The following is a 71714-nucleotide window of genomic DNA, read 5'->3' as shown; positions in this document are numbered from 1 at the left end:
GCAGACCTGCATCTCTGTCCAGGGTATGTATGGCCGTGGCAAGGACTATCTGATTCTCATCCCATTTAGGCTGCCACAGATCAGCTGTTTCACTCTAAGCCTTAAATGTTCCTCCTCTGACTCAGACAATTGCCCCAGTGTGGGGATCGGACCCCTGCTTCGGTTCCCCCACTGGTGGAGGGCAGGTCCAGTCCTACTAACACTACTGTTTTTCCCCCTAGTTCCTTCATGCTACCAAGTTTTGCCTGGTTCTGTATATTCTTTTCCCCTGGTCAGGTACTCCTGTCTGCTCTCAGTTGGTGTTCTGCATGCACTTCTGTGTCTGAAGGTGTATTCCTGATGTATCCATGGAGAGAGATGTACTCCATGTCCACCTACTCCTCTGCCATCTTGTTCTCTCCAAATGTGTTATTTGTCATACTTGAGTAATATTCTATTGTGTATGTGTACCACATCTTCTTTATACATTCATCTGTCGATGGACATCTAAGTTGTTTCCATGTCCTAGCTATTGTAAACAGTGCTGCAAAGAACACTGGGGGTGCATGCATCCTTTTCAATTATGGTTTCCTCATAATTGGTATATGCTCATAACTGGTATATGCCCAGTAGTGGGATTGCTGGGTTGTATGATGGTTTTATTCCCAGTTTTTTAAGTAATCTCCATACTTTCTTCATAGTAGCTATATCAACTTGCATTCCCATGAAGAGTGAAGAGGGTTTCCTTTTCTCTACACCCTCTCCAGCATTTACTGTTTGTAGACTTTTTAATGAGAGTCATTCTGACTAGTGTGAGATGATACTTCATTATAGTTTTGATTTGCATTTCTCTAATAATGAGTGATGTCTAACATCTTTTCATGTGTTTGTTAGCCATCTGTATGTCTTCTTTGGTGAAATGTCTGTTTAGGTTTTTTCCCCACTTTTTGATTGGTTTGTTTGCTTTTCTGGTATTGAGCCACATGAGCTGCTAGTATATTTTGGAAATTAATCCTTTGTCAATAGTTTCATTTGCTATTATTTTCTCCCATTCTGAGGGTTGTCTTTTTCACCTTGTTTATAGTTTCCTTCGTTGTGCAAAAGTTTTTAAGTTTAATTAGGTCCCATTTGTTCATTTCTGTTTTTATTCCCATTTCTCTAGGTCAGTCATAGAGGATCCTGCTGTGATTTATATCGAAGAGTGTTCTACCTATGTTTTCCTCTGAGAGTTTTACGGTTTCTGGTCTTTAATCCATTTTGAGTTTATTTTTGTGTATGGTGTTAGGAAGTGTTCTAATTTCATTATCTTACATGTAGCTGAACAACTTTCCCACCACCACTTACTGAAGAGACTGTCTTTTCTCCACTGTATATTTTTGCCTCATTTGTCAAAGAGAAGGTGCCCATAGATGCATAGATTTATCTCTAGGCTTTCTATCTTGTTCCATTGATCTATATTTCTGTTTTTGTTCTCACTACATTTTTAAAAATGAAAAACATGAGCAATAACCAGTACTAAAGCCTAACAGAGGAAGAGATACAACAAAATTAAAATAAGCATAGAAACATTTCCTCCATGAAGTAGGAGACAAGAGCTTAAGCAGATTGCTAGAAAAACAAGGGTTTAGAATGGAGCAAATGGCTTCATAAGAGTAATACACTTTCAAATTGTATAAACCTGGGTATATGTGTTTGTGTGCATGCACATACTCATGCTCAAAATCCAAGAGAGCTGTCAGAGACAAGATGAATCCTTTATAGAACTTCTGGATCCTCTGCTTCTTAATTAGTAGAGCAATTTATGGCCAGGAGCTTTCTAAACTCCTGTGCCTCAACCAGATTCTCTTGGAAACAGCCATGTCAGTAACCACTCAGTCCCAGGACCAGTGGCCCTTGTGGCTCTAGCTAATGCTACCTCTCCCATGGGCAGTGGACAGCTTCTGACTCTGGAGCGTCTTCTCACCATTCTTCCCCAGGGCCCACCTGGCGTAAGATCCCAGGACTCTGATGAAAGAGGAAATACAAGTCACACATCCCAGGACTCTGATGAAAGGAAATACAAGTCACACAAACTATCCAGGAGCTCTCCCTGGGACTGAGGGAGTACAAGGAGAAAACAGGAGAAAAACCTAAGTCTTAAGAGAGCCCTCTCCAAAGAGACCCACACCTGAACACTTTGGCTCTTAACCACTGCCTGTCTCTACATGTTTCTGGCCATATTATTGGCTGGGAAACAAAGTCCACCTTTCCTGGGACCTGACTGAAGCCTCTCATCTCAAACTGCTGGAGTCAAGTCTCCTTCCAGCAACAGTGTCCTGTGGCAAGCAGCCTGGCTGGAAATTTGAAAGACGCAGCAAACCCTGAGCAGTCGTGCTTAGTAAGGCAGGTGAGAGACTTAAAGGTGCGTAGTTATATGTAACTAGTGAGAGCTGTACAGGTATCTGGTCCAAATCCCTCCTGTTTCTACAGAAGGAAATTAGATCCAGATTAGGGAAGTATCTTTCTCAAAGTCAGACACTGCTACCTCCATTCAGGTAATCGCTGAGCTGGAAGATTGAGCCTTCTGCCCTTTGTCCATTTGGAGTCTTCCTGTTTGTTCCTTTATGTATCAAGTTCTGGGACCCCTCCCTCCCCTGGAATTTAGGCCTTTATTTTAAATGGGAATGTTTTTACTGGCTGAAAACCAGATGAAGAGTAAGGAGGAGATTTCCTGGAGGACTGAAAATGAGAAGGGCGGAGAATATAGTGAGAAAGACAACTAATAAAGTTGTCTTTCTCACTATATTCTCCACCCTTCTCTTATTCTGGCCAAGGAATCCCTAGGTTGCAGGGTTTTCGAAAGTTTGTACTAATGGGATGCTTTGCGTTGATGAAATCCTACCACCAAAATCCTACCATCAAGTATGATTAAATAGATGAATGGAGAGATGGGGTAATTGAGATGGATGTGAGAACCCCAAACACCCTGTTAACTCCTCAGCCTCTTGATACTTAGGGTGTCTCCCTAAAGCACTATGGCAAACTGTTTTCACAGTTTGAAAACAGTTCCCTGAAGTATTCTGAGATCCTGGGCCTGGAATATTTTAAAATGGCACTGGGTTCAGTCCCATATACCCAAGTAGGACTTGGGACATGTACTGAGTAGTATCAAACTACTGAGATGCCCAATGGTAATGGGGAAGAAACGAAAAAACAATTCACACTTTAGAGGTTCAGCTTCCTTTGCCCAGGAGCTTTCTCTCACTGCAATTCAGTATTTCTCTCTGAAGAAAACAGAGCTAAGCTGAGAGTTTCCTGAAAGTCTCCAAATCTTTATATATATATATATATATATATATATATATATATATATATATAAATGTTTATATATATATAAAGAAATGTTCAGTGGAAAAATAATTTTACAACATTAGAGAAACTGTTAAAAAGAAATGAATGCCCATAAGCCTACTAACCAATAGAGAAATCACTTCTATTTTTCAATATTCTGTGTCAATCTTTGTTCATACACACATTTGATGTTTTTGTGTAGTGTGTCATGGGCTAGACAGTTTGCAAAAGCATGTTTCATTTGCCCAATTTCATAAATGAAAAAGGGAAGGTTTCAAGAAACTAAGTAACTTTTCTCAGATGATACCATTAGAATGTTTGAGCCAAGACTCAAACTAAGGTTAGTACTCTAAAACTAGCACTCTTTCCACTTAGCTGCTGTCACAGAACTGTAGGGAGCACTATATCAGAGCCAAGGAATACCTAGACATAATTTAGGTGAACTCCCTACTAATGAAGTTGTTCATGACCCCAAAACCACACAAAACTCATCTTAACTATCAGTTTAAAACCAGTAAGTGTGGTACATGAGGATGCATGCAAGACTAATTGAAACATCTGGGCTAATCCCAACCTTGACTTCACTTTGCTATGAGGCCTTAGGCATTGCATTCACCTCATTTATAAAATGAAGGGGTTAAAAGCCATTATGACAACATCCTAGCATACTGTGAGTCTATGATTTCACTATTCTAAGAGGAAATCACTTTCCCATAGTCCTCTCAGCCCTTAACCATGGAGGGTTTTCTGGGCTATGCCCCTTGTTTTGAATCCAGAACCTGATTTTCCTATGCATGATACACTGTTATTAAATGCACATGAGTTATCATTATTATTATTACTAAGAGTGACAAAGTAGGGTGAAGGATTAAAGATCATGACAAGATAATGCTAGCAATTAGAAAACAAGGTCAAGTAAGAATATAGCATCTGAGAAGACACTCCCTTATCTGAGTTTCCTATTTTAGTCTATAGGTAAGAAGGTATACAACTAAAGCGGCTTAGCACACAGCACAGAAAGAGATATACTCTCTTTGAGCAGAAGTCTCTTGTTCATGGAAAATGACTCAGATTAATGTCTCACAAATGTAGAACCATTCATTTCTTCTGAGGGACAGAATCTCTGAGCAACCATGAAAAATGTCAGTATTATTACGGAGTTTGTCCTTCTGGGATTGTCCAGTGACCCCCAGATCCAGACCGTGCTCTTTGTGCTGTTCCTGGGGATTTACCTGCTGACATTAGTGGGGAACACAGTGATGATCCTGATCATCAAGGTTGATGCTCGGCTCCACACACCCATGTATTTCTTCCTCGGACACCTGTCTTTTCTGGATCTCAGTTTCTCCTCAGTCACTGTGCCCAAAATGCTACAGAACTTCTTGTCTCAGAAGAAAAGTATCTCAGTGTGGGGCTGCATCACTCAGAGTTTCTTTTTCACTCTCTCAGGGGGGACAGAAGCCTGTCTTCTCTCTGCCATGGCCTACGACCGCTATGCTGCTATCTGCCACCCTCTGCTCTACACTGTGGTCATAAACAGACCTCTCTGCACTGGGATTGTGAGCACAGCTTGGGCAGTGGGATTTTCTATTTCCTTGATGAATAGCCTCTTTGTTCACAAGTTACATTTTTGTGGTTCCAACATCATCCCCCATTTCAGTTGTGAGCTACCTCCACTCTTCCCTCTGTCTTGTACTGACCCCACTGTCAATGAGATTCTTCTAGCTGTGTCATGCACATCTTTAGGGCTGCTGACACTTCCCCCAATCCTCTTTTCTTACTCAAGAATCATTTCTGCCATACTGAGTATCCGCTCCGCTGAGGGCCAAGGCAAGGCCTTTTCTACCTGTTCCTCCCACCTCACTGTGGTGCTCCTGTTCTACGGGACGGCTCTGTTCAGGTACATCAGCCCTGACTCAGGCTCAGTGTTGGAGCGAGTGGTCTCCATTCAGTATAGTGTGATCACTTCCTTGCTGAACCCCCTTATCTACAGCTTCAAGAACCAGGAGGTAAAAACAGCTCTACAGCGACTGCTGAGGCAACAGAAGTGTGCCAGCAGGTAAGAGAAAGCTGTGTGCTTCTGCTCAGGAAAGAGAAAATGTATCTCTAAAGGAGAAAGATGTTTATAGGCACAGAGCACTTGGGGAAATTGAATTTCAATTATATTTAACTATTTATTTAACTATTTGTTTGGATTTTGAAGTAAATAAGCTGCCCCCAAAAAACAAGAGGAGGAGGTTGGGGGAAAAAGAGCTTGATGTACAGGTTCCTATCCAGGAACCCTTTGCAAAATAACCATAGAGAGACCTTCACAGCTCTCTCATAGCTTCCCTCATACAAGGGGCTTCCCTCATAGCTCAATTGGTAAAGAATCCATCTGCAATGCAGGAGACCCTGGTTCAATTCCTGGGTCGGGAAGATCTGCTGGAGAAGGGATAGGCTACCAACTCTAGTATTCTTGGACTTCCCCTGTGGCTCAGCTGGTAAAAGAATCTGCCTGCAATGAAGGAGACCTGTGTTTGATCCCTGGGCTGGGAAGATCCCCTAGAGAAGGGAAAGGCTACCCACTCGAGTATTCTGGCCTGGAGAATTCCATGAACTGTATAGTCCATGGGGTCACAGAGTCGGACACAACTGAGCAACTTTCACTTCACACACATGTTCACAGAGAGAGATCTTGGCTCTGTGTGAGGAAATAGCAGGGCTTGCTGACATACATAAAGTATATTGAAGCAGAACAGGGTCTCTGGCCAAAATGTCAACTTTTTCTTGGCATTTTAACAAAGGCACACAATAAAGAAAGGCGCCTACAACAAAGAAGAAATCAGGTATAAATAATACTCCAGAATGAAAACAGTCAGAGCCATCCATTCATAAGACCTGGTGGTATTCTCTGGCATCAAAAGGCCAGTGAACCTGCATAGGCTGATGTGTTGGTTAATTTTACATGTCAACTTGACTGGATTAAGGGATGCCCAGATAGCTGGCAAAACATTATTTCTGGGTGTGTCTATGACAGTGTTTCCAGAAGAGATGAGCATTGAATCCATAGACCTAGCAAAGAAGACTGCCTGGGTATCACAATGTGCCTGGGTATCATCCAACTGCTAAGGGCTAAAATGGAACAAAACAGGGTGAGTTTGCTTTCTCTGCCCTTAGATAGTGATGCTTCCGGTTCTTGGACCTTCAGACTAAAGGTGGGACTTCTCTCACTAGCTCCCCTGGTTTCTAAACCTTCAGTTTTGACTAGAATTACAACACTGTCTTTCCTAAGCCTCTGTTTCGCAGGTGGCATTATCTCAGCTTCCATAATTGTGTGAGCCAATGTCTCACAATAAATCTCTTCTACATATCTATGTATTTATATACATAGTCTATCAGTTCTGTTTTTTAGAATCATGACCAATATGGCAGGAAAAGGTGAAAAAATTCAATTATTCTCATATTAGAAATCCGTGTATCATGCCTGTCTTATTTTTCCTAAGCTCTCTTGCCGAGATCTTACATTTATAAAATATAGCATGTGCATTTGATCCAGGTACATATTGTATAACAGTATATGGAGTAGGTGGTAGGCATGAATAATTATAGAACTAAAATTAAAAGGTCAATAAGGTACCCCTTTGCATCTATGTAATTAATAAACAAATACATAATAGCAGCCTATTGAGAAACACTAATGAACACCTAAATAGAAAGTAATATATCATGTTTACAAATGTTAGATGATTTTTAAAATGTCAGTTGTTCCCAAATCATTTATATATTTAGTATGTTGCTGTTGTTTTAGTTGCTACGTCATGTTCAACTCTTTTGTAACCCCATGGACTGTAGCCTGCCATGCTCCTCTGTCCATAGGATTTTTCAGGCAAGAATACTAGAGTGGGGTTGCCATTTCCTTCTCCAGGGGATCTTCCTGACCCAGGAATCAAACCCACATCTCCTGCATTGGCAGGCGGATTTTTACCACTGAGCCACCAGAGAAGCCCATATTTTTAGTATAATTTCAATTTAAATTCCAGAACAATTTTTTATTAATTTGAAAAGTTGATTCCAAAATTTATGCAAAGGTAAACAACTCAATAAAGGCCAAGTTAAGAAGAATAAGACATCAAGATTTATTATAAAACTATGTAATTAAGACTTTATATTACTAACAAATAGACAAATACACTAATGGAAAAGAGAACTCAGAAATGGACCCCAAACTCAGAAGTAAACACTTAGATGGCAAGGTAAATCAATTCACTGAAGGTGTACTTTTCAATCAATACTGCTGGGATGATTAGCTCTTCATGTAGAAAATTAATAAAATTTTATCCTCACCCAATATAAGCAAAAAACAGTTCCAGTCAAAGTATTAAATGTGAAAGGCAAAGCTAAAAATCTTTTATAACATAATATAGGACAATATATTCATGGCAGAGGAGGATTTTTAAAAACCAGATATGAAAAGTACTATAACCTCAGATATGCAGATGACACCACCCTTATGGCAGAAAGCAAAGGAGAACTAAAGAGCCTCTTGATGAAAGTGAAAGAGGAGAGTGAGAAAGTTGGCTTAAAACTCAACATTCAGAAAACTAAGATCATGGCATCTGGTCCCATCACTTCATGGCAAATAGATGGAGAAACAGTGGAAACAGTGACAGACTATATTTCGGGGCTCCAAAATCACTGTAGATGGTGACGACAGCCATGAAATTAAAAGACGCTTGCTCCTTGGAAGAAAAGTTATGACCAATCTAGACAGCATATTAAAAAGCAGAGACATTACTTTGCAAACAAAGGTTCGTCTAGTCAAAGCCATGGTTTTTCCAGTAGTCATGTATGGATATGAGAGTTAGACTATAAAGAAAGCTGAGCACTGAAGAAGTGATGCTTTTGAACTGTGGTATTGGAGAAGATTCTTGAGAGTCCCTTGGACAGCAAGGAGATCCAACCAGTCCATCCTAAAGGAAATCAGTCCTGAATCGTCATTGGAAGGACTGATACTGAAGCTGAAACTCCAATATTTCGGTCATCTGATGCAAAGAATTGACTCATTTGAAAAGACCCTGATGCTGGGAAAGACTGAAGGCAGGAGGAGAAGGAGACAACAGGATGAGATGGGTGGATGGCATCACCAACTCAATGGACATGAGTTTGAGTAAACTCCGGCAGTTGGCGATGGACAAGGAGACCTGGCATGCTGCTGTCCATGGGGTCGCAAAGAGTTGGACACGACTGAGCAACTGAACTGAACTGAACTACCAAAACATGTTGATAAATGGAATTATATTAAGATTAGGAACTTTGACTTATCAAAAAGAACCTCATTAAGAATGAAAAGATCACCATTAAAAAGAATACATTTGAATCAGTTCTAATGAGGTGGATGAAACTGGAGCCTACTATACAGAGTGAAGTAAGCCAGAAAGAAAAACACCAATACAGTATACTAACACATATATATGGAATTTAGAAAGATGGTAACGACAACCCTGTATGCAAGAGAGCAAAAGAGACACAGATGTATAGAACAGTCTTTTGGGACTGTGGGAGAGGGAGAGGGTGGGATGATTTGGGAGAATGGCATTGAAACATGTACAATATCATATATGAAACGAGTCGCCAGTCCAGGTTCAATGCAGGATACTGGATGCTTGGGGCTGGTGCACTGGGATGACCCAGAGGGACGGTATGGGGAGGGAGGAGGGAGGAGGGTTCAGGATGGGGAACACGTGTATACCTGTGGCAGATTCATGTTGATATATGGCAAAACCAATACAATATTGTAAAGTTAAAAAATAAAATAAAAAATTTAAAAAAGAATGAAAAGATTAGTAAAAAATATATGCCACACACATGAGCAGCAAAATCCTAGTATCCATTACAAAAAAAGAAATCATTCAGATAGGAAAATCAACAATGGTCTGGAACAGGACCTTGACAAAAGAGGAAATCCAAATCTCTTAGATCCTCATCCTTAATAGGAATCATGCAAATGAAAACCACAGTGAAAAGTACCATTAGGCAGATGACAAAATGCAAAAATTAAGAAGCCCAATAAAACGAGGTATTGGCAATAATGTAGAACAATGAAAATTCTCATTTGGGAAAAAGTTTTTTGTTAACCATTATGTGGTAAAGTTAATTCAGCCCCAAATTCCACTATTATGGATTTATCTAGAGAAACTCTTATTCATTGCACCAATATAAATGTACAAAAATGTTCATGGTAGCAGTGCTTGTAATAACCAAAAACAGGAAATAACCCATACCATAATACCATAATCAAACTCGCTCAGTTGTGTCCGACTCTATGCGACCCATAGGTCTCCTGCATTGCAGGTGGATTCTTTACTGGCTGAGCCACCAGGGAAGCCTGCATGGCCATCTACAAAAGAAATTAAAAGACAATTTTTGAATTGGTTTCCCAGGTGGTGCAGTGGTAAAGAATCTGCCTGCCAATGCAGGAGATGCCAGAGATGCAGGTTTGATCCCTGCGTTGGGAAGATCCCCTAATCTTCCCAATGGAAATGGGAAATGGCAACGCACTCCAGTATTCTTTCCTGGAAAATTCCATGGGCAGAGAAACCTAGCGGGTTTCAGTCCATAAAGCTGCAAAAGTCAGACACTACTGAGCAGACGTGCATATGTATGTATATGTGAAGTGAATACAACCAAAGAAAATGAATAAACATTTCCACACCAAGTAGCATGGATCAACCTTAGATATAATATTGTACAAAATGTTACATAAAACTATTTCATTCATATAAAGTTCAAATAAAGGCAAACAAGACTATAATATTTAGGGATGCATGTATAGGTAAAACTATAAAGAAAGTAAGGAAATCAGTAAGAATATTAGGGCAACCTGTGTTAGTACTAAGAGGAGAAGGGACAGGGTTCCTGTAGCAGAATGATGTACATTCCCAGTGCTGGTAATGTACTATTTCTTAACCTTTAAATTTTTTCTTATACAGTGATCACATAGATCTTTGCTTTATTAAGTAATTGTTAAGTTATACACAAATATAACATGGAATTTTTAGTAAACATGGTAATTTTAATTTCTTGGATAAACTATAAATAGTGAAATACTGAAGTGATTTCTATTAAAACCAGAAACTGAGCTGACATGCCTGTTTTCTCTATGGTTTCTTTACATTGTTTTGAAACTTATAACTATGATAATAAGACATGAAGAAGAAATACTTAAAATAATTATAAAATACAAAATTACTTATTTTGTATGCAGATGATATGATTAATTCTTAGACTCAGTAGGCTGAGGTGAAGGGAAGAATGAGGATTAATAAGAGAGATTAAGTTGACACACAAAAAATAAATACAAAAAAATTTTATTACTATCCTATCAAAAACCAATTTGAACTGAAAATGGAAAAAAATCCATTCACATTATCAACAAAATAATAAAATAACTAGTAATAAATTTAACCAAAAAATACAGAATTTATATGACTAAAACTATATTTAGTCATAAAACAAGATCTGAATAAAAATTTCTTTTAAAAAAGTTTGTAGAATTACTATCCTTTTGTTTAAGTTTGATCAGATTCACCAGTAAAACCATCTAGACCTTGAGTTTCCTTCTGATTACGGTTACAAATTCAATAGTTGATAGTGCTACTGTGGTTTTCTATATATTCTTGTAATTTGTTAATCTGTGTCTTTCAAAGAATTTCTCCATTTAAATTGTCAAATGCGTTGGCATAAAATCATTCATAACTTCCTCATATTGGCTTTTAAGTCTATGAAGGATCTGTAGTGATACACTCTCTTATTCATGATCCTTATAACTTATTCATTGGAAAAGACCCTGATGCTGAGAAAGACTGAAGGCAGGAGGAGAAGGGGACGACAGAGGATGAGATGGTTGGATGGCATCACCAATTCGATGGACATGAGTTTCAGCAAGCTTCAGGAGTTGGTGATAGACAGGGAAGCCTGGCGTGCTGCAGTCCATGGGGTTGCAAAGAGTTGGACACGTCTGAGTGACTGAACTGAAATGATACATAGAAACACTCAAACTTAAAAATCTTTTATTCCAAAGATGCAAGGATGTGTAATATTCACAAACAGTGTTACACACCCCATTAACAAACAAAGGATAAAAATCACATGATCATCACAACTGACACAGTAAAAGCATTTGACAAAACTCAACATCACTCATGATAAAAAAAAAGTCTATACCCTCAAGAAAGTTGGTATAGAGGAAACATACCTCAACATGATAAGTCCATCTATGACAAAACCAAGGCTAACATCATATTCAACGGTGAAAAGCTGAAAGTTTTTCCTCTAAAATCAGGAAAAAGACAAGGATGCCATTCTCACAATTTCTATTTAATACAGAATTGGAAACCCTAGCCAGAGTAATCAGACAAGAAAAAGAAATAAACGGCACCCAAATTAGAAGGGAAGAAATAAAATTATAACTATATACAGATGACATGATGCTAAATATAGAAAACCTTAAAGTCTCTACCAAATTTAGAATAAGTGAATTTAGTAAATTTGTAGGATATAAAATTGATATACAGGAATCCATTGCTTCTCTATATACTAATAAAGAACTATTAAAAAGAGAAAGCAACAAAACAATCCCATTCAAAATCGCATCAAAAAGAAAAAAATATCTAGGGATAAACTTAACCAAGGAGATAAAAGACCTGTACTCTGAAAAATATAAGACATTAATGAAGGAAAGTGACGATAATACAAATAAATGGAAAGATATCCCATGTTCATGAATTACAATTAGAAAAAAGTGATATTGTTAAAATAGCTATATTACCCAAAACAATCTACAGATTTAATACAATCCCTACCAAAATACTCATGCCATATTCCACAGAACTAGAGCAATCCTAAAATTTATAGGAAACTGCAGAAGACTTCAAACAGTCAAAGCAATCTTAAGCAAGAATAACAAAACTGAGGTATCACATTCCCTGACTTTAGACTATACTATAAAGCTACAGTAATCAAACAGTATGGTACAAGCACATGCACAGACACATAGATCAATGGAATAGAACAGAAAGCCCAAAAATAAACCTATGCATTTATGATCAATCAATCTATAACAAAGGTGGAAAAAATGGGGAAAAGACACTCTCTTCAATAACTGGTGCTGGGGAAACTATACAGCTACATGTAAGAGACTAAAATTAGGACATTTTATCATACTACATACAAAAATAAATGCAAAATGGATAAAAGACCTAAATGTAAGACCAGAAACCATAAACGTCTTAGAGGAAAACATAGACAATACACTCTCTGACATAAATCTTAGGAATATTTTTTTGGATCTGTTGCCTTAGGCAAGAAAAGCAAAAGCAAAAATAAACAAATGAAGTCTGATTAAACTTAGAAGATTTTGCACAGCAAAGGAAACCATTGACAAAAGAACAACCTACTAAATGGGAGGGCTTCCCCGTGACTCAGCAGTAAAGAATCTGCCTGCAATACAGGAGACACAGTAGACACGGGTTTGACCCCTGGGAATATCTCCTGAAGGGCGGCTTGGCAATCCTCTCCAGTACTCTTGCCAGGAAAGTCCCATGGACAGAGGAGCCTGGCAGGCTACTGTCCATGCAGTCAGAAAGAGTCAGATACAACTGAAGCAACTGAGCACTGAATAGGGGAAAATATTTACACTGGTATGACTGATAAGGGGTAATATCAAAAACAAATAAAGAGTTCATACCACTTAATATCAAAAAACAACCTAATTAAAAATAGGCAGATTGCCTAAATAAATATTTTTCTGAAGAAGATATACAGATGGCCAATGGGCACATGAAAAGATGCTCAACATCACTAATAATCAGCAAAGTGCAAATTATAAGTATGAGGAGTTACTACCTCACATCTGTCAGAATGACTACCCTGAAAAAGATAACAAATAATAAATGTTGGTGAAAATGTGGAGAAAGGGAGCCCTAGTACACTGCCGGAGAAGGCAATGGCAACCCACTCCAGTACTCTTGCCTGGAAAATCCCATGGACGGAGGGGCCTGGTGGGCTGCAGTCCATGGGGTCGCTAGGAGTCGGACACGACTGAGCAACTTCACTTTCACTTTTCACTTTCATACATTGGAGAAGGAAATGGCAACCCACTCCAGTGTTCTTGCCTGGAGAATCCCAGGGACGGGGGAGCCTGGTGGGCTGCCGTCTCTGGGGTCGCAGAGTCGGACACGACTGAAGCAACTTAGCAGCAGCAGCAGCAGCAGTACACTGCTGGTCAAAATACACATTGGTACAGTCACTGTGGAAACAGTATTAAGTTTTCTCAAAAATTAAAAATAGAATGATCCAGCAATTCCAATCCTGGTTACATATCCAGAGAAAATGAAAAAAAAAAAAAAAAAAACACTAACCTGAAAAGACATTTGCACCCCCAATGTTCACAGCAGCATTATTCACAATAGCCATCTAAGAAGAATCTGACATTCACAGAAGCAATCTAAGTGTTCATCAAAAGATGAATGGACAAATAAACTGTCCATTCATGTGTCCAAACTGTTCAAATAAACTGTTCATCATGAACAGACAAATAAACTGTTACACACACACACGTGCACACGGCATATTATTCAGCCATAAAAAAGAATTTACCATTTCTAACAACATAGGTGAACTTGAAGAGTATTATGAAAGGTGACATAAGTCAGAGAAACACAAATACTGTATTTTTCACTTATATGTGGAATCTTAAAAACAAGACAAATAAATACATATAACAAAACAGAAACATACTCAGACACAGAGAACAAACTATTTTTACCAGTGGTGAGAGCAGTGAGAGGAGAGACATGATGGGGAATGGGATTAAGAGGTATGAACTAGTAGGTATAAAATAAATAAGCAATATGGACACAGTACAGCACAGGGAATATAACCAACATATTATAATTACTTTAAATGGGGTTTAATCTATAAAAATATGCAGTCATTGTTGTATACCTGAAACTAATATAATATCATAAATCAACTAGTCTTCAATGAAAAAAGCAACAGAGAACTAAATTAAGATACCATACTATGTCAACGAGTAATCTGTTTAGAATTAAGTTTTTGTACTATAAAATAATGACAATTTGAGATTACACCACTTTGCAGTTGTCTGAGTACAACATGATATGTCACAGTGCTGGGATTCCCTGGCAGTCCAGCAGTTAGGACTCCACAAGCATTTCCTACAGTTCCAGCTTACTGTTACCTGTCCCTGGGTAAAATTCCTGTGTGACCCTGTGTGACAGCCTTCTCTGGTCTACAGCTGCAAGTAACAAAGAGTTCTGCCTTTCACCTGTCTGTCTCTGAGTTGTGTCCTACCACCAAAAAATTTTTTAAATCTTATAAAAACATCTAGTCTTACCCTGATTGCAACACCAGCTGTCACTAACTGACAGCTGCTGGCACTTGGTTCACTATTTGCACTGACTACAAATTATTTCTGTCAGGTAACATCAATTGCCAACATCTTGCTTACAAGTGTTTTAAAAATTTTACACCATGTGCCTGTATTATTATTTAATTTAGTCTTCATAACAGCTTTTAAGGAAAAGAAGAATGAATGACATTATACCAAGTTGATTGATCTGACACCTAGAGGCAAAGCCAGAACTAAAAACAAATCTTTTGCTTCTTAGTTTAGTGCTATTTCCAGCACAACTCTGTGCCCACTATTCAATTTAGCACTGTCTTTAGTATTAAAATTTTCCCATTTAAAGAGTACACAAGAGGGACTTAACTGGCTGTCCAGTGGTTAAGACTACATCTTCCAATGCAGAGGGTGTGGATTCCATCCTGGTTGGGAAGCTAAGATCCCACAAGCCTCGTGGCCAAAAAACAAAAAAAAAAAACATAAAACAAAAGCACTATTGCAACAAATTCAATAAAGACTTTAAGAAATGATGTTGTTCTGTCGCTAAGTCATGTCTGACTCTGCGACCCCATGGACTGCAGCACACCAGACTTTAAAAATGGTCCACATCAAAAACTTAAAAAAAATAAAATCAACAACAACAAAAAAGAGTACACAAGAAACTGTTACCTCCTTATAAGGCTACTCCTTCCCTCCCCTCAATATCAGGGAAAGTAAGATTTAAGGTTAAGCCACAGAACTCCTTAATCCTTCACACCACCACCACTATTGCCAAGCATGATTTAAGAGACCTTGGAGCTCTGGCACTTTTGGAAAGACAGCTCCTCTGGCCTTAACTCTGTTCACAACACGATTGAAAGAGAGTATACAAGTGCAGCACACTTCTAGTGAAACTTTCATTCTATCACAAACACTTCGTCTACTGATCCCAAGCTAACCCTTAAACCTCACCTCACCACTGACAAGATGACTTTCATGAGAACTAACTATACACCTCCCCCTGAGAGTACTAATCCATCATGTCCTATATCTCTGCTTACAACACTGGCCACAAAAATACTTGGCCTCCAGATCACCCCTCACCATAGAGATTCTTACCCTATTACTGTCTTCTACATTGCCTAATTTGAATCAGACTCTAACCCTCAAAACAACTTCTAACTTCTTCCACTGTGATCTCTGGAATTCAGGACCCATCATCAATAAAGTCCCATTGCTGTAGATTGAATGCTTGTGTCCTCCCAAAATTCATATATAGGAACCTAATCCCCAGTTTGATGGTACCTGGATGTGGGGCCTTCAAGGAAACGATTAGGTCTTTTGGGCAGACCCCTCATAAATGAGATTAATGCCTTTATAAAAGAGGCCTCAGAGAACTCCCTTACCCCTTCTGTCATGTGAAGACAGAGCAAGAAGACACCAGAAGCAGTTTTCCACCAGAATCTGTCAGTGTCTCAGTCTTAGGCTTCTCACCCTCCAGAACTGTGAAAAATAAATGTTCACTGTTAATAAGCCACCAAGTCTATGGTATTTTGTTACCACAGCCTGAACAGACTAAGATGCTCCTATATCCTTCAACCTCTTTGACAGACGTTTCTTTCACCTCTTTTATCTAGCTGAAACCTGGCTACCTCTTCAGGAAAAAGCATGCTTCTTTTGCAGTCCTCTCAAGGGGACTTTTCTCTGACAATATACATACCAATGCTTCTCAAATGGTAAATTGCAACCTATTCGTGGTTTATGAAATTAATTTAATGGGTAGGAAATAAAAAAACTTTAAAAATAAATAGAAAAACATCAGCATATACTGCATGTAGTTAAGGTATTGTTCCATGAAAGTAAGCTATTTTTTCAAGTATATAAATGATGACTTTCAAATATGTTTTTTTTTTCAAATACAATATATGAAATTTGAAAGCCACGGCTTTACACTTTATAGGGTTAGAAGTAGAATAAATAGGCTCTTTGCTCATTACTGCCTCAAGTACCACTATCCTCCTTTCTCCCTATGTAATGTCCTGCTCCTTTGAGACGTCAGGCCATTCTGCACATTACCCTTCCTTGTTATTATCACCTACCATAGTCCTGGTCATTCTCCTTCTTTTATTAAAGACTCCCTCAACTAGCTTGCTATCTCACTCTATGTAACTTCATCATCATTCATGGTAGTATCCAAGTGGATGACCCATCTTATGCCCTGGGTTCAACTGTGCAAGCATGATCATTAACATACTGAAACACTGTCATTGCCACTAGTGCCTCCAGGACCCTGCACAGAACTATAAGCTACTTCATTTTAATGGGCCTATGCCCACACTAGTACTGGTAGTTTAATATTTTGATTACTATCCCCACTAATACCCAGCCTCTCCATTCCTTGACTTTCTCTTACCTTAAATAATCTTGTCCACAACCTCAGTCATTCACTTTTACAGTCATACCCTATACCTAGTTATTACCAATAACTGTAGCCCCTATCCCAAGCTGCAGTTAAAGCTCCCACTCTGCCACCTACATCTTCAGCTCCAATCAATTTGTCTACCTCACTGAGACTCAGGAATAAATTATCTTTTATCCCATCTTTGCTCTGTCCCACCCTACTAAAGTCTTCTTTTCACAAATTATACAGCTCCATACCTAGGTCTTATCATTTACTGAATTATTCCTATGTGTTAAATTATCTATTTTGTTGACAGAAAAAAAATCCACAATGTGAGAGTTGTGTGTTAAGTTTTATTTGGAGCAAAATGAGGACTATAGCCTGGGAGAAGCCCTCTCAGATAGCTCTGAGGAACTGCTTTAAAGAGGTAGGGGGGGAAGTCAGTATATACCTGATTTTGCTGAAGGGGGATACATGTATCCAGCATATACTTTGGCAGGTTACTGCTACTCACAGAAGGTTGCTGATAGTCACAAGGAGAGAATGTCCTCATTAATGATACTAGTGCTTACCTAGATATGAGAAGATGCGAGAAACTAGGCTCATAAAACCTTCTTCTGAAAATATCTAACTATCTGAAAGCCTGTTCTGCCAGTTTTTCCCAGAGCACAGAGTGCCTCATCCTTGATGTCCACCCTGAAGTCTTTTTAAGATGTGTTGAAGGTCAGTGACAACAGCGGCTAGTGACCTAATCCTTGTAGAGGCAAATGGTGAGTGACAATTTTTAGGTGGCAATTTATTCTTCAGAACAACCCTACGGAGTAGGTATAATGACATTCATTTTATTGATTAGAAAACAGATATATCTATATAAATCTGCCCAGAATTGTAGAAATAAAAAGTGAGGTTCTGCAATTTTAAATATCTGAACTGCTATTTCCTTAAATGTAAACCAGGGATTATTATTGTTGTTGCTCAGTTGTATCTCTTTATGAAGACTAGGGATAAAGATGATTAGTCTATCTCCCTGAGCTATGAAGATCACATGTATACAGAAGTACTTTGTAAATTTTAAAGTGCTCTACAAGTACCAGTTTTAATTATTAACTACTGACTAAGCATAGAAAACTAAGATCATGGCATCTGGTCCCATCACTTCATGGGAAATAGATGGGGAAACAGTGTCAGATTTTATTTTGGAGGGCTCCAAAATCACTGCAGATGGTGACTGCAGCCATGAAATTAAAAGACACTTACTCCTTGGAAGGAAAGTTATGACCAACCTAGATAGCATATTCAAAAGCAGAGAAATTATTTTGCCAACAAAGGTCCGTCTAGTCAAGGCTATGGTTTTTCCTGTGGTCATGTATGGATGTGAGAGTTGGACTGTGAAGAAAGCTGAGTGCCAAAGAATTGATGCTTTTAAACTGTGGTGTTGGAGAAGACTCTTGAGAGTCCCTTGGACTGCAAGGAGATCCAACCAGTCCATTCTGAAGGAGATCAGCCCTGGGATTTCTTTGGAAGGAATGATGCTAAAGCTGAAACTCCAGTACTTTGGCCACCTCATGCGAAGAGCTGACTCATTGGAAAACACTCTGATGCTGGGAGGGATTGGGGGCAGGAGGAGAAGGGGACAACAGAGGATGAGATGGCTGGATGGCATCACTGACTCAATGGACGTGAGTCTGAGTGAACTTTGGGAGTTGGTGATGGACAGGGAGGCCTGGTATGCTGCAATTCATGGGGTTGCAAAGAGTCGGACACGACTGAGCAACTGAACTGAACTGAACTGAAGGGGCCCTTACCTTTCTTTCCACAGGAGTCCTACTACAGTTTCCTTGACCTTCCTCTTTCTTTTATAGACACAGACATAGAGGAAGCAAATAACTGCACTGCCCTGTTAGTGAAAACTCATCTCCAACATCAAGCTTCAGAAACTTTGAGTGGAAGAAAAGCAGTGTTATAAATGGTGATTGGGCTCTAATTAGCAATTGGAGGTATGTTTATTACAGTGGAACACGTTTTTATAAGCCAAGCTGATAATTTATTACAATCAACTGATAAACTCATAATACAATCATAAACTGGTGAACACCTGAATTATACTTTTTTATTCAAACCATGGCAGAACAAGAGTTCAGAAATGAAGGAGCCAAGGCTGACAGACAAGAGACTGATTCTCTTAAGGTCTTTTGAAGTCCTCACAGAGAACTTGGAACTTTCAATGACTGTGACTTCCCTGAGCCCCAGGAAGAATACTGCTATATCCTGAGGAACTCTGTACTATACACACTAGAATCTGGCTTTAGGTCCAACTCATCCCATTCTATTGTTCTGAACTCTATCAATAGGGCAGTCCTGGATAAAAGAGTCTCCTTAGAATGATATAATTAGACCTATCAGGTTTATCTCTTGCTTATAACACTAAATATAGTGACTCTCTATAACTTGACATGGCAAGTTAGAAGTCCTTGACCCACTATTCTAATCTTTCTATCATTTTCCTCATTTCTTCTCTAAATAGGCACATCTGCATATGTTCTTCACCCCACAGCATGTACGTTTCTGCCTTCTGATTCTACACAAGATGCTGTTCCTACATCTTGCCTTCAAAGCTGATCCAGTCTTGATCTAAGACTGGAAAGTCTTAAAAAGATGGAATCATCTGCCTGCTACTCCCTGCATGTTTAATTATTCCACCTTACATAGGAATTTGATTCATCCATGTATTACTGTGAAAGGTAAAGTAACACTCTGGTGACAGGTGCACCAGATTATAAATCGAAGACCAGAGTTCAATTCCTAATTTTGCCTTTTGGCTCACCGAATGCTCTTAAACCCTTGCTGAGATATCTACACCTCACAGCTTGCTGACTGATATCTAAAGAGATAGCACATTAAAGCTAATAATAAAGACATTTTATATTTTGCCCCGTGATGTTAAAAAAACAAATTTCTGGCATAAAGTAGATGTTTATTAAATATTAATGTCCCATTACTGTGTCATCAGTCCAAAGATGACTATTTTGCCTTTTTCTTTGTTTTTTTTTTTAATATATATATAATCTTCACCACTCCTCAAATATCTCCTTCAGGTAAAGTCAGGTTTAGGTGTTTGATTAATTATATGTGTGACAGAAGCAATGCTAACCATTCATCAAACCCCATTTCCTTCTCTACTGGGGTACACACACTTCACAGTCACCCCCTGCAGTTAGGTACAGCCCTGTAACCATGTACCTGAACCCTGGCTAAGGAAATGGGGTATAAATGATGTATAGCACTTCCAGGGCTGGGCCCTGATACCTCCACCAAGTCAGCCCACAGATTGGATGATTCCAAGGCAACAGGGGATGGTGGAGTCACAAGATGGAAGAAACCTGGTCTTTCCATAATTGCAAGGAGCACGTAACCCATTCACTGGCCCCAACAAGCCTGCTACACACTGACTTATATGAAACATAAGCTCTTATTATGTTCAGTCACTGAGATATTGGTATTACTAAATACCCAGATTAACATACCTTGTATTTCTCATTTTTGGAAATATAAATGAAAAGAACCTCTGGATTTAGTTCCAGGAACTGAGATATAAATCCTGGCTCTACTACTTCCGCAAAATACCCTATGATCTGCTCTTGAATACGGTCTATATCCTTTTGCAACTGCATGTCCAGCACATTCTCTTTCATTAATGGAGCCTTCCCCACCCTTCTCTCCCTCAAGACTTCTGTCAGGCCTTCTCTGACCTCCCACCCATGCACATTTACTTCTTTGCTCCTAGTGCAAAGTATACTCTTCCACTTTAGCATCTGTTATATTTTTTTGCAAATATTTGTTAACATGTGTTTCCACAGACCGAGTTTTTGAATCTAGGGGCAGACAATTTCTTTGGGATCTTTGACTTCCAGGATTTAGTTACACTGCCTGGCACATAGCAAAAATAACTATATATTAAAGGAATGTCTGTCCCCTATGATCTTAAGTGAGTCACTTGTTAAGCCTATAAAATACAATTGTATAGAATTGTTCTGATGACGAAGAATGCGATTTGTAGATTATAAACAGATTCTAAGACTAGTCTGTTTATTCTGCTTTGTAGGCCCTTTCTCATCTTTTCCAGTCAAATCTATCTTACTGTTTCGAAGTAGCTTTGTCCAATAGAAATACGTAAGCCGCATATACAAACACCTTAGTAGCCATATTTAAAAAGCTAAAAGAAGTAGGTGAAGTGAATTTAAACATTTTAGCTCAACATATTCAAAATATTGTTTATTAGCTATTGTACATTTCGCTAATTTTGTCTTCCGAATTATCTGGTGCGTATGTTACAACACACCTCTGTCTGGACTGTGGCTGGTGGCTTTCGCAAACTGGACAATACAGCCGCAAGGCCTACTTGAGACACACGTCTTGGGTGAAGTCAACCTCGTTCAGAATTAGTGACTCTTCCTCAGCGCTCTCTCAGCCCCTTATCATCATCGTCATTTTCTTGAAACCTAGAAGGTGAGCTCCTTGAAGAATTCAGACCGTTGTCTCTAGAAATCAGCCTCATAGCGATTGCCGGCGTATAATCAGCGGTTGTTATAATGTCAAAGTAATTAACGAACCCAAGCGCAAAGGACCCGGCGGGGGGCCGAGTGGCCGGGAGGGAAGATGACCAGTCAGGGAGAGGGCGGGGCTGAGCAACCACCTTCAGCCGGGATCCGCGCGCTCGGGCCAGCGACGCCCCGGGGTGGCGGGCGCTGAAGTGCGGGGCTGGGCCGGCCGGGGGTCGCCAGAACCGCAGCCCGTCCCCTGCACCGGCCCCTCCCCTCTTAGCGCCGCCGCGGCCGCCGAGCCCCGGAAGCGGGCGGGGATTTCCTGTGCCCGCCCCACCCGCACCAGCCGGGCCGCCGTCTCCGCCTGTCGCTGGCTCCGCGGACGCCGGCTCCGACGAAGCGAGGGCGGAGGGGAGGGGCAGCCGGCGCCCGGGAGGGAGACACCGGGCTGCAGGCCAAGCCGACCCGGGTGAGTTGGGACCGGGCCGGCGGGAGTCACCGCTGGAGGGAGGGACACCTGGCTTCCCCTGGCGGCGAGTGGGGCCGGTCACCCGTGGGGGCGGGGAGGAGGGTCGACGCGGCCTCTGGGTCGCTTGCCATTCCCAGGTTCGGCTTCGCTGACATTCTGTGCCCGCCCCTCTCCTGTCTCTTCGTCCCCAGCGTCGTCGCTGTCAGGCCCCGCGGGTTCCCGCCGCTGTCACCGCGCGCAGGTTTCCCCGTGGCTCCTTTTTCTTCACTTGCTCCTGTCCCAGTTCACGGGCAACCTGTTTTCTGACCTCACTTCCCCTGCTCCAGCTCTGCCTCTCTCTCGAGTTCTCTGAAACCTGACCCTCTCCCGGGGCACGGAGACGAAGAGGGATGAAGCAACCCAACTCTGGAGTGGGCACCCGTCCCGCCCACACCCTGCCCGGGAACGGGGCCAGGCTTCTCTGACAGCGACTGTCCCTATGCCCTTGGGCTACTACTCATTTCAGTAGCGTGGCCCTTTCTCTGTCCAACAGCACTCGCTGCAGAAACCAACTTCTGCAGGTGCCATGCCCCCCTAAGATATGTGAAGCAAAAGGGGAAACGAAACTTCTAGAACCCTGACTCCAGTAGGCCTGAGGTACATCCTGGAACCAGGAAAATCCAGGTTAGGGCTGATACCTTAACTGCCCAGGTGCTGGCTCCGACAGCATGCACATCTTAGCAAAGGCAATCTGAGGACAAGTACTTGCCCCCTCCTTTGCTGAGATTTCTTCCACAGGTTTTCTGTCAGTGGTCTGGAGAGTCTCACATCTGGCCTGAGAAAGAGGCTTCCTATCAAGGGACTCTGCTGCTAGGGAGATGGAGAAATGGATCTCAGACAGGTGTCCAGATATTTACCTAGAGGTAAAGCCCTGAGGGAGGACTTTCCAAGGAAGCTAGTGGATGAGGAAGACCTTTGGTAAAGAGGGGGAATCCATGCTTTACATATTAGAAGTGACGAGAACACAGGGGCTGGAATTCAGAGGAGAAATCTAAAATGGAACTCCCCCTTTATTGCTTTATTGGGAATTTTCCTTTCTCATGAGAAGTCTCTGAAAAGGAAACCTCCTAAGCTGGGAATCAGTCCAGAATATTCCCAAGAGGCCCTGAGACATCTTTGGACATCTGAGATGAAAGGGGAATTTGTTCCCTTGCTGTTCATTGAGCTTAGGGTTCTCATTTACCTCTTTTGTCAAAGACAGATAGGCAAGAAAATAAACAACTTGACATTTGTCATTATCTGTTCCGGGCTTCTGGGTTCTTGGAAATGTCATTAGATGAATGTGAGTGAGCCAGAACAGTTACAGAGGTTCTGACCTGTTTTTGGAACACTTTGACTGGCTCTGATTGCTTGGGCATTGAATAAGAATCACAAAAATATGATGTTGCCAAGCAAAAAGTGACTCTGCACAGTCTTACAGGCTTTCTTTGCTGTAAGGCAGGGAGACTGCTATCACAACACAAACTGTCGTGCTCCGAAGAGGTCCAGAGCAAAGAGCCTTCAACTCTGTGCACTGCAGGATTATTAAGAATTTTTAAATCTTACCTAAATCTATTCTCTTGCAATCAAGAGAAGAGATCTACATAGAGAAAGAAAACATCTCTCTTTTTATTCATTGGCAGCATCATTCATGAGCCTTCTTCCCAAGGCAAGAGAAGACTAGGTCCATTGTTTTGAACTTTTCCCTAATGGACATATTTCCCATCCCTTTCTTAACTTTTGTTTCTTGTGATGGAATACACTGTGGCTTCACCATATCCTTCTTTAAAATTGAATATGTTTTTATAATTAGATCTGACTGGTTCTATCATGTGTCTCAGGTTCTTTGCTGTGTCTTAAATCACAGGGCTGTTATTCACCCCAGGGTCATGTTAGCAACACCTGTTTCCCCTTTTTCTACCTATATGAAATTCTTTCTGTTCTTTTTTTTTTTTTCTTTAGACATAGCTCCTCACTGACAACAGTTTCTCTTATCTGTTAGGGTTGCTTTAGAATCTTACATCTGCTTTCCAAGTTATTGATCTGTCCACCATATTTACTACCAGTTCTGATTTTCAACAGCAGAATGATAGGTTGTAAGTCTCTTAGTTGAGGCTTGTTCTAAGATACCATTTGGTTCAGCCTTATGAGAAATACACCATTTGACTAGGATTAATACCTATAGTAATCATTTCATTCTAAACTGATGAGAATGGAGTTTGTGGCAGAAAATCTTATGTGGGATTACCTCCGTTTTTGTTGAATGCAAATCTGTTTGCATTCCCTCTTGCATATTTCCAGATTGCTTATTTTCAGTGGTTGAGATTCCCAGATTAAGTATTTTCCATGGTTGAAATTAATTGATAGCTTTTGAATTTCCAGGGTTTTTTTAAATGAAGTTCTGCAAACCATGAGGTCCCCAAAATAACCATTAGTGACTTTACTATATAGCACTTGCTCATTTCTGGCTCAGGTTCAGTTGATTGGAACACATAAAACTTATCTTCCATCAAGCTCTTCCTATCCAGTTTCATCTTTTATCCCTGGACTGTTCTCCCTTAGGATTATCACCCCTTTTCATTGTCATGGGCATAACTGATATGAATTTGTTCCAGGTCACAATTTGGGTTTGCAGCAAAAATGCTTTCAGAACAGACAGCAGCCCTGGGGACAGGATGGGAGTCAATGAATGTCCAGGTGGATAGAGCAGAGCCCCAGGTGGAAAGGGGAAGCCAGGAAGAGGGGCCATGGAGAACAGCTCCAGGGCCATTGGAGCACCTATGCTGTGACCTTGAAGAGGAGCCACAGTCCCTTCAGGAGAAGGGTGAGAGCCCATAGGGTGTGTGTGGGAAGCACAATGCAGAGAATAATCTTCTAATCTCTATTGAAAAAGTAGAATTAAAAATCTCCCAATGGCCATGGACTGAGTGAACAGCACAGTTAGTACCAGGACTAGGCCACAGAAATAGAAAAAACTTACAGGCCCTAGTCAGAAAAATATAAGAAGCATCTGGATTCTGCAAACCATGTAACTGGGTTTCTCCCATTTCTTACATAATCACTCCCTCCACCTGTTACACGGTTAGTGGTAACAAATATGGGAGACAAAGGAAGTGACAGAAACACTGACTGCCACTGGAAAACACACCCAGTAAAATGCACTTTACAAGATGAAAATTACATTTGAATAATATAAATTCAAACCACAGCTAGTTTAATAGAAATGAATGACATAAATGCTCTACTAAAAACCACTCAGTACCCTTTCAGAACATTTGAGGGAAGGTCTCTTCTACTACAGTACATTTATGCATTTGAGTCTTACCAGTGGACATAGATATAGGGGAAAAATACGACGCTTAAGCCTCACTAAAATAGGTCCCAGGCTGTAACTGGAAAAAGATGGATGCTCCATCTCTAATGGTTCCTCTCTCCCCTCACCAGCTCAGTCCACTCCCTGGGTTCCTGCCATTCCCCAAGAAGGGAGCACTGGAGACTGGGAGATGGCAGCTGCACTTCTTGCGGCGGGATCACAGGTGGGCTATGTTCTTCTCTTGGCCTCTCTCAAGGTCTCATCACTGCTGCCTTTCTGTAGCCTTTGTGTCATTCCATTGGGCTTCCCTGGTGGCTCAGATGGTAAAGAATCATCCTGCAGTGCAGGAGACCTGAGTTTGATCCCTGGGTTGGGAAGATCCCTTGGAGAAGGGAACGGCTACCCACTCCAGTATTCTGGCCTGGAAAATTCCATGGACAGAGGAGCCTGGCAGGCTACACAGTCCACGGGGTTGTAAAGAGTCAGACACGACTGAGTGACTTTTACTTCATTTCATTTAATTAATTTGTCATTTCACTTGATCACTATTGGTATTTAGTCTGATATCTTCACAGATTCTATCCCTTTCTAAGGAACTTATAACCTTTTGAAAAATGAATGGAGGCATGATGAGAAGAAGAAAATTCCTACAGATTGAGTTTGTTTTGTTTTAATAGATAGCTATGCTAGCCACAGGGAGAATTTAAGAAAAATTCACTAATGTTTATTAAGAAATAAATCTTGGGCTTTCCTGTTTGTCCAATGCTTAGGAATCTACCTGCCAATGAAGGGGACACAGGTTTGATCCCTGGTCTGGGAAGATTCCACATGCCATGGGGCAACAAAGCCCAAGTGCCACAACTACTGAAGCCCGTGCACCCTAGAGCCCGAGCTCAATAACAAGAGAAGCCACCACAATGAGAAGCCCATTCACTACAACTGGGGAGTAGCCCCTGCTCACCACAACTAGAGAAAGCCCATGCACAGCAACAAAGACGCAGCACAGCCAAAAATAAATAAATTACTTTAAATTTAAAAACAGAAATCTGGAAAGATTAGGAAAAGAGGACCTGGAGGAAGCTTGGAAGAACATAAAGTAGACTGGATTAGGTGGATGATGGAGCATTTATGGACATGAATAAAAGATAGAAAGATATGAAGAGGGGCAGCACCAGAGACAGAAAACAAGTTTAGATTCAGAAGGCAAGGGGAGAGCCATGGGAAGTTAGTAATAATAGTAGTTGTAGTATCCACACTCCCAGAGTGCTTACCATGTTTGCTGCTCTTTGAGTGCTTTATGTACATTAACTCATTTAACCCTGAGAGAAACACAGTTATCCCCAGACAAGAAAATTGGACAGGAAGAGGTTAAGGCACTTGTGTAAGGTCATACTGCTAATGTAAGTGACAGAGCTAGGAGTCATTTGGCTCCAGAATCTGGGCTCCTAACTGTCAGACTCTGCTGCCTTAAAAGATAAGGACATGGCATAATAGGGGGAGGAGGCCAGAAAGAATATTTTATCCATATTGTTTTGTACAGATAGGAAAGGAAAGGTCAAGTAGAGAAAGGAGGAACTTGTACACAATTTCTGCAGTGAAGAAAGGCAGCAAGAATAGTCCAAGAAAGGCAGATGAGAAGAGACTGGGTAGACATTTGTAACTACACAGAGGGACCAATGAGTTTGTGGTGCCTCCAACTTCTCATGGTCCCAACTTGGGAATCTCCTCTACAGACATTATTGCTCACACCCTGACCATTACTTTTACCCCTTTCCTCGTCACCAAAACCATGTTCCCTGCCCAGGAACCTCTGGGCAGTTCTTTTTCTAGACCTTCTCTTGCCACCTCTCCTCTACTACCACCTTAGCCTTCTATACTGAGACCCCATTTTCCTTAAAGAACAGCTGCTGACAGATGATGCTGCATTTTGTTTCAGGGCCTGGTAACCATCAAGGATGTGTCACTGTGCTTCTCTCAGGAGGAGTGGAGGAGCCTGGACCCTTCTCAAACAGACTTCTATGGAGAATATGTCATGCAGGAAAACTGTGGGATAGTGGTCTCCCTGAGTAAGCACAACCTTCCCCAGCCACTCAATGACTGTACTCTAGGAGAGTGGAGCCATCTGCTCTGGGACTGTTGCATAGTGTCCATTTGGGGTTCTTTTCTTGGCAGGAAATCTGTCTAGGTTTCCACTAGGGAAAGAGCACTAGGGTTAATCCAAAGAGAATAGAAGTGTCACTTTCTTAAAAACAACAACAAAATGCTGTGAATTATTAGAGAACTTTAGGCAATTCTTGGTTGGGAATTGGGAGGTTCTTTCAGAGAGAAGGACACCTAAGAAGTGGAACTGAGTCGTTGGAAACTCAGAAACCATATAGGAAAGATGAGAGTGGGGGTGGGGGTGAGACAGCTGTAGTAGGGCTAATTAAGTGAAGGTAGGACCAGAAAGAACACTTGAGCTGAAAGTATTTGAAATTTGCACAAAAGAAAACACTTGGAAAGAGAATATGATTTTCTGAAAGAAGAGGAGACTTAACAGAAATGGGAGTGGGGAGAGGGAAAGGCTTGTTGTATCTGGCCTTCTTTATCTATAGAGTTCAAAGGAATAATCTAGGAAAAAGCTTTTTTCAGAAATGAAAATTACAGTTGAATAAACTGACATCTCTGTTTTTTTCTCCCACGGTCAGGATTTCCAATTCCCAAACTGGATATGCTTTCTCAACTAGAAGGAGGAGAAGAACAATGGGTCCCTGACCCCCCAGACTTAGAAGAGAGGGACATTCTGAAGGTCACATACACAGGTGATGATGTATGATAGACTCAGCCGCGACCTTCGCCCCTTTTGGAGGTTTATCATTACATGTCCCTCCAACCCCTCCTCTGCCTCAGACAGTTATAGCATTGAATGGTTTAGAGATCTTTTTCTTCAAAAGCAAGACTGTAACATAATAATTTAGAGGGCAGGCTCTAGCGCCAAACTTTGTGGATCTGAATCTAGGACCATTCCTGTGGAACCTTGGAAAAATAATTAACTTCTCTTTGAGTTCCTCATCTATAAATTATTATGAGATTTAAATATGTTACCATAGTCGAACAGTACCAAGCACATAGTAAGCACTCAATAAATGTTAGTTGTTGTTGTTCAACCTCCCACCCATTGTAGAAATGCCTTCCACAATGTCTCCAGTGTTGCTGACAAGGTGTCACCTGGCCAGTGATTTCAGACCATTCCTCACCTCTCTTCATGGTGATGGTGATTAATAGTTTTTTTAAGTGCTAAATAAATAATAGTAAATAAATAGATAACAACAATAGCATGGACTATTTAATAGTGTCTAACATATGCAGGTACTAGTCTATCTGTCTTACAACATCTACCTTATAATTATTCCCATTTTGCAGAAGAAGACATGAAGGCCTACAGAAGTGTAGTGGGAAAACAGATTTTCTGGGTATCTGTCTCCTAAGTCTAAGCTTTAACCACTGTACCTGTTACACTGTCTTGTACAACATTAAAATCTGTTCTCTCAGCCCTTATGGGGTGAGGTTTAGACCCTAATAGGCATCACACAGCCTCATTTGTGACTAAGTCCTGGGCTCCTCGTGACTCACCTCTTGGGGTCTGTATTTTCCTTTTTCCACAGGAGACGGAAGTGAGCACGAGGGGGATACCCCTGAACTAGAAGCAGAGCCTCCCAGAATGTTATCTAGTGTGTCTCAAGATACTGTTCTCTGGAACCCAGAGCAGGATGCAAACTGGGATTCCATGCCCAGAAGCTCCAGAGGCATGCTCCTAGGCCCACCTTTTCTTCAGGAAGACAGCTTCTCAAACCTTCTGTGTAGCACAGAAATGGATTCCCTGTTAAGACCACACACGTGCCCCCAGTGTGGTAAACAGTTTGTGTGGGGCTCCCACCTGGCCAGGCACCAGCAGACACACACTGGGGAGAGGCCCTACAGCTGCCTCAAGTGTGAGAAGAGCTTTGGGAGAAGACATCACCTGATCCGACACCAGAAAACCCACCTACATGACAAGCCCAGCAGGTGCTCTGAGTGTGGCAAGAATTTCCGATGCAACTCCCATCTAGCCAGCCACCAGAGAGTGCACGCAGATGGCAAATCCTGCAAGGGCCAAGAGGTTGGAGAGAGCCCTGGGGCTAGGAAGCGACAGCGTGTGCCACCTGTGCCAAAGTGCCACGTGTGCACTGAGTGTGGGAAGAGCTTTGGCCGACGGCACCACCTGGTGAGACACTGGCTGACACACACCGGGGAGAAGCCCTTCCAGTGCCCACGCTGTGAGAAGAGCTTCGGCCGCAAACATCACCTGGACAGGCACCTGCTGACCCACCAGGGACAGAGTCCCCGGAGCAGCTGGGACAGAGGGACGTCTGTCTTTTGAAATCTATTTCTGCTGCAGCTGTAGTCACATCTGTCAGCCGGTGCTACCAGGAATCTCTGCCAGAGCTGCCCCCTCTCCTGTACCCCCGTGGTCAGAATCATGAGTCCTGGCCCCATCCCTAGAGAGATGCAGTTCCAGCATTAGCCAGAGCCTTTCTCCCCAGTTCTGTGAGATGCCACACAAAGTAGAGTTCTTTGGGCAAAACTTTTGGGAAATGCTGCTTACTGGGTGGGCTGATATTCAGCCTGAATCCGTTCTCCAGGGTACAGTGGTACCAGCAGTTTGTGGCTAAGGCCCATTCTGATTGGTGGAAGCCTGTGCCATACCAGTTGTTAAATATTTTGAGTATCATGCTTCTGTAACATAAATATTCTGTCTATATATATAGAGAGAGAGAGAAAACACATACTAGCTTATTAAAGGCTCGAAAATTTATGCATTAGAGCAAATGGTTAAGCCTTTCTTACTGCAGTATTTCCTAAATTTATTTGACCTCAGTATCCTTTTTGTCTTGCATCTCACAGAACTGGTGACTCCTTGAACCACACTGGCGAACACTGGGTTACAGAGTAATAAGGAAACAGGAGACAGAGAGTGATCAGGCACCCAGAGCCCCCTTTTTTATCCAAATGAAAGCTGAGGGGCAGACCTCATTCCTGTGTGGGCCCATCACCCCTACTCCAATCATCTGAATATACATCCACACCTCTCACCCCACCTGCTGAAAACAAACAGTAACCTTCTCACCCCCTGTTCCTGCTCCCTTCATCCTGCATATACATATATCTAGCTGAGAGATCGCGCTACAGTGTTAAGAGATGGACCTTATACCCCCAGGTAAGCCAGGCCCACACAGAAGAAAAATACTTCATTCCCTTGAACAGACCCCTCTCCTCTTTACAGTGTCTTTATGTGTCTGTGTATCTGTGTGCAGGGTCTTTGAAGAGAGCATGCCAAGTGCAAACTGTATAAGCTAGATTTTCTAGGGGCTGTGTTCTGGGGATGAGGGTAGTGGGGATTGTATGGGGTTTTTGGTTTGTTTTGTTTCAAGATAATAAGCAAGCTGAGAGATTAAGGGAGCCCTAGTAGAAAGGTTTAAGTTTTGGGGGTTGAGGTATACAGCCTTCCCCAGGATCACTGAGATCAAGACAACTTGGATATGTAAGTCTAGGTCTGAATCTCTGGGCCACAGATTCTTTTTGCCTAAGTGGAGAGAGAGACATCCTCTGTGAGGTGAGCTATGTCTTATTAATTTCAAGTCAGGTGCATATAGCAGCTGTGTGCTGAGTGGGTTTGGGGGTCTTTATTTAAGTGCTGATAAGTTACAGCAGGAGTCACGGTGCTTGCAGATTGTTGTCGTCACTCTTGTTTGACGTTGATTGCCTCATCAAGGGCAGAGTTATTCTTGCAATCTCATTCCCCTAAATAGAACTTTAGGGAAAATGGCTGTGGCTTAGCTATTTGGCTGATGCAGGTAATAAGCTTTCTGGTTGGTTCTCCTCCCAGTTCTGGGAAAATGCACTGACTCTTAACTTGTATAAGTATTCTAACATTGTTCAATGCATTGGTCATTGTTTCTCTTTATTGATAATGTGTTAATACCAGTCTTATAATTTAAAAATTACCTTGTATGTAAGAGCACCTTGTAGGTAGGGAGGGAGAAGAGCGAAGAAGATGGAAGTGGGATATTTTCTCTTTAATGCTTAGATTCTGGTTTTTCCTTAACACACTTGTTTCTCAACCACAGCTGGTGGAATTAACCAGAGAGACGAGGAAGTGAGCTGCAACAATCTAGTTTAATGGCTTTTACACTTGCTTAGGAAAAACTGAGTGAATCATAGCTTCTTACAGTGGATATAACTTGAGCAATCCAGCCCCTACCTCCCTTCTGCTCAGGGCAGCCTTCCCATCTTGCCTAGAATGCACTTCTCTTGCTTATGTTCCTATGAGTAGAGCAAAATGGCCAGCCATTTGTAAGGCATCCTTGTCCCAGGTCCTCTGAGACAGGAGCATTTTAGGATCAGTATTAGGAGACACCCCAGGGCGTAGGAAAATACTGGATTCCATTGGCAAAACTGAATGTGCCATTTCTTTTACCTTCCACTATACCTCATACATTAACACAGTCAGCTCTATGTGAGCATTGTCCAGAACCTGTTTTGGATCACAGACCCTTTTGAGAATCTGATAAAAAACAGAAACTCACTTTTGAGAAGAAAAGACAGTAGTAGTTCACTCAGTTTTGCATACACATTCAGCAGGGTCACAGCCCATCCATGGAATTACTAAATGGGGGTCAAAGAGAAGGAGTTACCCTGATCCAATATGGTCATTCTATATTTGTGTCAAGAATTACATGGCAAGGATCTCTAAACATTTTAAGGACTAAGATACCAGCGGCAGTAGGATATCAGGAGAGTGTTCAGTCTTTAATGATTTGAATGGTATTGCTTACACTCTGTGCTTTCTTAAAAATGTATATGACTTGGTGACAAATCGAGTTTCTCACAAACCTTGTTCTAAAGACTTGTATGAGGTGACCCTCCATACCATTGGATCACACCTCTTAAAAACCAGGTGTTAACCTCCAGCCTTTGATCTCTTGTAATTTTAAGGAGGGAAAATGAAGCCCCCAAAGTGTAGGTGCACTCAGCACCCAACTGAAAGGCATCGTGGAGTCTAAGGGCATTTGGCAGAAGGGGCATCCCTTTAGGTCATTTCTACTGTACCACTGTCTTCTCTACCTCCGTCCAACACCACTTCCCTTGGACAAAAAATAAAATAAGCAACAGCCACCAGCTGGGTAAAGAGATTTCAGTCATTTTTCCCTCAGGGAAAACTCCCATCTTCCTCCCAGCTCCCTCTGCCACATGTCTACCCTACCCTATCCCCTTTAAATAAAAAAATGTCTCCGTGTTCTCTCTGGACAAAATGTAAAATAGGGAAGTCTGTCTTTAGTAACCTGTCACCTTTTTTCCTCTGTGTGGTGCCTCTACCCTATTCAGAGCCCAAGTATCCCTGCCTTTCCACCCCATTAGGGTATCTCTGCAAAGAATCCCTTGCAATGAAGACTATAGCCAAAGGGTTGACTTTCCCAGAGCTATCTACATTTTAAGCTGTAGCTCTGATAGCGACTTAGCAGCAGCAGCAGCAGCTGATAGTGGAAGAAGGAAAAGTTTTCTTGTTAAAATGATGTTATGCATTCAGGGAGCAAAGAGGTGATAATTTGGGATAAAATCCTCACCTTTCCAGCACTCCCACAATCAAATCACTATTTCTTGTTTCCATCAAGGGCAAAGTGAGCCCTGACTCAGAACCAGAGGTTCCAGAGAACAAGTTCTTTCCCGCTCTGTTCAGTTGAGTGCTCTGGATGAGGGTGAGCAGGGCTGGGCAACAACAGAGAGTGAAATCTATTCCCTTGGATCCCTTAGAGATTCTGAGATGGCAAAATTTATGGGTCTCAAATGAATCTTTGGACCAGCAACATCAACATCACCTAGAAGAAGTTATCTTAGAAATGTAAATTTTCACCCTGGACAAACTGATTCAGACACTGGGGATGGAATCCAGCAATTGGTCTTTAACCTGCCTCTCAGGGTATTTGATGTGGACCCAAGTCGGGACGGAACAAATGGAACCAATGGCTAGGAGATCCAGATTCCATTTTAACCAGTGGTTCCTCACCCTCTTCAAATAGCTGCTGCTGCTGCTGCTAAGTCACTTCAGTCGTGTCCGACTCTGTGCGACCCCATAGACAGCAACCCACTAGGCTCCCCTGTCCCTGGGATTCTCCAGGCAAGAACGCTGGAGTGGGTTGCCATTTCCTTCTCTAATGCAGGAAAGTGAAAAGTGAGAGTGAAATCATTCAGTCGTGTCTGACTCTTAGCGACCTCATGGACTGCAGCCTACCAGGCTCCTCCATCCATGGGATTTTCCAGGCAAGAGTACTGGAGTGGGTTGCCATTGCCTTCTCCATTTTCAAATAGGGAGAGATGGAATCTTAACACCCGTGTTCTTAGATTTATTTTCTGCAAACTCCTAGGATAGTTGTTCCTCAGTTCAATTCCTCTTGAGTCCCAAGATATCCCACCAACCTTAAGTCAGAAAAAGAACTGGGTTAGTCACCAGTTTCAGAAATTGTGGTGGGGTAGCTACTAAGCTTCTGTAATTGGTTGAGGCTGGAGCTTCTAAAACAGGTACTGAGGTTTCACTGGTCTAGAAATCTAAAAAGACAAAAAGGAGCAGACATCTCAAAGATGGTAAATCCAACATAAAAATGGACATCCAAAGAAATGGTCCTCCTTATCTGGTCTTTTTCAGGCCTAATATGAGTTTCCCTGGAGGCAAAGGGGTGGGCATTTACTCAGCACAGAGGCAGAGTAAGGCCATTTGTCTCAAGCCCTTAAGGACCCAAGTATTCTTACCTCACAGTTGCACTGAAGACCAATAAGGTGCCATGCAAAGGATTTCTCACGATGATTTGGCCAACCCTGTGGGCAAGGGCAGCAGGAGGATCAGAGAGACCCCCAGGACATAGGAGGAGACCAGGCTCATTTAGTAAGATATGACATGAAATCTGAACCTAGACTGTTTACTAGGTAGAGGTTGTAACTAATTAAGCCACAGTGCCTATATAAAAAATGCATTTTTCTGCTTCGAAGATTCTGTCTTGGCCCTGATACCTCCTTCACCCTCTGTCCTAGACATACCCATGAGGATCCTTGCAAACCTGCTACCTCTTTGGGGCTCTGGAAGGTCAAAAGGTTAGCATGAACCCCAGTCTCTTTGGAAATGATCAGCTCCTCTCTCCTAAGGCACAGAAACTCTAGGCCTCAAGCTCTGCCTCTCTCCTGTCACTGCCTCCGTCTGTCCAATAAACAGCTTTTCTTCCACTCTGCACTCCCACTTCTCTTTTTCAATTTGGTTTGGTTCTCTCTTTTGTTTTTCCTGGGGAATGCCACACCTTCCCAAGGGCGTTTGTTTTTCCCAATTCCTACCCTTCCATTGTAGTTTCTCTCTTCCAGTTTCTAGCCAGTTCCATTCTATTGTGAGCCTACTTGCTACCTGTACCTCTGCCTATTGTCCAACTTCTTTTCTGTCATCTTCAAGCCTATTAAGAAGGGTCCTTTCTTCCCTGAGATTCTTGGCTTGGCTGTAGCAGCTCAGCCACCATCACCCTATTCTACGCCTCTCTCTTGTACATACCTTCCCACATCTGGACAAGGCCAAGGTTGCCTGTACTGCCAAACCCAGGCCCCTTACACCCTCCCTACAGACTCTTCTTCCCTTGATGCAGTCTCCAAAACTCAGTCCCCTCCTGTCCTTTTTGGCTCCTAAGAAGAAGCTTCAATTCTACAAGCCATTTTTTGTGTGCTTACTATGTGCCAGGTGTGGGCTGTCCCAAGCCTGGAGGACTGAGTACGGCCATGGTCCCTACACTCAGCATCTTTCTCAGCTGACCCCTCCCTTGCCAGCACTTTGCTGCCATACCTCAGAACACCATGCATCAGGCAGCCTCAGGGCTGTATACCCACTGGCCATCCAGCCTAACTACCTAATGCCTTCCAGATTTCTAGCTATTGTCTGACTTAGTTCCCTCTGATGGACAGTGAACTTCCCATGGATCATCCAACCAGGGACCTTCATCTCTATCTATAGAGATCTATAATCTACTCTTCATGGTCCTTGTCAGTTGAATAAAGGATGTATTGGCTGTGTCTCTGACTTCCTCTCTCCATCCTCTCCTCTCCCCTCCATTCTCAGCTCTTCTTTCCTGATACAACAAAGTGGGGAACACCAGACAGCTCTAGGGGGAGTCACACAGCCATGCAGGAGCCCCCTTGCTTCCCTTCCTGAAACAAACACCTTAAGGTACCCATGTTAGGTCTTCCCACCTTCCTCCTAGTGCCTTGGCTCCCAGATGTCACTTCCATCATCTGGGGATGCAACACATTCTGGAGACTGAGGGAGCAGAGTGCTGAGGAGGCCAGGCCAAGGGTCAGGGAACAAGGGCCTTGCACACAAACATAAGGAGGCATTCCATCTCAGGGTTGATTAAGTGCTGACCCACTCTCAGGAGACCCTTAGAGTGCTGAGCCTAAGTCTGGAACCTGAGGTGGTGATTGAATTGACCTCCCAGACAAATTCACAAGTACTGGAAGTTTGGGGGGACCCAGAAGAAACCAGCACAGTTGAGTCCACCAGATACATTCACCGTTGATGGTAAAGAGGATGGGCATCTGCTAGAGGGTATCAAAGGACAGGATGAGAAACAACATGGGGGAAAATGGAAAGCTGGCCTAGGGGAAACCACCCAGCCTGTGACCCACTGACGTGGCCTTTTACCCGTGGAGCTTCACTGGGATGGGGGCAGGAAACCATTCTGCAGGCACTGGGTACACCCCAAGGGCTTTGCTCTTCTCCATGGAAGTTGCCTTCAAGAGCTTCAGTCCTACTGCTTAGGGGTGATGTGTCTCTGTAGCTTTCTGAACACCAGCCAGGCTGTTTGCCAACCTGCCTTGTGCTCCATGTGTTTCCTTATTTTTTTGCATTCACTCCTAATTCCCACCCCCCCACCACCACCACCCCCCACCCCCCCCCCCCCCGTCACTTGGAATAAAGCTTTTGACATGTCTAGCCTCTCCCCTAACCAAAACGTGGAAGAGGGAAAGAACTGACAAGAGGAGGAGGAGAAACACAACTGTGATTGTTCATCGATGGGCCTGTCCTCTCCACCAACTCCAGTGGACTACTGACATCCTGACTTCCTTCTTACCATATCGATGTCTTTCCTAGCATTGACAGGACTCATGCTAACACCCCCTCAGCCAGTCTTCAGTCCCTCTCTTCCAAATCCTCTGGCTTTCTTTGAGCCCCTTTCAGCATGGTGTCCCTCTATCAATTCCCCAAATGGCCTATCTTCCTATCCTTACTGGGCACTTAGGTTTTGGCTGAATCTGCAGTCCAACCAGACAGCCTTGCTGTCTATCTCCAGAGGAAAAGGAAGAACAGGAGAAATCTATTGTATTGAGACCACTAACAAATGGAAATAGTTTCATGATCAGAAAACAACCCCCCCCCCACACACACACACACACACCATGTGTTGAGCATCTTTCCCTACAAGAAATCGCTAAATTATTAAAATACTCAAGTGTATAAATGAATTCTAAACTTCTGACCTTTCCCTACATTAACTCTTGTAGAGGCCTTACTCAACTACAACTATAGTGAAGAGAGCACTGAATTTGCAGTTAAAAGTCAATTTCTAATTGTACATTTTCTAACATTAGATTTTTCACTTAAAATCTAAGAGACTGTCATGAAGTAAAATGAAACAATGCATCCAAAACTATAAACCACTGTATAAGTGAAAAGGCTATAATTGACAATTATGTGGAAATTTCTACCTTATCTTTGAACAAGTTACAATTTATATGATTCTGAAAACAAATACAAGAAAAGATATGGTAGAGAGTTTTATTTCTATGTGTTTTCTACAGTTCCCATTACCTTCCCCTCACAACAGAAACAGGATTTTGTGTATCCTTCCAGTTTCTTTATACAGTTGCAAAGAGACACATTTTCCTTCACTTTACACAAAAGGTAGTTTGGTATACTCAGTGTCCTGAATTTTTTTTACTTCATCTATATTGGGGAGTTTGTCATAATACATAGAGAATCGTTATAGCTGTGTACTATTTCACTATGGAAGTTTCACAGTTTAATCAATCCCCTAATGCCATTACCTTACTTTCTTTTTTTGTTGTTGTTATTGCAATGCTGCAATTAAATACCTTGCACATAAGTCTTTACACAAATGCATTAATATCTAAAAAGTAAATTACTAAAAGTGGTTCCACTGAATCAAAGGACATTTGCATTTAAAATTATTAAAGCCAAATTTCTTCCACTGGGGTCATGGAGATCTACACTCTCACTAGCATTGTGTATTGTCACTCTGCTTATTTAACTTATATGCAGAGTACATCATGAGAAACCCTGGATTGAAAGAAGCACAAGCTGGAATCAAGATTGCCAGGAGAAATATCAATAACCTCAGATATGCAGATAACACCACCCTTATGGCAGAAAGTGAAGAGGAGCTACAAAGCCTCTTGTTGAAAGTGAAGAGGAAAGTGAAAAGGTTGGCTTAAAGCTCAACATTCAGAAAACTAAGATCCTGGCATCTGATCCCATCACTTCATGGGAAGTAGATGGGGAAACAGTGGAAGCAGTGTCAGACTTTATTTTTTGGACTCCAAAACCACTGCAGATGGTGATTGTGAGAGGAATAGGCAGGAAGGCCAGGGGTCTCCAAAAGGAGGAAACAGCCTGCAAGTGTCAGACATTTTTATCTCTTTTAAGCGGCAGGAGGAAACAAACTAGTGGTATTTTTTTCCTTCTCTATACAAATTTAAAAGGTTTCTCTTAAAATACTGTGTTGCCATAATGACACCTGGTTTCACCTGAGGTTAACTATTCTCAAACCTTGAGATAACCAGTGCATTTTTCTTATGGAAATATTTGTCTTAAGCTATGCTAATGTACTATGCATTTACCCCAAACTCGGTCTTCAAGTCTGTTCTGCCTTATGGCTCAGAATCTACTTGACAAACCAGCATGTTATATTCAGATATTGTTCCCCTAATCTATGTAAATGAAACTATTTGTATGGTAATCTGTCCTTCTACAAGATTCAAGTTAATCATTCTATGGCCCAGGATAAACCATGTGGTGCCAAGATTATTCCAAAATGCATTTTATGGGTGAGGGGCCTGATGCCATTCTGAGTTTTAAAACATTCCTTTCTTTCATTAACAAACTGTTACTGACTATATAACATCCAGCTGAAGACTAGCAGAGGGGTACTCTTTCTGCCCCCTTCTGATGCCTATGTCAAAAGCTTTCTCTAGCTCCTTTATACTTTAATAAAACTTAAAGGAGGCCTCAGACCAGATCAGTCACTCAGTCGTGTCCGACTCTTTGCGACCCCATGAATCGCAGCACACCTGGCCTCCCTGTCCATCACCAACTCCCGGAGTTCACTCAGACTCATGTCCATCGAGTCAGTGATGCTATCCAGCCATCTTATCCTCTGTCGTCCCCTTCTCCTCCTGCCCCCAATCCCTCCCAGCATCAGAGTCTTTTCCAATGAGTCAACTCTTCGCATAAGGTGGCCAAAGTACTGGACTTTCAGCTTTAGCATCAGTCCTTCCAAAGAAATCCCAGGGCTGATCTCCTTTAGAATGGACTGGTTGGATCACCTTGCAGTCCAAGGGACTCTCAAGAGTCTTCTCCAACACCACAGTTCAAAAGCATCAATTCTTCGGCGCTCAGCCTTCTTCACAGTCCAACTCTCATATCCATACATGACCACAGGAAAAACTATAGCCTGGACTAGACGAACCTTTGTTGGCAAAGTAATGTCTCTGCTTTTCAATATGCTATCTAGGTTGGTCATAACTTTCCTTCCAAGGAGTGAGCATCTTTTAATTTCATGGCTGCAGTCACCATCTGCAGTGATTTTGGAGCCCAGAAAAATAAAGTCTGACACTGTTTCCACTGTGTCCCCATCTATTTCCCATGAAGTGATGGGACCGGATGCCATGATCTTCGTTCTCTGAATGTTGAGCTTTAAGCCAACTATTTCACTCTCCTCTTTCACCTTCATCAAGAGGCTTTTTAGTTCCTCTTTGGTGTGCTGCAATTCATGGAGTCGCAGAGAGTCAAACACGACTGAGCGACTGAACTGAACTGAGCATTGTATATGAGTGCCTGTTTCCCCACAGCCTCACCAACAGAGTAGGTTCTCAAATATTTTGATTAAAAATGTTATATTATTGTTTTAATGTTCATTTCCTTTATGAGTAAAATTATACTTTTTTCCATATATTTCAAGGCCATTTTATTTGTTTTTTCAACAACCTCTGAATATTCGATGTTAGATGGCATCACAACTCTAAACCAAAAATTTTCTGACCATAATTGCACTAGGCAGTTGAGATAAAAGGAAAACAAAGAATTGAGGGCAGGGATGTTCTATTTGCTCTGACCAAAGTTAAATACCTAAATGTGCCACTAGAATGTGAGCACTAAAAAGTGGGAATTATGTTTTATCCATCTTTATTCTCAGCAAAACATTCACAATCTTGCAGACACTGATGAAGTGAGCTATTCTTGGCAGTTTCTCCATGGAGAATCATGACCTAAACATGTTAGAATCATGACCTAAACAATCTGGATGACCTACCTATGAGTTAAGATCATGCCTTATATTTAATCAGAGTACAGTCATACTAAATCACCTTATCAATGAAAATAATCTGAAATGACCATTGTTAGCTATGTAGATTATATACATAATTTACTTAATTTGGTAAGTTTACTGAGTGATTAATAACGTTTGCTTACATGAAGAAAAACATCATAATGCAAAGAGAAGCATGAAGATTCCTAGGAAATATAGAAAACAAGTTGTTGCCAGTGTCCTTCCCATCCTAATTTAGGGGAAAGGGATTTCTAATTTGAGATGATCTTGTTCTTTAAGTAAAAACATCCTGCAACTATAAAGGGGCAATAACATCTGGTGATCAAATAGGCATTTGATTAATCTGTTCTAATTGTGTTCAGTAGACAATATTTCTCTTTGCCTTTTTTTCAGGTGGCTATTTTCTGATTGTTTGCTTCATTCTGCCTCTTACAGACAATTCAACTGCATAGTAAAACTATAGCAGGGGGAGATTTCAAAGTTTAGATCATCTATAGATGAAATACAGGGCAAGCATTTTGCTGTTACTTGTATAGACTTAAAGGAGTGATCCTCATTTAAAGGTGTCAGTGAATATTAGCATCACTGAACTTTGTTTTAAATATAAATCCCGTGCCCCCTTATAAAAGATATCAGAATTTTCTGGGGAAAGTTTGGTCAAGTATACTCTAAAAAACTCATATGTACACTTCCCAAGGAACCATTTCTATATCCTGTCATAGCCGATGGCATGAGAACTGTTCTCATAGTGCGCTTTATGCCTGCTTTGAGAACCCAAAGAAATCATGTATTTGCTCCAATTTGGTATATAGTGCTTAGCACATGTGTTTTGAGAAGAGCAAAGATCTAGCTATTCATTACTTAGCCTTCCCCATCTTCTTTTATTTCTGATATGCATTCTGTATATCTTAGTAGTTTCCCCACTAGGAGATAGTACTTTCTCAGCTGATAATTCCCTTAATGAATTTTGTCAAAGCACACACCATGATGTCTAAGTCCCTCTTATCATTTTACAGACACTTAAGATCACCTAAAATAATCCTACTCTAATTCCAGTATTTTTTTAAACAGAGAAGGAAACCAAGACCATGAGTGATTAAATAACCTAGTTAAGGTCAGAGTGGCAGCACTTTGACTAGGATCCTGGTCTCAATAAGTACTGATGCAGTATAGTTTTCTGCGGTAGCACATTATCGCTCTATCACAAATCATTTCTACTCATATATAATTCTTGTGATAAGCACCTACCATGACTCAAGCCTTGTGCTAGGCGCTTTCACACAGTCACTCAATTGAGGATTAACATATAAGACATTTTTTTCTAAGTTAAAACAATTATCAAATCAGGGCAAAAATTACAAACGCATTACAATCAATTGCGGGAGACAGGTCGTCTTCTAAAAGGAATTTCCAGTAAGAACACTTTGGATTAGTGGGACCACTTAACCTAAAGGCTGTCTATTGTCTTGCCCCAGTGATGCCCCTACTTCTCTCCTTACTTGCCCTTCTCTCCAAAACTCAATTTAGATTTGCTAGGCTGTCTCACATTAATCCAACACATCCTCTAACCCCGTGAAGTTGCTGGCTTTCTTCTACCTGTTTTCTTTCCTTTTAAAAGGCATTTTCCTGGCTCCTGCAGCAGAAACAGAATGTCATACACCTTGTTCTGTCTTCACTCAACAGGCTTCTGCTACACGTCTCAGCTCAACACCCACCCTTTCCCCTTCGGGTGCGGCAAAGAGGAAACACACACAATGCGGTGGAAAGGTCTTGTATATATTTTGTTCATTCCAACGAGTGTGGGGGGCTGCTCTCACTGGGGCCTATGGGGGGAAAGGCATCTGTGCCTGGAGGAAGGGGCGTGGCTCCCACACTATGGACTCCCGGTCGCACTCCGAGCACCTTCAGCTTTAGCAGAAGTCTTGGTGCGAGTAGCCCTCGAGTCGCACGTCTTCGCCGTTGGCCTCTGGACGGTCCGTTTCACCGGCCTCCCCGGGTCCTGCTTCTTTTCTTCCCTGGGCTTGGAGCTTGGCCTCTTCGCATTTCGGGATCTGGGCCTGATGTCTTCCTTCTTGGCCCTCCCTTCCTCCTTGGTTCTGGAACTCACCAGGTCCTTGGCCCTTGACCTCACCTTCCTCGAGTCTGCCCTCGAGCGCCCCCTCCTCACCTTCCTGGCCACCGTGCGGCGCGCAGAGCGCCTGCGTGAGTTCCGCGCCCCGAGAGGGGTCCCCGGCGAGCGCCCGCCCTCCTCCAGCCTTGGGCGTCCTGGCTTTCTCTTCGGCTTCGGAATCTTCCAGATCCTAAAGTAGCCGGCGGCTTCGCTGCCGGTCACCCGGAGGTGAAGGCCCTTCCCTTCAGACCCGGACCTTTCGCCCGAGAGGCGGCCGCACTTCCTGCGCACCTCGTAGCCCGCATTTCCAAGCTCCTTCTTGAGAGCCGCCAGGGTCAGCCTTTTGTGTGAGGCGATGGCGCGGAGCAACAGCTGGGACACCTTGAGCACGGAGCACGAGCTCTGCCTCAGGGGTCCCGCGAGGCCTCTTTCCGTGGGCTGCTGGGTTTTAACTTCAGTACCTTGGGATTCGTCCATGGGCTCAACCCCTTCAGCCATGGCCCCGCTCCCCCTCCCGCGGGGCCACTGGCTCTGAACCTCACTCACCCAGGTATGAGCTAATAAGACTGCGGCTGCCGGCCACGTCACAAAGGCAGGTCCTGTTACGAGGGCGGGCGGCCGACCCAATGGGTAGGGGGGGCCTTTCTCACTTTGAAAAAAAAAAAAGGAAAACCAATCAGACGCCGTTTCCTTCTAGGTCTTACACCAATTCGGATTTTCAGAGCCTCTGCACACCTGAAAAATCCCCTTTATAATATCCAGGGTTCTGTTTCCTGGTCTTAAGTTTATGCTTCTCACTGATCTTGATCTCAGCCGCTTTCTGAAGGTCACTATTTTTTCTGTGGTCCTGCACACCATCTACCCACATTCTCCTACAAAGGAAGAGAAGTTGTTGCCAACCACCCGCAAGTAATACACTGCCTTTAACAAGTGGCTGTGGTAGTCTATAAAACACAACCCGGCCGAGAAACTCCCATTTTTAGGTCCCACCAGGAAAATGTATGCAGTTATATCTCCCTGGCTCTCAGCACAGTGGATTTTGTGCAAGAGTATGAAAGTAAGAAATCTGTTCCCACACCTGCACAGTTCAGATGCCTCGTTCAATTGGATTGGAACAATCCAGATTACAAATAAGAACAGCCTAAGAACACTGGTCTAATCATTATTCTTTAAACAGACACTGTGATTTTCTGCTTGTCCTCTTCTTAGATTGCTTATCCCATCTCTGTCCAGATAAATCCTGCTTGTCTTTCAAAATCCTGCTAAATGCTCCTTCACTGAAGCTTCCTTAGACCCCTGCAGTAAAAGAATGTCTTTCCTCTTAATTACCACAATTACTTCTGTAACCCTATATGGTTTTTCTTTACTGTAAATTAACTTGATATTAGAAGGTACAGTGTGGCACAATATTAAAAAAAAAAAAAAACTGGAGCTGGAAGATACGAATACATATCCTAGCTCTTTAATAGCCATATGACATTAATAATCCTTAATATTTTTAAACCTGACTTCCTTATCTAAGAAAAACGTTTAATAATCCCTTCCTACCAACATCACAGAAACACACCATACTGCAAAAATTCAAAGATGTGATAATAGACAAAGGAGCATAAAAGTTATTTCACTCTGGATCTGTATATCTTTCCAATGAAATAAAAAGGTCACTCAGCGTCAGTCTTTGAATTTCTATACCCCGTGCTGTACCTAATACAGCATATTATATATAGCAAGCATTTGATTTGAGTCTGCTTAAGCTCCTTGCTGGTGAGGAGGCTTTTTCTGGATTCAGAAGGAAAGTCCCAGAAAAACATGAGAAAATAGCAGGATGAATTTCAAAGGGCTGGAAATGAAGGCAACCAAGGAAGCTAGTTGTTCAAGGACCTCTAATTTAAGACACGGTTTAGTTGGGAATAATTCAAAGAACACATCAAGTTACAAAGCATATCATACTTTTCCAGAGAACATTCACATATCATCAGCAGTCATAGGCTGGAGCGTGGCATTGTTTCTTCCAGGAATCAAAGTTCCAGGAAGTTGCTTAGACCAGAGCTTGTTAAGTTTTAACGTGCACTTACTTAGATCTGAGATGGATCCAGAAATTTTACCAACAAGGTCCCACGTAGTTCCTGGATAAACACAAGTGCTAGGGGTAGAGGAGAGTAGACAATGAGAAGGAAAGTGGCAGGACATAAGACTGGAAATGTAGATGAGGGTCAGGTTGTGAAGGACAGATGCCATTATAATGACATAGATGTTATAGGTCACACAGCAGTTAAGTGGTAGAGTTTGGATTTAAACCTGAGTCTACTTAATTCTGGGATTCCCTGGTGGCTCAGAGGGTAAAGTATCTGCCTGCAATGCAAGAGACCTGGGTTTGATTCCTGGGTAGGAAAGATCCCCTGGAGAAGGAAATGGCAAGCCACTCTAGTATTCTTGCCTGGAGAATCCCATGGATGGATGAGCCTGGTAGGCTACAGTCCACAGGATTGCAAAGAGTTGGACACAACTGAGACTTCACTTTCACTTTCTACTTAAAATTACTATGCTAGGTTTCCTTTTCTCCCCACCACCTTATATGTCTCCATTAGAGAGTGGAGGGGCCTCCCAGGTGGTCCTGGTTGTAAAGAATCTGTCTGCTAATGCAGAAGAAGCAAGAGATGCAGGTTCAATCCCTGGACTGGGAAGATCCCCTGGAGTAGGAAATGGCAGTCTGCTCCAATATTCCTGCCTGGAAAACTCCATGGATGGAGGAGCCTGATGGGCTATAGTCCATGGGGCTGCAAAGAGTTGGACATGACTGAGCAGCTGAATACATAGAGGGAAGTTTATAATCACAGCTCAGAGTCAAGAGTATTTATATGCAATCACTGTACTTTTTCCAAGGCTTTCGATCAGGGCAGAGTTCTGTGACCCTGAGGATCTCCAGGGGCAAGGGCTAACACAGCAGCACAGGGACAATGCACCAAGGAAGAGCTGCCAGATGCAGAGGCAGAACTACATGGTGCTAGATCTCTCCCATTTGTAGAGTCTCTTGGCCTGGCTATTCTTCCTGGTTGCATAGGCCAGTGGTCACAGGAAGGGGCAACCACCAGAGAAAAAGAAAAACACAGAAGTGTTTGCTTTGAGAATAGGAGGGAAATAAATGAAGTATCACCTTCGTATCAGCTGATTCCAGGTAAAAACAGGTTGTTTTCTTTATGTATGATACTGCATGCAATGGTATCATCATAAGGAAAGAACCAAATAAAAAACCATGTTTACTGATACCCCTGTGATTACAAAGGAGGCAAACTGGAAACCTTTGAGGCTGAAATCAAAGGAAAGGAAACCTATGGAAAAAAAAATACCAACACCTATGACAAAAAAGAGAAAACATCTTTATTTATATATAACCATTCATTTCACATAGATTTCTGTATAAGTATGCTGTAAATAAGACAGGAATAACTAAAAATGGGAGGTAGAAAACAAATGCCCCTACCACCACTCAGATGACTCAGAGGATAAGAAAGCCAATTGACATCTTTCATAGAGTTAGGTAGTTAGAATAGGAAAAAGGAGTCCAAAATGGCCGTGGCTAAAAGACAAGGGAAAAGCCTGCGAAAATAGAACAAAGGAAGGTCTAAGGACCAGAGTGAGGACCTCAGGTAAAACAAACAGCCCTCCTGGCTAGTGCAATTTACATAGAGCAGGCTCAGGGAGAGGAGAAAAAACATAAAAAGAGGAGCCAAAATTGAACCAGGGGCTTCTCTTCGTGTCTTTTGGGTCAGCCCACCCTCATGCCTTGAGGGTGTATTTTCCTTTGCCTGCCAATAAAACTGAGCTATAGCACTGGTCCATCCGCCACTTCAAATTTTTGCTGCGATAAGACAGAAGTGAGGAAATTACACACTCCTCCGACATACATGGTTTGTATGCCATGACTCAGGTTTAACCTGGCTGAAACAATCTCGGCTCAGCCCCAACGAGTCAAGACGCCAAGCACAGCAGAAGCCCAACTCAGTGAAAGCTTCCACGGTGGAAGCTGAACACGAAGAAAACCCAGTGCAGGAGAAGGGACAAAAATCCCACTGTGCTGGAAACCGGGACAGCAAAAACAAACAGCAGAAAGCTCACACGGCTCAGTCTCAGACTCCAGAGACCACCGGTTCGGGTAGGAAGGCCTCACTCCTGTGGCTGGAAGGACATATGGCTAACAAAATTTTAATTCCTTTACAATCTCTTGTTTCCTTGAACCCCCTGCAAACAGGCGAGCAACAGTGGGTGCCCAGGCTGTCCCGAAGGCTCCACTATCTGCGGTGCCCTAGTAGCTGTTGCCCAAGTGGGTGGGGATTCCTCTGTCTTTAATCTTCTTTGTGCCAAGGATCAGGCCAATGAAAACTGTGAGCACAGGTCAGGTATTCAGCAGATTTTCTGGCAGGTTATGAAGGGGATTTCTTGGCACATTTTTCCCACTCCTTTTTCCTCCCATCCTTCAGTTCCTCTCTCCATCTATGCCACTGCTTACAAAGTATTGGGCAGGTCATCGTCTTTCCATTCGTGAAAGTTGTGCTTGAAACCATTTACCTAAGATTGGGACTCAAACCCACATGGCAGGGACTCTGTACTATGCTTAGTCACTCAGTCATATCTGACTGGGACTTGAAACCGGCCAAAACCCATGGTGTCTGGTTTTAGGACCTAATGAATGAAGCTCAGGCTCTTGATGCCTCCTTGCAAAAAATTCAGTGAGAGACACAGTGATAAGTAAGAGGTGGATTTGTTCGAATTTAGAGAGAAGTACGCTCCACAATAAACTGTGGAAAATTCTGAGAGAGATGGGAATACCAGACCACCTAACTTGCCTCTTAAGAAATCTGTATGCAGGTCAAGAAGCAACAGTTAGAACTGGACATGGAACAACAGACTGGTTCCAAATAGGAAAAGGAGTACGTCAAGGCTGTATATTGTCACCCTGCTTATTTAACTTCTATGCAGAGTACATAATGAGAAACGCTGGACTGGAAGAAGCACAAGCTGGAATCAAGATTGCTGGGAGAAATATCAATAACCTCAGATATGCAGATGACACCACCCTTATGGCAGAAAGTGAAAAGGAGCTACAAAGCCTCTTGATGAAGTGAAAGAGGAGAGTGAAAAGGCTGGCTTAAAGCTCAACATTCAGAAAACTAAGATCCTGGCATCTGATCCCATCACTTCATGGGAAGTAGATGGGGAAACAGTGGAAGCAGTGTCAGACTTTATTTTTTGGACTCCAAAACCACTGCAGATGGTGATTGTGAGAGGGTAACAGGCAGGAAGGCCAGAGGTCTCCAAAAGGAGGAAATAGCCGGCAAGTGTCAGACATTTTTATCGCTTTTAAGCGGCAGGAGGAAACACACTAGCGGTATTTTTTTCCTTCTCTATACAAATTTAAAAGGTTTCTCTTAAAATACTGTGTTGCCATAAAGACACCTGGTTTCACCTGAAGTTAACTATTCTCAAACCTTGAGATAACCAGTGCATTTTTCTTATGGAAATGTTTGTCTTAAGTTATGCTAATGTACTACTATGCATTTGCCCCAAACTCTTGTCTTCAAGTCGGTTCTGCCTTATGGCTCAGAACCTACTTGACAAACCAGCATGTTATATTCAGATATTGTTCCCCTAATCTACGTAAATGACTATTTGTATGGTAATCTGTGCTTCTTCAAGATTCAAGTTAATCGTTCTATGGCCCAGGATGAACCATTTTGTGCCAAGATTATCCCAAAATGCATCTTATGGGTGAGGGGCCTGGTGCCATTCTGAGTTTTAAGTCATTCTTTTCTTTCATTAACAGACTGCTAGTGACTATATAACATCCAGCTGAAGACTAGCAGGGGGGGTACTCTTTCTGCCCCCTTCTGATGCCTATGTCAAAAGCTTTCTCTAGATCCTTTATACTTTAATAAAACTTTACTATACAAAAGCTCTGAGCGATCAAGCCTCATCTCTGGCCCCGGATTGAATTCTTCTCCTCCGGGGGCCAAGAATCCCAGCATCTTTTCTTTCAGCAACAACCTTTCAATTGCAGCCATGAAATTAAAAGACGCTTACTCCTTGGAAGGAAAGTTATGACCAACCTAGATAGCATATTCAAAAGCAGAGACATTACTTTGCCAGCAAAGGTTCATCTAGTCAAGGCTATGGTTTTTCCTGTGGTCATGTATGGATGTCAGAGTTGGACTGTGAAGAAGGCTGAGAGCCGAAAAATTGATGCTTCTGAACTGTGGTGTTGGAGAAGACTCTTGAGAGTCCCTCGGACTGTAAGGAGGTCCAACCAGTCCATTCTAAAGGAGATCAGTCCTGGGTGTTCACTGGAAGGACTGATGCTAAAGCTGAAACTCCAGTACTTTGGCACCTCATGCGAAGAGTTGACTCATTGGAAAAGACTCTGATGCTGGGAGGGATTGGGGGCAGGAGGAGAAGGGGATGACAGAGGATGAGATGGCTGGATGGCATCACTGACTCGATGGACATGAGTTTGAGTAAACTCTGGGAGTTGGTGATGGACAGGGAGGCCTGGTGTGCTGCAATTCATGGGGTCGCACAGAGTCAGACACGTCTGAGCGACTGAACTGAACTGAGCATTGTATATGAGTGCCTGTTTCCCCACAGCCTCACCAACAGAGTAGGTTCTCAAATATTTTGATTAAAAATGTTATCTTATTGTTTTAATGTACATTTCCTTTATGAGTAATATTATACTTTTTTCCATATTTTTCAAGGCCATTTTATTTGTTTTTTCAACAACCTCTGAATATTCGATGTTAGATGGCATTACAACTCTAAACCAAAAATTTTCTGACCATAATTGCACTAGGCAGTTGAGATAAAAAGGAAAGCAAAGAATTGAGGGCAGGGATGTTCTATTTGCTCTGACCAAAGTTAAATACCTAAATATGCCACTAGAATGTGAGCACTAAAAAGTGGGAATTATGTTTTATCCATCTTTATTCTCAGCAAAACATTCACAATCTTGCAGACACTTAGTCATCAATGAACAGTAAAGATGAAGTGAGGTATTCTTGGCAGTTTCTCCATGGAAGTATCCAGTTAGAATCATGACCTAAACAATCTGGATGGCCTACCTATGAGTTAAGATCATGCCTTATATTTAATCAGAGTACAGTCATACTAAATCACCTTATCAATGAAAATAATCTGAAATGACCATTGTTAGCTATGTAAATTATATACAAAATTTACTTAATTTGGTAAGTTTACTGAGTGATTAATGACGTTTGCTTAAATGAAGAAAAACATCATAATACAAACAGAAGCATGAAGATTCCTAGGAAATATAGAAAACAAGTTGTTGCCAGTGTCCTTCCCATCCTAATTTAGGGGAAAGGGATTTCTAATTTGAGATGATCTTGTTCTTTAAGTAAAAACATCCTGCAACTACAAAGGGGCAATAACATCTGGTGATCAAATAGGCATTTGATTAACCTGTTCTAATTGTGCTCAGTAGACAATGTTTCTCTTTGCCTTTTTTTCAGGTGGCTATTTTCTGATTGTTTGCTTCATTCTGCCTCTTACAATTCAAGTGCATAGTAAAACTATAGCAGGGGGAGATTTCAAAGTTTAGATCATCTATAGATGAAATACAGGGCAAGCATTTTGCTGTTACATTGTATAGGTTTAAAGGAGTGATCCTCATTTAAAGGTGTCAGTGAATATTAGCATCACTGAACTTTGTTTTAAATATAAATCCCGTGCCCCCTTATAAAAGATATCAGAATTTTCTGGGGAAAGTTTGGTCAGGTATACTCTAAAAAACTCGTATGTTTACTTCCCAAGGAACCATTTCTGTATCCTGTCATAGCCGATGGCATGAGAACTGTTCTCATAGTGTGCTTTATGCCTGCTTTGAGAACCCAAAGAAATCATGTATTTGCTCCAATTTGGTATATAGTGCTTAGCACATGTGTTTTGAGAAGAGCAAAGATCTAGCTATTCATTACTTAGCCTTCCCCATCTTCTTTTATTTCTGATATGCATTCTGTATATCTTAGTAGTTTCCCCACTAGGAGATAGTACTTTCTCAGCTGATAATTCCCTTAATGAATTTTGTCAAAGCACACACCATGATGTCTAAGTCCCTCTTATCATTTTACAGACACTTAAGATCACCTAAAATAATTCTACTCTAATTCCAGCATTTTTTTAAACAGAGAAGGAAACCCAAGACCATGAGTGATTAAATAAACTAGTTAAGGTCAGAGTGGCAGCACTTTGACTAGGATCCTGGTCTCAATAAGTACTGATGCAGTATAGTTTTCTGTGGTAGCACATTATCGCTCTATCACAAATCATTTCTACTCATATATAATTCTTGTGATAAGCACCTACCATGACTCAAGCCTTGTGCTAGGCGCTTTCACACAGTCACTCAATTGAGGATTAACATATAAGACATTTTTTTCTAAGTTAAAACAATTATCAAATCAGGGCAAAAATTACAAACGCATTACAATCAATTGCGGGAGACAGGTCGTCTTCTAAAAGGAATTTCCAGTAAGAACACTTTGGATTAGTGGGACCACTTAACCTAAAGGCTGTCTATTGTCTTGCCCCAGTGATGCCCCTACTTCTCTCCTTACTTGCCCTTCTCTCCAAAACTCAATTTAGATTTGTTAGGCTGTCTCACATTAATCCAACACATCCTCTAACCCCGTGAAGTTGCTGGCTTTCTTCTACCTGTTTTCTTTCCTTTTAAAAGGCATTTTCCTGGCTCCTGCAGCAGAAACAGAATGTCATACACCTTGTTCTGTCTTCATTCAACAGGCTTCTGCTACACGTCTCAGCTCAACACCCACCCTTTCCCCTTCGGGTGCGGCAAAGAGGAAACACACACAATGCGGTGGAAAGGTCTTGTATATATTTTGTTCATTCCAACGAGTGTGGGGGGCTGCTCTCACTGGAGCCTATGGGGGGAAAGGCATCTGTGCCTGGAGGAAGGGGCGTGGCTCCCACACTATGGACTCCCGGTCGCACTCCGAGCACCTTCAGCTTCAGCAGAAGTCTTGGTGCGAGTAGCCCTCGAGTCGCACGTCTTCGCCGTTGGCCTCTGGACGGTCCGTTTCACCGGCCTCCCCGGGTCCTGCTTCTTTTCTTCCCTGGGCTTGGAGCTTGGCCTCTTCGCATTTCGGGATCTGGGCCTGATGTCTTCCTTCTTGGCCCTCCCTTCCTCCTTGGTTCTGGAACTCACCAGGTCCTTGGCCCTTGACCTCACCTTCCTCGAGTCTGCCCTCGAGCGCCCCCTCCTCACCTTCCTGGCCACCGTGCGGCGCGCAGAGCGCCTGCGTGAGTTCCGCACCCCGAGAGGGGTCCCCGGCGAGCGCCCGCCCTCCTCCAGCCTTGGGCGTCCTGGCTTTCTCTTCGGCTTCGGAATCTTCCAGATCCTAAAGTAGCCGGCGGCTTCGCTGCCGGTCACCCGGAGGTGAAGGCCCTTCCCTTCAGACCCGGACCTTTCGCCCGAGAGGCGGCCGCACTTCCTGCGCACCTCGTAGCCCGCATTTCCAAGCTCCTTCTTGAGAGCCGCCAGGGTCAGCCTTTTGTGTGAGGCGATGGCGCGGAGCAACAGCTGGGACACCTTGAGCACGGAGCACGAGCTCTGCCTCAGGGGTCCCGCGAGGCCTCTTTCCGTGGGCTGCTGGGTTTTAACTTCAGTACCTTGGGATTCGTCCATGGGCTCAACCCCTTCAGCCATGGCCCCGCTCCCACTCCCGCGGGGCCACTGGCTCTGAACCTCACTCACCCAGGTATGAGCTAATAAGACTGCGGCTGCCGGCCACGTCACAAAGGCAGGTCCTGTTACGAGGGCGGCCGACCCAATGGGTAGGAGGGGCCTTTCTCACTTTGAAAAAAAAAAAAAAAGGAAAACCAATCAGACGCTGTTTCCTTCTAGGTCTTACACCAATTCGGATTTTCAGAGCCTCTGCACACCTGAAAAATCCCCTTTATAATATCCAGGGTTCTGTTTCCTGGTCTTAAGTTTATGCTTCTCACTGATCTTGATCTCAGCCGCTTTCTGAAGGTCACTATTTTTTCTGTGGTCCTGCACACCATCTACCCACATTCTCCTACAAAGGAAGAGAAGTTGTTGCCAACCACCCGCAAGTAATACACTGCCTTTAACAAGTGGCTGTGGTAGTCTATAAAACACAACCCGGCCGAGAAACTCCCATTTTTAGGTCCCACCAGGAAAATGTATGCAGTTATATCTCCCTGGCTCTCAGCACAGTGGATTTTGTGCAAGAGTATGAAACAAAGTAAGAAATCCCTTAGGTCCCTCTACCCTAAACATAGTTCCCACACCTGCACAGTTCAGATGCCTCGTTCAATTGGATTGGAACAATCCAGATTACAAATAAGAACAGCCTAAGAACACTGGTCTAATCATTATTCTTTAAACAGACACTGTGATTTTCTGCTTGTCCTCTTCTTAGATTGCTTATCCCATCTCTGTCCAGATAAATCCTGCTTGTCTTTCAAAATCCTGCTAAATGCTCCTTCACTGAAGCCTCCTTAGACCCCTTCGGTAAAAGAATGTCTTTCCTCTTAATTACCACAATTACTTCTGTAACCCTATATGGTTTTTTCTTTACTGTAAATTAATTTGATATTAGAAGGTACAGTGTGGCACAATATTTTAAAAAGAAAAACTGGAGCTGGAAAATATGAATACATATCCTAGCTCTTTAATAGCCATATGACATTAATAATCCTTAATATTTTTAAACCTGACTTCCTTATCTAAGAAAAACGTTTAATAATCCCTTCCTACCAACATCACAGAAACATACCATACTGCAAAAATTCAAAGATGTGATAATAGACAAAGGAGCATAAAAGTTATTTCACTCTGGATCTGTATATCTTTCCAATGAAATAAAAAGGTCACTCAGAGTCAGACAGTCTTTGAATTTCTATACCCCGTGCTGTACCTATACAGCATTATTATATATAGCAAGCATTTGATTTGAGTCTGCTTAAGCTCCTTGCTGGTGAGGAGGCTTTTTCTGGATTCAGAAGGAAAGTCCCAGAAAAACATGAGAAAATAGCAGGATGAATTTCAAAGGGCTGGAAATGAAGGCAACCAAGGAAGCTAGTTGTTCAAGGACCTCTAATTTAAGACACGGTTTAGTTGGGAATAATTCAAAGAACACATCAAGTTACAAAGCATATCATACTTTTCCAGAGAACATTCACATATCATCAGCAGTCATAGGCTGGAGTGTGGCATTGTTTCTTCCAGGAATCAAAGTTCCAGGAAGTTGCTTAGACCAGAGCTTGTTAAGTTTTAACGTGCACTTACTTCATAAAGTACAGCTTCCAATACATTAGATCTGAGATAGATCCAGAGATTTTACCAACAAGGTCCCACGTAGTTCCTGGATAAACACAAGTGCTAGGGGTAGAGGAGAGTAGACAATGAGAAGGAAAGTGGCAGGACATAAGACTGGAAATGTAGATGAGGGTCAGGTTGTGAAGGACAGATACCATTATAATGACATAGATGTTACAGGTCACACAGCAGTTAAGTGGTAGAGTTTGGATTTAAACCTGAGTCTACTTAATTCTGGGATTCCCTGGTGGCTCAGAGGGTAAAGTATCTGCCTGCAATGCAGGAGACCTGGGTTTGATCCCGGGGTAGGGAAGATCCCCTGGAGAAGGAAATGGCAAGCCACTCTAGTATTCTTGCCTGGAGAATCCCATGGATGGATGAGCCTGGTAGGCTACAGTCCACAGGATTGCAAAGAGTTGGACACAACTGAGACTTCACTTTCACTTTCTACATAATTATAAGGCCTGAGTTCTTAAAATTACTATGTTAGGTTTCCTTTTCTCCCCACCACCATATATCTCCATTATGGAGTAGAGGGGCCTCCCAGGTGGTCCTGGTTGTAAAGAATCTGTCTGCTAATGCAGAAGAAGCAAGAGATGCAGGTTCAATCCCTGGACTGGGAAGATCCCCTGGAGTAGGAAATGGCAGTCTGCTCCAATATTCCTGCCTGGAAAACTCCATGGATGGAGGAGCCTGATGGGCTATAGTCCATGGGGCTGCAAAGAGTTGGACATGACTGAGCAGCTGAATACATAGAGGGAAGTTTATAATCACAGCTCAGAGTCAAGAGTATTTATATGCAATCACTGTACTTTTTCCAAGGCTTTCGATCAGGGCAGAGTTCTGTGACCCTGAGGATCTCCAGGGGCAAGGGCTAACACAGCAGCACAGGGACAATGCACCAAGGAAGAGCTGCCAGATGCAGAGGCAGAACTACATGGTGCTAGATCTCTCCCATTTGTAGAGTCTCTTGGCCTGGCTATTCTTCCTGGTTGCATAGGCCAGTGGTCACAGGAAGGGGCAACCACCAGAGAAAAAGAAAAACACAGAAGTGTTTGCTTTGAGAATAGGAGGGAAATAAATGAAGTATCACCTTCGTATCAGCTGATTCCAGGTAAAAACAGGTTGTTTTCTTTATGTATGATACTGCATGCAATGGTATCATCATAAGGAAAGAACCAAATAAAAAACCATGTTTACTGATACCCCTGTGATTACAAAGGAGGCAAACTGGAAACCTTTGAGGCTGAAATCAAAGGAAAGGAAACCTATGGAAAAAAAAATACCAACACCTATGACAAAAAAGAGAAAACATCTTTATTTATATATAACCATTCATTTCACATAGATTTCTGTATAAGTATGCTGTAAATAAGACAGGAATAACTAAAAATGGGAGGTAGAAAACAAATGCCCCTACCACCACTCAGATGACTCAGAGGATAAGAAAGCCAGTTGACATCTTTCATAGAGTTAGGTAGTTAGAATAGGAAAAAGGAGTCCAAAACGGAGGTGGCTAAAAGACAAGGGAAAAGCCTGCAAAAATAGAACAAAGGAAGGTCTAAGGACCAGAGTGAGGACCTCAGGTAAAACAAACAGCCCTCCTGGCTAGTGCAATTTACATAGAGCAGGCTCAGGGAGAGGAGAAAAAACATAAAAAGAGGAGCCAAAATTGAACCAGGGGCTTCTCTTCGTGTCTTTTGGGTCAGCCCACCCTCATGCCTTGAGGGTGTATTTTCCCTTGCCTGCCAATAAAACTGAGCTATAGCACTGGTCCATCCGCCACTTCAAATTTTTGCTGCGATAAGACAGAAGTGAGGAAATTACACACTCCTCCGACATACATGGTTTGTATGCCATGACTCAGGTTTAACCTGGCTGAAACAATCTCGGCTCAGCCCCAACGAGTCAAGACGCCAAGCACAGCAGAAGCCCAACTCAGTGAAAGCTTCCACGGTGGAAGCTGAACACGAAGAAAACCCAGTGCAGGAGAAGGGACAAAAATCCCACTGTGCTGGAAACCGGGACAGCAAAAACAAACAGCAGAAAGCTCACACGGCTCAGTCTCAGACTCCAGAGACCACCGGTTCGGGTAGGAAGTCCTCACTCCTGTGGCTGGAAGGACATATGGCTAACAAAATTTTAATTCCTTTACAATCTCTTGTTTCCTTGAACCCCCTGCAAACAGGCAAGCAACAGTGGGTGCCCAGGCTGTCCCGAAGGCTCCACTATCTGCGGTGCCCTAGTAGCTGTTGCCCAAGTGGGTGGGGATTCCTCTGTCTTTAATCTTCTTTGTGCCAAGGATCAGGCCAATGAAAACTGTGAGCACAGGTCAGGTATTCAGCAGATTTTCTGGCAGGTTATGAAGGGGATTTCTTGGCATGTTTTTCCCACTCCTTTTTCCTCCCATCCTTCAGTTCCTCTCTCCATCTATGCCACTGCTTACAAAGTATTGGGCAGGTCATCGTCTTTCCATTCGTGAAAGTTGTGCTTGAAACCATTTACCTAAGACTGGGACTCAAACCCACATGGCAGGGACTCTGTACTATGCTTAGTCACTCAGTCATATCTGACTGGGACTTGAAACCGGCCAAAACCCATGGTGTCTGGTTTTAGGACCTAATGAATGAAGCTCAGGCTCTTGATGCCTCCTTGCAAAAAATTCAGTGAGAGACACAGTGATAAGTAAGAGGTGGATTTGTTCGGATTTAGAGAGAAGTACACTCCACAATAAACTGGAAAATTCTGAGAGAGATGGGAATACCAGACCACCTAACTTGCCTCTTAAGAAATCTGTATGCAGGTCAAGAAGCAACAGTTAGAACTGGACATGGAACAACAGACTGGTTCCAAATAGGAAAAGGAGTACGTCAAGGCTGTATATTGTCACCCTGCTTATTTAACTTCTATGCAGAGTACATCATGAGAAACTCTGGACTGGAAGAAGCACAAGGTGGAATCAAGATTGCTGGGAGAAATATCAATGACCTCAGATATGCAGATGACACCACCCTTATGGCAGAAAGTGAAGAGGAACTCAAAAGCCTCTTGATGAAAGTAAAAGTGGAGAGTGAAATAGTTGGCTTAAAGCTCAACATTCAGAAAATGAAGATCATGGAATCTGGTCCCATCACTTCATGGGAAATAGATGGGGAAACAGTGGAAACAGTATCAGACTTTTTTGGGGAGGGCTCCAAAATCACTGTAGATGGGGACTGCAGCCATGAAATTAAAAGATGCTCACTCCTTGGAAGGAAAGTTAGGGCCAACCTAGATAGCATATTCAAAAGCAGAGACGTTACTTTGCCAACAAAGGTCTGTCTAGTCAAGCTATGGTTTTTCCAGTGGTCATGTATGGATGTGAGAGTTGGACTGTGAAGAAGGCTGAGTGCCAAAGAATTGATGCTTTTGAACTGTGGTGTTGGAGAAGACTCTTGAGATTCCCTTGGACTGCAAGGAGATCCAACCAGTCCATTCTGAAGGAGATCAGCCCTGGGATTTCTTTGGAAGGACTGATGCTAAAGCTGAAACTCCAATACTTAGGCCACCTCATGCGAAGAGTTGACTCATTGGAAAAGACTCTGATGCTGGGAGGGATTGGGGGCAGGAGGAGAAGGGGACAACAGAGGGTGAGATGGCTGGATCGCATCACTGACTCGATGGACATGAGTCTGAGTGAACTCCGGGAGTTGGTGATGGACAGGGAGGCCTGGCGTGCTGCGATTCATAGGGTCGCAAAGAGTCGGACAGGACTGAGCGACTGAACTGAACTGAACACTCCACAGGGTGTGGGCCATTGCAGAGGGCGAGAGTGGTGTGTTTAGTTTTCTGTGAGCTGGGTGATTTCATATGCTAATGAGTGGGAGGATCATTCGGACAATTGGGGAACCGCCCACTCCTTGGTCTTTTGACAGTGCCTTGGAACTGTCCTGGCCAGATAACCACCGGCTGTGTCATTTAGCTTGCATATTGAGGATCAAAGTTTAGTTGAATTTGACTTGTCATCTTGGACCCATTTGATTTTAATTGGTTTATGTTATGCCCTTGGGCTATGTCATTTTTTCTAAAGTTGTGCCCTCCCCCCGCCCTTCCTGTTTCATGCTCTTTTCCTGAGCCCCGTCCAGGCCCAAAATGTTGCCTCTACAATCTTCTGGAGGGACAACTAGAAAATAGTTGGCCCTTGGGAGAGACATACTGTATAATATCCAATCTCTCTAGATATTCAGGCCCTCATCTTCCATGTTTCCTACAACATGTGCAACAGTAGCATCTCTCAGTGAACCCTCTAGGGCAGGTGGCAGGCCCACAATGCCTGCTACAAGTCCATCTGTTGGTGGCATCCCTTCAAAGGCAATTGGGCTTCCAAGGATAATGTTTGCAACTCTGGGAATTAGCCCTACAGGCTGTTTGGGCCCAATCCCTTATCACCCTTCTCCTAAAGTTACAAACATACCCCTGGATCAGATCTCCACTCCACTTTTATGGAACATCTGGTCTGTTGCCTCATCAATTTGTTCTTAAGCCGCTTACTAACTCCTACAACCAGGACCCTGCCCCCTTGTAGGCAACATCACTCCACCCCGCTTATTATTATTAAAATACTCTTAATGACCCTAACAGGACCAGATAACCCACTCCTTTGCCATTATTTCTGTTATTACCTAAAGTGGGTCTATGACAATGAGATGTTTACCGCTGGAGACACTCTAAGCTGCTCTTATGAAAGACTAGAGGAGGAAATCAATGATTTACATTCCCTCAGAACAACAATAAGAGGATAAGGTTTATGGCTGTTTCACCAGGTTCCCAGTCTCAGAGCACAGGCTTGGATTACTTTACATCATGATATCTATTCCCATCTGCAGTGGACAAACCAGCAATGAATTAAGATTACAACCCCTTAATCCTACCCAGCACTAGTCATGCTGGAGACCTTGGGGACATCCAACTCCAGCCTAGGGTCCCAGGAGGTCGACATGCCTCGATCTGCCTAAGGACTTGGTTCCCAGGAGGTTGTCATGCCTCGGCCTGCTCAGGGATCCACCAGCCCATGGTCCCAGGAGGTAGACCTGCCTAAGGATGTGGTCCTCAGAAGGTTGTCACACCTCAACTTGCTTGGGGATCCACCAGTCCAGGCGTCCCAGGAGGTCGACATGCCTAGATTCGATCTCCAGAAGGCTGTCACACCTCAGCCTGCCTGGGGATCTGTGCCCTGACCCGGGGACACCTGGCTCTCAGGTTGCAACAGTACTGGGTAGGATAAACTTCACAAAGACTCACCCCTAAGGAAGTCCACCCATGAAAATAGAAGGAAGCCTATTAGCTGTGGGACTATGCTCAGTCTCAGCAATAACTCAGGAGTCCAACAAGAACCCCATTGCCTTTCTGGAAAAGCTAAAAGGCCCACTAAATGTTTATCAATCTGGTCTTAGACTCTTAAGAGGGACAGGTGATTTTGAAAGACAAATTCCTGTGCCAATGTGCATCAGACATCAGGATAAAGTTACAACAGCTATAGCAGCAGGACCCTGATGCCTCTTTAGATGAGATGGTCCAGACAGCCACCAATTCCTTTGATAACAGAGAACAGGAGAGGGAGGCCAAGGCCCAGGAAAGGGAGAGAATAAAAGAGACAAGGCATGCCCAGATGCTGGCCACCCTCCAGAGAAGCCCTATGGCAAACCTCAAGTCCTTAAAGGGTAAGGCACAAGGCAAATGCCTAATCTGTAGACAGGCGAGACACTGGGCCAAAGTGTCCAAACTGTGACAAGTCTCCTAAAACAGCTCGCTACAAATGTCATCAGTTGGGACATTGGGTGGCACTCTATCCTCAGGACCCAAGAACTTCTAGGTCAAGTGCCAAGCCTTCCCTCACAATGGTTCAACAGGACTGAAGCGGCTCACTCCAGCCAGCCCACCTGTCACAGATAACCATCATGGGGCTGGAGCCAAGGGTGCAATTGGATGTGGCAGGTAGGTCCGAGAATTTCTTGGTTGTCCTGACCTTCTGCTCTGGAAACTTCTCCTCCCAAACCTGTACCATTTTGGGTGCTACAGGAAAAACAATTACAAAAAGATTCATTCTCCCAAGCACTTCTCTAGTTTCTGGGATGGACAAACATCTTCCCATCAGTTTTGGGTGGTCCCTGAGGGTCCAACTCCCTTATTGGGAAGAGATCTTTCCCTGTCTTCAAAATCTTGCAGCTATTGCAGACCTGCTAGAAGATGCTTTAAAACTCTCTTCTGGGGACGAACTAACTATTTTTACCATCCACCAAGTGAAACAACTCCTGAATGGGAGAGGCCATTTATGGATGTCTGATCAAAGAATCCTCAGATATCATGTAGTGCTGATGGAAAATCCAGGCCTGACTATATCCCCTTGTGAGGTTCTTAACCCAGCTACCTTCCTGTTTATCCCCAAGGGCTCTCTCCCCTTTCACTCTTGCCTAGAAACTTTGGACCACTGGACAAAACTCTGAGAGGGATTGTCAGAAGATCCTCTGACCAATCCTGAGGAAATCTGGTACACTGATGGAAGCAGTTTTGTCTTGGATGGAAAAGGAAGAGCTGGATATGCAGTAGTCTCCAATTTTGAGACCACAGAGGCTAAATCTTTGCCACCAGGTACTTCATCCCAATTAGCTGAGCTCATAGCCCTGACTCGAGCTTTAGAGCTGGGAAAAGGAAAAAGAGTAGCCATTTACACTGACCCCAAGTATGCCTTTCTGATGCTACATGCACACGCTGCCATTTGGAAAGAGAAAGGCCACTTGACCAACCCGAGGGTCCCCAATCAAATATGGTGATCAAATCCTTAGGCTCTTAGAGGCAGTTCATCTGCCCAGTGAGGTTTTAGTTTCCCATTGTAAAGGACACCAAAAAGGGAGCACGGAAGTGGCATAAGGGAACCACGCAGCCGATCAGGCAGCTAAGAGAGAATCATTACAGAATAATGACCTAACAGGGGCTGTCACCTTAGTTCCACAGACTAACTTGCCAGAAACTCCTTCATATACTGAAGGTGAGATTCTTAAAGCTAAGAGTGGGGCTTCCAAGAAGATCATACGGAGTGATTCCAAAAGGAGGGACTCCTTTTTTTGCCTGGGAACCTCCAATGGAAGTTGGTTAATTCCTTACATGCCACCACTCATTTAGGGGAAAAGGCCCTCCAAAAATTACTAGAAAGGTCCTTCAGAGGAACAGGCTTCTGAACTACCATAAGGCAAGTGGTCTCCTCTTGTCCCACTTGCCAATTAAACAACCCCCAAGGAGCTTGAAGACCCCAGCTGGCACAGCCTGTCCAATGACGTGAGACCTACCCAGGAGAGGACTGGCAGACGACTTCACCCAGATGCCAGTTTTTCAAGGGTCATTTCAGTTCAGTCGCTCAGTCGTGTCCAGTTCTCTGCAGGCCCATGAACTGCAGCACGCCAGGCCTCCCTGTCTATCACCAACTCCCGGAGTCCACCCAAACCCATGTCCATTCAGTCAGTGATGCCATCCAGGCATCTCATCCTCTGTCATCCCCTTCTCCTTCTGCCCTCAATCTTTCCCAGCATCAGGGTCTTTTCAAATGAGTCAGCTCTTCACATTAGGTGGCCAAAATATTGGAGTTTCAGCTTCAACATCAGTCCTTCCAATGAACACCCAGGACTGACCTCCTTTAGGATGGACTGGTTGGATCTGCTTGCAGTCCAAGGGAATCTCAAGAGTCTTCTCCAACACCACAGTTCAAAAGCATCAACTCTTCTGAGCTCAGCTTTCTTTATAGTCTAACGCTCACATCCATACATGACCACTAGAAAAACCATAGCCTTGACTAGACAGACCTTTGTTGGCAAAGTAATGTCTCTGCTTTTGAATATGCTGTCTACGTTGGTCATAACTTTCCTTCCAAGGAATAAGTGTCTTTTAATTTCATAGCTTCAATCACCATCTGCAGTGATTCTGGAGCCCAGAAAAATAAAGTCAGCCACTGTTTCCACTATTTCCCCATCTATTTGCCATGAAGTGATGGGACCGGATGCCATGGTCTTAGTTTTCTGAATGTTGAGCTTTAAGCCAACTTTTTCACTCTCCTCTTTCACCTTCATCAGAGGATCTTTAGTTCTTCTTCACTTTCTGCCATAAGGGTGGTGTCATCTGCATATCTGAGGTCATTGATATTTCTCCCGGCAATCTTGATTCCAGCTTGTGCTTCTTCCAGTCCAGCGTTTCTCATGATGTACTCTGCATAGAAGTTAAATAAGCAGGGTGACAATATACAGCCTTGATGTACTCCTTTTCCTATTTGGAACCAGTCTGTTGTTCCATGTCCAGTTCTAACTGTTGCTTCCTGACCTGCATTTTTCAAGGGTATACATACCTATTAGTCATGATAGATACTTTCACAGGATGGATTGAAGGCTTTCCCACCCACACTGAGAAGGCTGAGGAGGTGGTAAAAAAAAAAAACTGCTCCATGAAATCATTCTGAGATTTGGTCTTCCCAAGTCATTACCAAGTGACAAAGGGACATCGTTTACTTCTAAGGTCACCCAAGGAGTATCTACAGCATTGAGCATTACCTACTATCTCCATTATGCCTGGAGGTCTCAGCCTTCAGGAAAAGTAGAAAGAGCCAACAATTATTAAAATCAGTGATAAAAAAGGTAACCCAAGAGATCTCTCTGGGATGGAAGGAGGCTTTACCAGTAGCTCTCTTCCACACCTATATTGCCCGTAAGCAACAGATTGGTCTTAGTCCTTATGAGATGCTATACGGGAGACCTTTTGTTTATGTCAATGACCTCTTCCTAGATCCAGAGCCTCAGTCCCTCCAGTCTTACACCATGGCCCCTGGGCAATTCCAACAGGATATACGCTCATGGGGTGTTAACCAGGACCCAAAAGATTCTAAAAAGTCACCACTATATGCTCCAGGGATTCAAATCCTAATTAAAGTCTGGAAAGATGGGTCCAGCCTTTCCAGCTCAACTCCAGGGTCCCTACCCTGTAATACTTTTGAGAGGGTAACAGGCAGGAAGGCCAGGGGTCTCCAAACAGAGGAAATAGCCTGCAAGTGTCAGACATTTTTCTCTCTCTTAAGCGGCAGGAGCAAACAAACTAGCAATATTTTTTTCCTTCTCTATACAAATTTAAAAGGAGATTTCTCTTAAAATACTGTGTTACCATAATGACACCTGGTTTCATCTGAAGTTAACTATTCTCAAACCTAGAGATAACCAATGCATTTCTCTTATGGAAATGTTTGTCTCAAGCTATGCTAATGTACTATGCATTTACCCCAAAGGCAGAGGACCCAGAGATCAAATTGCCAACATCCGCTGGGTCATGGAAAAAGCAAGAGAGTTCCAGAAAAACATCTATTTGTGCTTTATTGACTATGCCAAAGCCTTTGACTGTGTGGATCACAATAAACTGTGGAAAATTCTGAAAAAGATTGGAATACCAGACCACCTGATCTCCTCTTGAGAAATTTGTATGCAGGTCAGGAAACAACAGTTATAACTGGACATGGAACAACAGACTGGTTCCAAATAGGAACATCAGGCTGTATATTGTCACCCTGCTTATTTAACTTCTGTGCAGAGTACATCATGAGAAACGCTGGACTGGAAGAAGCACAAGCTGGAATCAAGATTGCTGGGAGAAATATCAATGACCTCAGATATGCAGATGACACCACCCTTATGGCAGAAAGTGAAGAGGAACTCAAAAGCCTCTTGATGAAAGTGAAAGAGGAGAGTGAAAAAGTTGGCTTAAAGCTCAACATTCAGAAAACAAAGATCATGGCATCCGGTCCCACCACTTCATGGGAAATAGATGGGGAAGGAGTGGAAACAGTGTCAGACTTTTGGGGGTGGGGGAGGGGCTCCAAAATCACTGCAGATGGGGACTGCAGCCATGAAATTAAAAGACTCTCACTCCTTGGAAGGAAAGTTATGACCAACCTAGATAGCATATTCAAAAGCAGAGACGTTACTTTGCCAACAAAGGTCCGTCTAGTCAAGGCTATGGTTTTTCTAGTGGTCATGTATGGATGTGAGAGTTGGACTGTGAAGAAGGCTGAGCGCCAAAGAATTGATGCTTTTGAACTGTGGTGTTGGAGAAGACTCTGGAGAGTCCCTTGGACTGCAAGGAGATCCAACCAGTCCATTCTGAAGGAGATCAGCCCTGAGATTTCTTTGGAAGGACTGATGCTAAAGCTGAAACTCCAGTACTTTGGCCACCTCATACGAAGAGTTGACTCATTGGAAAAGACTCTGATGCTGGGAGGGATTGGGGGCAAGAGGAGAAGGGGATGACACAGGATGAGATGGCTGGATCGCATCACAGTCTCGATGGACATGAGTCTGGGTGAACTCCAGGAGTTGGTGATGGACAGGGAGGCCTGGCGTGCTGCGATTCATGGGGTCGCAGAGTCGGACACGACTGAGCGACTGAACTGAACTGAACTGAACTGTCTTCAAGTCAGTTCTGCCTCTTGGCTCAGAACCTACTTGACAAACCAGTATGTTATACTCAGATATTGTTTCCCTAATCTACATAAATGAAACTATTTATATGGTGATCTGCCCTTCTTCAAGATTCAAGTTAATCATTTTATGGCCCAGGATGAACCATTTGGTGTCAAGATTATCCCAAAATGCATCTTATGGGTGAGGGGCCTGGTGCCATTCTGAGTTTTAAGACATTCCTTTCTTTCATTAACAGACCGCTAGCGACTATATAACATCCAGCTGAAGACTAGCAGGGGGGTACTCTTTCTGCCCCCTTCTGATGCCTATGTCAGAAGCTTTCTCTATCTCCTTTATACCTTGATAAAACTTTATTACACAAAAGCTATGAGCGATCAAGACTCGTCTCTGGCCCCGGATTGAATTCTTCTCCTCCGGGGGCCAAGAATCCCGGCATCTTTGCATGATTCAACAACAACCTTTCACTTTCTACCCCCACAGCAGTCAAGGTACCAGGTACAAGTCATGTCCTTGACTTGACTCCCAAGTCAAGCCATGGAAGAAAACATAAGAGGAAACTCAGTACACCTGCGAGCCCTTGGGAGATCTCAGATACCTATTTGGAAATGCAAATAATTGCCATTCTAATGCAGATCCCCAAAATTAAGTTTCTGGGAATAAGATTTCTCAGGACAGCTCTAAAGAGCAACACAACTTGGCAGGGGTTGTACTCCAAAATAGACAGGGGACAGATCTCCTGATCCCTGAATAAGGAGGGACTTGAGCCATCTTGAATGAGACATGTTGTTTCTGGGTAAATACCTGCATCTAAGTTAAAGAAAGTCTTACAGTCTTCAAGAAAAAAATTCTAGATCCTACAGGACCTCAAAGAATGAGCTGGAGAGTTCTTGGGGTGGCTACAATCTCTCTGGGGATCCTTCTTCTGGCAATAGGGAATTTGGAGTTGGCTAATGCCCCTACTAATCCTTGCTATCACCATATTGATGCTGCTTATGATTGCTCCATGTATTATCAATTGTCTAACCCATTTTTTCTCTGCCCTGGTCAACAGGCTACAACATGCAGTGCCAGTTTAACAAGGATATATAAAATTACATCTGATGACAGAAAATATCACTCACCCTTAGATGGACATTGCTATAAGGCTTGACACTGCTATAAGGCTCTGAGTCTTGAGACTAGCAAGAGGGGGAGGCCCAATGCCCCTTGCCATCCCAGTTCAGCAGGAAGTAGCCAGAGAGACTTTGACGTCCCTATTCCCAAAGAATTGGGCCTCCCATCTCTTGAGCAGGGAATGTTAGGTAGTTAGAATAGGAAAAAGGAGTCCAAAATGGCAGTGGCTAAAGGACAAAGAAGGGAAAGAGAACAAAGGAAGGTCCAGGGACTGGAGTGAGTACCTCAGGTAAAACCCTCCTTGGCTAGCCCAATTTACAGAGGGCAGGCTCAGGGTGGGTAGGGGGACAGAAAAAAACATAAAAAGAGAAGCCAAAATTGAGCCAGGGACTCGTGTCTTTTTGGTCGACCCACCCTCATGCCTTGAGGATGTATTTTCCTTTGCTTGCCAATAAAACTTAGCTATAACACTGGTCCATCTGCCACTTCAAATTTTTGCTGTGGAAAGACAGAACTGAGGAAATTACACACTCCCCAGACCAAAGCACCAATCTCTTCCTCTTTAGAATAAATCTACTTGCCAGCTCCCATCTTCTGACACCCCAAAAAGAAAAGATACTCCAAGAGAAAATTATTTCTTCAGGAAGAGTCAGTACAAACCAACATCATACCCCTAAACAAGAAATACCAACCCCAGCTCCAGAAAGACTGAACTATCCCTTCCAATTTTAATAGTCTATGATTATAAACCAGAAGTTATCGCCAAAATAGGACAGAACTACCCAGTTGTGAGAAAGAGCAATAGCTGTTAATTTCTGGAAGTCCTGGGGACTGTGTGTTGGTGGTGGGGGGGGGGGGGGGGGGCAGAAAGTGGGGGCAGGGAGGAAAAGGACACTTGGAAATTTGTAATCTAAATCCTTCTGCTTCAAGTTCCAGAGGAAGATCATTTTGTCCTTGGAAACAAGACCCTTCCTCTAGGTTAGTCATGCCTCTATGAGGAGTCTAGAGTAACTTCATTGAAATATTTAAACAATAAGCAACCTTTTATTACTACACTAAATTCTAAGACCATCAGAGGTTTTATTAATCTCATTCCTTCATACAGTGTTATATAACTCTAACTTCACCGAGGATAACTCCATGTCAGGTACAGCAAAATTTAGTAGCACACGCTGATCTAACCTCAATCTATAATAATCTATAAATAATCTCACTGCCCCTCAGTTCCCAGGGGCTAGGTCTTTCTGACTCAATTATCTTGCATTGATTCAATTTCTCTCTCCCCAAACTGAATGACAGAAACCTGTTCAGCAATCTATTACAACTGACCTTAAACTGCTTGTTTGTTTGTTTGTTTTGCAAAAATAACTTCCCATCTCATTTTGTTTTATATTCTAAAATTCTTCTCCTCTCCTGAACTACTATTGAGCCTTTCACTTTAGTGTGAATAACCCCACAACAGTTATTTGAGCAAATAAGCCCACTGGTCCACTCATGGCTTTCAGGAGCACTAAAGTGGTTTCATAAAAAATAATGCAAAGATATCAAGATTCCTTAAAAGCATGGAGACAGTACAGAGAATCTAGACCCATGTGATCTTACTGGAGGACCAAACCCCTCAGCAATTAGCCTGCAAATATGAAGATCTGGTCTCCCTAAGCCCTTCAAAGAAGCTCTAAGCACTCTGTAAAACATACCCATCCCCACATGCATAAAACCTATATATATGACAGCAAGAGAGAAAAATTGGCTTTGGTATTACTAAAATCCTAACCCAAACAAAGATATGCTATACAAATTAAATCTTTCATCCAGAGCTTATTAGTAGCTAAAGTGAAAGTGAAGTCACTCAGTCGTGTCCAACTTTTTGCAATCCCATGAACTGTAGCCTACCATGCTCCTCTGTCCATGGGATTTTCCAGGCAAGAGTACTGAAGTGGTTTGCCATTTCCTTCCCCAGAGGACCTTCCCAACCCAGGGATTGAACCTGGGTCTCCCATATTGTAGGCAGACACTTTACCTCCTAAGCCACCAGGGAAGTCATAATATATTGGGTTAATATATTAATAGTTAAGTCTTTACATAAATCTAAAATATGGGATGACTAAAAGTCATTCTACTACAGTCAGTTAAGTCTCAAGCTAAAATCCCATTTCTCTGAGGATTTATACTTTTAACACAAGGCTTGGGAAGTCCCAAGACACAGTAATGTTGCAGCCCCCCAGTAACACTATATTCTAGGCATCAATTTTTTTTAATTCAATTCAATCAACATCAAATTTTTCAATTCTTTATTGTAATTCCCAGCCATCTATCTCTTTTCCAATTATCAGAGTATTCCCAGAATATGTACAAATGAAGCCAAAGCAGAAACAGAAAATTGGCAAATAACCATCATTTATCATAATATATTGGGTTGGCTAAAAAGTTCATTGAAGTTTTTCCACACAATGCTATGGAAAAGCCCAAATGAACTTTTTGGCCAACCCAACATGTTAACTCCTAGAGCCTGAGAATTAAAATACCCCAGACCTAAAAGCCCAATTTGATATATCAATCCCACCATGAAGAACCTTATTTCTACCCTAATCTCTAAACACCTAAAATTCCACAAAATTGAATTCACTTATTAAAAACTGCTTTCCACCAAATTAAGTAACCATGTAAATAAATATCCATGCTAAACAATACAGCCAAAAGCAAGCTTTATTTGCATTCCATTTAACAACGCGTGTTCTAGTATTTTACTATATAACTTCCCCCAATCTTTTCTTCAAAGCTCAAGTTTTAAATTTTTCAATTCAAAAAACACTCCATTTCCTGGGAAAATAATACCCATTTTAAAAATTTAACCCAACTATTCTCCCATGGATTTTTTTCAACCTTTGATCCATCTAGGGAAGAAGAGCTACTATTTACTGAAGGCCTATGAGCCAAGCATTATAATTGGTTATATATTGTCGCTAATTCTTTCAACAACAATGAAAAGTAGGTAATATTATTCACATTTATAGATGAGAGGGTAAATGGTATACAAAAGGAAAAGTTCAGAATGAGAATACTCCACAGTTCACAAATAAATCCAACAAGGATCTCAAATTTTCCTTTTCCATCTAGAGAAGAGAAATTGCAACACTCTTTTCTTCTATCATTTCACCAACCAAAGCTTTGAGCAAGCAATTTATATTTTCCTTTTCCTACCATAATTTCTACCATTCTAACTATGCCAGTTACCAGTTTATTGCCTTTCAGCACCAAATTTACCCTTTGTTGACCAATATGTGAAAATGGATCAGGGTCTTTTAAATATTTTTTGTTTTCCAGGTGACATGATGTTAAGTGTTGTCAGTAGAGGGCACTGGAGAGACAGCACAGGAGGAAACAGCTTTCCTCTCTAGTTCTGGTTCTCTCTGGCCTCTCCTTCATCAGATTTCTAGAGCAGTTATTGGAAAACTGCAGTCGAAGGGCCAAATCCAGCCTGCTGCCTGTTTTTAAATGGCTTGCGGAAACCACTCAAGTGGACCAGCACTTTGAGCTTCAAAGAACAAGACAGAATGTTCCCACCTCTATTTCATCCTCCACTGCCAGCATAGCCTATGCCTCCCTGGCCTGGGGCCATGCCTCACCACTCCCCAGGACCTGTACTTGTCACTACTTACACATTCCTCAATACTCCAGCCAGCTGCCCAAATTGACATGACACAGATCTCTGAGAGGTGAGAAAGGCATCCTGGGATCTGGATGTAACTGAGGCAGAACGAGAAATTGCACCCCACACCACTACGTTCCTGCCAGGAACTTGGGCTGACTGCTGTGTGTCCCAAGAATGCCTCAGTTGATGGCAAACAGAGCAGGGCATGATCTGAACCCTCATTCCAAGTTTGTCCTTCCTTGTTATTCTCCTATAATTGCTTAAAAATTCTTTATGTTAACTTTTCCCTGTTTCAGTTACTGTGTGGTTTCTGTCTCCTGACTGGACCAGACTAAAACAGTAGCATCAGAGGAGTTTTGCAACAGGGGGCTATTCATTAAATTCAACCTGAAAAACAAATTTCATCTTTAAAATGAAGATGAAAATCATTTTATATTTTTAACAAAGACCCTGGAGTTTTTAATCTGCTTTTCATTAGACCTAATTTTTAACAAGTTAGGAGTAACTTTTAATGAGAAATGTATAGAATGTAACATTTAACAAATTGATTTTTTTTAATACTCATGTTTCACCACACACTAGTAAATTTAAAATGGATCAAAGAATTAAACATTGAAAATGAAAGCAGGGAAATGTTTATATGAAAGAATTTCTAAGCATAAAAGTAGTAAGAGGGACTTCCCTGGTGGTCCAGTAAGACTCTGTACTTCCAATGCAAGGGGCCCAAGTTCAATCCCTGGTCAGGGAACTATATCCTACATGCCACAACTAAGACCCGTCACAGCCAAATAAATAAAAATAGACATTTTTTTTAAATACCAAAAGAATTCACGTTGGAAAGAAAAAGTAATGAGAGAATCACAGAGGAAATTCCTTACAAATTATTATATAAAAATCTTAAAATTTGGTACACTAAAAAATTATTAAAAAAAAAAAAAAAAAAGCAAACTGGGGTTTTCCTGGCAACAGTCAGGGAAGGTACTGTCCTTGTTTTCTAGCCAGGAATGGGGAAACCTGAGAGCCAGAGAGTAAGCAGATGATGAAGGAAATGAAGGAGCTGGAGAAAGGGAACCTTAAGTTTGAGTATGGAGTGTTGATCTTACCTCCTAGCTGTACATTTGTGAAACTGACTGAAATTAGCAGAGTTAAGACTTTAAATAAACACTGCATTACACTGAATTTTGCTGTGCTTCTTGTATCTACAAATGTATACTTTTCACCAAATTTGGGAGGTTTTCTACCATTCTTTCTTCAAATACACTTTTTTTTTTCCTCCTGTTTCAGTCTCTCCCTCCTCTTCCTCTGGAACTTCTATATCATGATTCTGTATCATTACATTACATTACATTACATTACATTACATTACATTACATTACATTACATTACATTACATACTCTCCCCAGGTTTCAGGCTGGTTGTTGAGGTGGATACACAAGAGAAGACCAGAATAGCACTGTAAGACTTTGAAAACTAAATTAAAATTGGAACCAGAGCCCACAGAAAACAAACCAAGACATATGATCAAAACATAACCATGTTAACTGCCTGCTGTAAAAATAAATAAATCGACATTTTCCAGAAGATTTAAACAGAACTCAGAGTCTCATAACATAATATTCAATATGTCCAAGAGAGAATCTGAAATTACTCAACATAAGTGGAAAACCTAAACAACTCCCTAAAGAAAAGGCAAACAACAGATGCCAACTGCAAGATGACCTAAGTGCCAGAATTATCAATAACTGAAAAGCAGCTGTTACAACCATGATCCAAGAAGTCAGGTTGTTGAAATGAATGGAAAGGCAGAAGTTTTCAGAAAAGAAACAGGAGTTTCTTTTTTTAAGGAACAGTTTTAGAATAGAAAAATTCAGTAAGTGAAATTTTAAAATTCACGATAGAGATTCACAGCATTATGGAGGTGACAGTAGAGTGAGTGAAATTGAAAATAAAAATTATAGGTATACTTAGTTTTGTTTTATTACACTTCACAGATACTGTATCTTTTATAAATTGAAGGTTTGTGGAAACCCTATGTCAAGCAAGTCATTTTGGTAATTCTTACAATGTTTCAAAGTTTTTCGTAATTATTATATAAGCTATGGTGATCTGTGATCAGTGATCTTTGATGTTACTACAAAAGTATTTTTTAATTAAGGCATGCACAATGTTTTTTAGAAATAATGTTATTGTACACTTAATAGACCACAGTATGGTGTGAACATAAATTTTATATAAACTCAGTTCAGTTCAGTTCAGTTGCTCAGTCGTGTCCAATTCTTTGCGATCCCATGGACTGCAGCATGCCAGGCTTCCCTGTCTATCACCAACTCTCAGAGTTTACTCAAACTCATGTCCATAGCTTTGATGATGCCATCCAACCATCTCATCCTCTGTCATCCCCTTTTCCTCCTGCCCTCAATCTTTCCCAGCATCAGGGTCTTTTCAAATGAGTCAGTTCTTTGCATCAAGTGGCCAAAGTAGTATATGCACTAGGAAATAGAAAATTTCTTTTGGTTCAATGTATTACAATATTTGCTTTATTGTGATGGCCTGGAACTGAACTTGCAATATCTCTGAGGTATGCCTGTATTATATACAAGCTAGAGAAGGAAAAAAGAATGAAAAGAATTGAAACAGTCTTAGAGATCTGTAGAACAATATCAAAGGAACCAATATTCATGATACAGAAGTCCCAGAGGAAGAGGAGACAGAGACTGAAATAGGAGGGGAAAAAAAAGTGTATTTGAAGAAATAATGGTAGAAAACCTCCCAAATTTGGTGAAAAGTATAAATTTGTAGATCCAAGAAATACAGCAAAATTCAGATGGATAAACTTAAAGAAAATCATAGGTAGACACATCACAATCAAACTGC

At 42.4% G+C, this 71714-nt stretch overlaps 4 protein-coding genes across 5 annotated transcripts; 2 read left to right on the top strand and 2 right to left on the bottom strand.

Annotated features, from left to right (window-relative positions):
- Window positions 1-4442: 4442 nt before the first annotated feature.
- Window positions 4443-5372, top strand: LOC113893551 (olfactory receptor 8S1-like). Its single transcript, XM_027543478.1, has one exon. It carries the CDS (start codon window positions 4443-4445, stop codon window positions 5370-5372), a length of 930 nt encoding a protein of 309 aa, XP_027399279.1.
- Window positions 5373-21956: 16584 nt separating this feature from the next.
- ZNF641 (zinc finger protein 641) lies at window positions 21957-32775 on the top strand. Of its 2 annotated transcripts, XM_027542703.1 has the most exons (6): window positions 21957-22106; window positions 24740-24948; window positions 25569-25660; window positions 27374-27503; window positions 28125-28238; window positions 29082-32775. In XM_027542703.1, the coding sequence occupies exons 2-6, from the start codon at window positions 24765-24767 to the stop codon at window positions 29834-29836; spliced, it is 1275 nt and encodes a 424-aa protein (XP_027398504.1). In that variant the 5' UTR covers window positions 21957-22106; window positions 24740-24764; the 3' UTR covers window positions 29837-32775. The 2 variants fall into 2 exon arrangements, with proteins under 2 accessions (XP_027398504.1, XP_027398505.1); XM_027542704.1 differs by lacking the exon at window positions 24740-24948 and having other exon boundaries at window positions 22029-22106.
- A 9086-nt stretch (window positions 32776-41861) lies between these two features.
- On the bottom strand, window positions 41862-50905 carry LOC113893550 (testis-specific H1 histone-like). The gene is made up of 2 exons (XM_027543476.1): window positions 50844-50905; window positions 41862-42865 (listed from the first exon to the last, which is right to left on the bottom strand). Exons 1-2 carry the CDS (start codon window positions 50903-50905, stop codon window positions 41980-41982), a joined length of 948 nt encoding a protein of 315 aa, XP_027399277.1. The 3' UTR covers window positions 41862-41979.
- LOC113893549 (testis-specific H1 histone-like) lies at window positions 50256-52321 on the bottom strand. Its single transcript, XM_027543475.1, has 2 exons — window positions 52189-52321; window positions 50256-52095 (listed from the first exon to the last, which is right to left on the bottom strand). The coding sequence occupies exons 1-2, from the start codon at window positions 52319-52321 to the stop codon at window positions 51218-51220; spliced, it is 1011 nt and encodes a 336-aa protein (XP_027399276.1). The 3' UTR covers window positions 50256-51217.
- Between the last annotated feature and the right edge of the window lie 19393 nt (window positions 52322-71714).

Source organism: Bos indicus x Bos taurus, chromosome 5, assembly GCF_003369695.1.
Source record: "Bos indicus x Bos taurus breed Angus x Brahman F1 hybrid chromosome 5, Bos_hybrid_MaternalHap_v2.0, whole genome shotgun sequence".
NCBI classification, from domain to species: Eukaryota; Metazoa; Chordata; class Mammalia; order Artiodactyla; family Bovidae; genus Bos; species Bos indicus x Bos taurus.
This window is presented reverse-complemented; position numbering and strand designations above follow the sequence as displayed.

Coding starts and splice junctions, on each gene's coding strand:
- LOC113893551 (XM_027543478.1), top strand. CDS start 4,443: ATGAAAAATGTCAGTATTATTACGGAGTTTGTCCTTCTGGGATTGTCC.
- ZNF641 (XM_027542703.1), top strand. CDS start 24,765: ATGCTTTCAGAACAGACAGCAGCCCTGGGGACAGGATGGGAGTCAATG. Junction 24,949..25,568: donor ACAGTCCCTTCAGGAGAAGG/GTGAGAGCCCAT, acceptor TCCCCTCACCAG/CTCAGTCCACTCCCTGGGTT. Junction 28,239..29,081: donor TCTGAAGGTCACATACACAG/GTGATGATGTAT, acceptor CTTTTTCCACAG/GAGACGGAAGTGAGCACGAG.
- LOC113893550 (XM_027543476.1), bottom strand. CDS start 50,905: ATGTGTTGGATTAATGTGAGACAGCCTAACAAATCTAAATTGAGTTTT. Junction 42,866..50,843: donor AGTTTTGGAGAGAAGGGCAA/GTAAGGAGAGAA, acceptor TTTTTTTCAAAG/TGAGAAAGGCCCCCCCTACC.
- LOC113893549 (XM_027543475.1), bottom strand. CDS start 52,321: ATGTGGGTAGATGGTGTGCAGGACCACAGAAAAAATAGTGACCTTCAG. Junction 52,096..52,188: donor TTATAAAGGGGATTTTTCAG/GTGTGCAGAGGC, acceptor TTTCAAAGTGAG/AAAGGCCCCTCCTACCCATT.